The sequence below is a fragment of the Podarcis gaigeae genome, assembly GCF_964106915.1.
Source record: "Podarcis gaigeae genome assembly, chromosome: 9".
Classification (NCBI taxonomy): Eukaryota; Metazoa; Chordata; class Lepidosauria; order Squamata; family Lacertidae; genus Podarcis; species Podarcis gaigeae.
This window is the reverse complement of record NC_139685.1, coordinates 49,150,532-49,214,054: the sequence shown is the minus strand read 5'-3', so window position 1 is coordinate 49,214,054 and position 63,523 is coordinate 49,150,532. Positions and strand designations below refer to the sequence as shown.

At 40.6% G+C, this 63,523-nt stretch overlaps 2 protein-coding genes and 1 long non-coding RNA gene across 7 annotated transcripts in view; 2 read left to right on the top strand and 1 right to left on the bottom strand.

The window, feature by feature from the left end:
• The first annotated feature begins 4,194 nt into the window (after window positions 1-4,194).
• On the top strand, window positions 4,195-31,297 carry HSPA4L (heat shock protein family A (Hsp70) member 4 like). The gene is made up of 19 exons (XM_083755627.1): window positions 4,195-4,670; window positions 10,284-10,341; window positions 10,462-10,602; window positions 11,355-11,477; window positions 13,646-13,745; window positions 14,666-14,799; window positions 16,490-16,734; window positions 16,822-16,898; window positions 17,613-17,764; window positions 18,181-18,287; window positions 19,277-19,410; window positions 21,563-21,762; window positions 23,601-23,702; window positions 24,485-24,622; window positions 24,919-25,044; window positions 26,873-26,980; window positions 28,487-28,606; window positions 29,241-29,402; window positions 30,228-31,297. Exons 1-19 carry the CDS (start codon window positions 4,564-4,566, stop codon window positions 30,408-30,410), a joined length of 2,517 nt encoding a protein of 838 aa, XP_083611753.1. The 5' UTR covers window positions 4,195-4,563; the 3' UTR covers window positions 30,411-31,297.
• Window positions 31,298-35,184: 3,887 nt separating this feature from the next.
• The window catches only part of LOC310852293 (cilia- and flagella-associated protein 337-like), a 29,317-nt gene continuing 978 nt past the window's right edge, over window positions 35,185-63,523 (bottom strand). Inside the window, exons 1-26 of one of the 5 annotated variants that reach the window (XM_083755612.1) lie at window positions 62,565-62,619; window positions 62,105-62,293; window positions 59,481-59,575; window positions 58,458-58,550; window positions 57,668-57,713; window positions 56,933-56,979; window positions 55,579-55,696; window positions 55,173-55,242; window positions 53,056-53,299; window positions 52,156-52,261; window positions 50,744-50,895; window positions 49,684-49,786; window positions 49,126-49,232; window positions 48,007-48,086; window positions 47,865-47,922; window positions 46,816-46,861; window positions 45,724-45,783; window positions 45,266-45,428; window positions 44,033-44,122; window positions 42,647-42,705; window positions 41,349-41,490; window positions 41,207-41,246; window positions 40,108-40,199; window positions 38,713-38,867; window positions 37,263-37,351; window positions 35,185-36,817 (exon numbers count right to left, since the gene is read on the bottom strand). In XM_083755612.1, coding sequence (XP_083611738.1) covers window positions 36,661-36,817; window positions 37,263-37,351; window positions 38,713-38,867; window positions 40,108-40,199; window positions 41,207-41,246; window positions 41,349-41,490; window positions 42,647-42,705; window positions 44,033-44,122; window positions 45,266-45,428; window positions 45,724-45,783; window positions 46,816-46,861; window positions 47,865-47,922; window positions 48,007-48,086; window positions 49,126-49,232; window positions 49,684-49,786; window positions 50,744-50,895; window positions 52,156-52,261; window positions 53,056-53,299; window positions 55,173-55,242; window positions 55,579-55,696; window positions 56,933-56,979; window positions 57,668-57,713; window positions 58,458-58,550; window positions 59,481-59,575; window positions 62,105-62,269 — 2,577 coding nt within the window. In that variant the 5' untranslated portion in view covers window positions 62,270-62,293; window positions 62,565-62,619 and the 3' untranslated portion in view covers window positions 35,185-36,660. Of the gene's footprint in view, window positions 36,818-37,262; window positions 37,352-38,712; window positions 38,868-40,107; window positions 40,200-41,206; window positions 41,247-41,348; window positions 41,491-42,646; window positions 42,706-44,032; window positions 44,123-45,265; window positions 45,429-45,723; window positions 45,784-46,815; window positions 46,862-47,864; window positions 47,923-48,006; window positions 48,087-49,125; window positions 49,233-49,683; window positions 49,787-50,743; window positions 50,896-52,155; window positions 52,262-53,055; window positions 53,300-55,172; window positions 55,243-55,578; window positions 55,697-56,932; window positions 56,980-57,667; window positions 57,714-58,457; window positions 58,551-59,480; window positions 59,576-62,104; window positions 62,294-62,564; window positions 62,620-63,523 lie in introns of those variants that run through there. The other 4 variants (XM_083755611.1, XM_083755613.1, XM_083755614.1 and 1 more) reach the window with 4 other exon arrangements.
• On the top strand, window positions 40,198-41,526 carry LOC310852592. The gene is made up of 3 exons (XR_014568298.1): window positions 40,198-40,672; window positions 41,006-41,278; window positions 41,402-41,526. It is a non-coding gene; the product is annotated as an uncharacterized lncRNA (long non-coding RNA).

Sequence of the window (63,523 nt, the reverse complement as noted above, 5' to 3'; positions counted from 1 at the left end):
ACGGGCCAGTCTTGACAGACTCTGGGGTTGTGCGCCCATCTCACTCAAGAGGCCAGGGGCCAGCGCTGTCCGGAGACACTTCCGGGTCACGTGGCCAGCGTGACATCGCTGCTCTGGCGAGCCAGAGCCGCACACGGAAACGCCGTTTACCTTCCCGCTGGTAAGCGGTCCCTATTTATCTACTTGCACCCGGAGGTGCTTTCGAACTGCTAGGTTGGCAGGCGCTGGGACCGAGCAGCGGGAGCGCACCCCGCCGCAGGGATTCGAACCGCCAACCTTTCCATCGGCAAGTCCTAGGCGCTGAGGCTTTAACCCACAGCACCACCTGCGTCCCAGACAGATTGCCCAATAGTCTGACTCAATAGAATGCAGCTTCATTACATTTACATATTGTAATTGTCAGCACTGTGTGAAGGGCCTGGTGAAGGGCAGGTGATTTTTTTTTTAATAAAGTAAATTAAATACATAGTCCATCAGTTACAAATGGGAATAGGGTGTGTGCATAGAGCAATTGTGTGTGCATAGAGCAATTACAGAAACATACTTTTTTGTGATTCTGGCCTGAATAGCTGTAAAAGGGGCAAGAACTTGTCTGGTCCTGCTGTCAGGAAGAGACCATGCTGTGATTAATCAGGGCATGTGAGGGGAACCTTTGGCCCTCCAGATGGTGTTGAACTACAACCCCCATATGTCCCCAATGGCCAGGGATGATGGAAGTTGTGGTTCAGTAACATCTGGAGGGCCAAAGGTTCCGCATACCTGAATTAGGGAAACCATAATAAGCAAATACTTCTGCTGCTATGACAGCAGTGAACCTTGAACATTCCTTATTCTGCATTCCTTTGGCCGCTTACCTAACAGTGTGGAAGATTCTAAAGGGTGTGGAATCAATAGAACAAAACTGCCCTCAACCTCTAAGTGATGTGGGATTCAGGTCTCCTTGATCAGAAGAGTGCTATGCAAAGTCCTGAAGTAATAACATATAGACAAGGAAGGTGATGAATGAAATAAAACTACAGCTGAAATGCCTTTCTGGTTTGCGCACTGTAAAGGTTATTTCCCCCCACCTGCAAAGGGAGTCTAGTTCATGAGGCAATGATATACTGTGTGTGTCAGAATGTTACCATGTTTCATGTCACAATGGTATGACATCTTCCCCAAAACACATCACAGAAGTTTTTGATAAGATCTATAAGATTTCTGTGCAATCTTTGCTGCTCATGTATTGAGGATGGGGGTTGAGTGTGAACAATCAAGACATGAATTAATTTTTATTATCAGCCAGGTGTCTTTTTATAACAAAAAACATTTGTATAGCTTCTTATCATTGGAATTTAGTTTTCATTAATATCTAGCAGTGCTGGTGTGTGTAGTGAGTTCAGGTTACATGTATAAATTAACTCATCACTGAGAATCAGGGCAATGTGCTTTTTCTGTAGTGCAAAGATGTTCGTTTTTATACCGTTCTTAAAATACATTGTTGGCCCTTTTTTAAAAAAGTGATTTTATTGTAAATATGCAGCAAAAGACATAATAAAAAGCAGTAATAAAAATGTATTTCCCCTTCCCCCTTTCTTGATTTAGCATGATTTACTGTGGCTCCAGTGCACTCCCAACACCGGATTTATAAACCGGGTTCACAAGATGTTCTGTATCCTGTAGCTTCTGGAGAAATGCTCCTATTCCATACGCATTTTCCTCAAACGAGCTTCAGCATGATTTGAAAATGGAAGCCACAATTGGTGTGAACAGTTCAGGATACATGCACACAAATAATGGCACATGCACAAACGAAAGCTTCACTGACGGGTGTTCAGAGCAGGAAAAGCAATAATTAGGTGAAGACACACCCAGCCGGCTGTGGTGTGAACAGAAGAAGAAGGAAGTAATTTGGAAACGCAGCAGCGGGAAATAACCTCATACTGTTTCAATCAGAACTGCATATAAAAAAGAAGTCCAGGAAGCTGGACTGAATATAAGGGCAATGGTGGAGCAGCATCCCACCCAACCTGACAAACCAACCTCCACTGTCCTCCCCTGACAAGGGAGAGCAAGGGGGACCAGCTGCCCCCCATCCACAAAAAATATTGAAAAGAATTGAAAGTATTCAATTACCGTATTTTTTGCTCTATAAGACTCACTTTTTCCCTCCTAAAAAGTAAGGGGAAATGTGTGTGCGTCTTATGGAGCGAATTCAGGCTGCGCAGCTATCCCAGAAGCCAGAACAGCAAGAGGGATTGCTGCTTTCACTGCACAGCGATCCCTCTTGGTATTCTGGCTTCTGAGATTCAGAATATTTTTTTTCTTGTTTTCCTCCTCCAAAAACTAGGTGCATCTTTTGGTCTGGTGCGTCTTATAGAGCGAAAAATACAGTAACTGAGGTTCTACCCCCCCAACCAAAGCATGCACCCCCATAATGTCCTATTTTGGGGGTATATTTACCCATGATTTCTCAAAAAAAGCTCAACAACCTTAGAATCCTAGCTATGCCCATGTTCCCTGAAGTGAACTGTTTTCACTAGATACAGTGGTGCCTCGCAAGACGAAATTAATTCGTTCCGCAAGTCTTTTCGTCTTGCCAGTTTTTCGTCTTGCGAAGCACGGTTTCCCATAGGAATGCATTGAAAATCAATCAATGCGTTCCTATGGAAACCGCCTTCAGACCAGGTTTGGGGACAGTCTGTCCCCCGACCTCTTCTGAAGGCCGACGGGGGGGGCGAAAGTCTTTGCTTCCCCCCCCTTCCCGGGACAGCGGAGACTTCTCCGCTGTCCTGGGGCGATTTTAAAATGCTGGCGGGCGGCAGCGAAGCCTTCGCTGCCGCCCGCCAGCATTTTAAAAACCCCGGGACAGCGGAGGACTTCTCCGCTGTCCGGGGCGATCTTAAAATGCTGGCGGGCGGCAGCGCTGCCGCCCGCCAGCATTTTAAAATCCCCCGGGAAGGCAGGCAGGGGGGACAAAGACTTTTGCCCCCCACCCGCCTTCAGAAGAGGTCCAGAGGGCTCTCCAAGCTGCGGATAGCAGCCTGCTGCCCCGCGCGAGGGGCAGACATTCGCAGCTTGGGGAGCCCTGCAGGACTTCCCCGCAGGGCTCTCCAAGCTGCGGATAGCAGCCTGCTGCCCCGCGCGATGGGCGCTCTTAAGCAGAGCGCCCCTCGCGCGGCGCAGACATTCGCAGCTTGGGGAACCCTGCAGGACTTCCCCGCAGGGCTCTCCAAGCGGCGAATGTCGGCCCCGCGCGAGGGGCACTCTGCTTAAGAGCGCCCCTCGCGCGGGGCAGCAGGCTGCTATCCGCAGCTTGGAGAGCGGGGCAGCAGGCTGCGCACCTTCCCCTCTGTTCCTGGACCAGTCCTGAAGGCTTGCGGTGGGAGGAGGGCTTTCCTCCCCACCGCCAACATTCAGAATGCTGTTCTGAATGTTGGCGGTGGGGAGGAAAAACCCTCCTCCCACCGCAAGCCCCGGGAACAGAGGAGAAGCCCTTCGCGCCTTCCCCTCTGTTCCCGGACCTCCCACCGCAAGCCTTAGGACAGGTCCGGGAACAGAGGAGAAGGCGCGCTGCGCTTCCCCACTGTCCCCGGAGATTTCCCTATGGGCTTTCGTCTTGCGAAGCAAGCCCATAGGGAAATTCGTATTGCGAAGCCGCTAAAAAATCGGAAAACCCTTTCGTCTTGCGGGTTTTTCGTTTAGCGAGGCATTCGTCTTGCGGGGCACCACTGTACCTTATCCGTGCCACTCCATAAATGTTTCTGGTCAGAGTAAATTGTAGGCCTAATGTATACTTTGCATAGCAACTGCCACCTCCACCCCGTCACCTGACTAACAACCATGTTTTCCCAAGATGCAAAACTTAATTATTACTATTGTGTAAGTAATATATATTTTGGACAACAGGAACACTTAACATCTGTTTGCTTATGCAATACGATTGAGTTGTAGTGTTTCTTTTTAATTTTTTCCCTTTTACTATTATTTGCTCATCAGGCGCCTGGGAGCCCCATTTAATAATTAACCAATCTCTCTCTGTGGATTTTCAATTCGTTGCTTAATTTATTTCTGCATAACAATATCTAGGGCTGCTGCGCCGGCCTCTGTCATGTTAGGCCACGCCCAGAAATACTTTTTCCAAAGTCACATGTTCCTGCCGCGCGACCAAACCACCTTAGCAGCAGCAGCAGTACTGACATCTGGCCGCAAGATGGCGACCCAGGCCACCGCCCCCCCCCTCCCCGCGCGCGCTCTGCCTCCGCTGCTCACCTTGCCCCCTTTCCAGATCTTTCTCGAACTCGGGAAGGCTTTGCCGGAGAGGCTGTGCGGAAAGAGCCGAATGCCGCAGCCGGAGTTTCGCGGCGTCCCCGCTTGGCGGCCTCTGGCGCGCGTGGGCGCGCGTGCGCAGAGGCGAGGAAGTGCCGGTTGGTGGCTGTTGCTCCGCAGTGAGTGAGCGAGCGAGCGAGGAACCGCGTCGCAGCAACAGCCGCAGCCGACAGCAGCGCCCGCCCGACGAGGCACCGCCGCCACAGCAGCGGGCAAGCGGGGGGAGGAAGAAAGGGGACCACACCCGGCGCAGCCATGTCTGTGGTGGGCATCGACCTGGGCTTCCAGAACTGCTACATCGCGGTGGCGAGGAGCGGCGGCATCGAGACCATCGCCAACGAATACAGCGACCGCTGCACCCCGTGAGTAACCGGCCTTCTCGCCGCCGCCGCCGGCCTCCCAACCATCATTTGGTCTTAGGCCCCGAGAAGGAAAGCGGCCCCCCTCCAACTACCGCTCCCAGCACGCTCTCCCCCCCCCCCCCGCCCCAAATAACTACCGGCTTCCTCACCTTACGCAGCAACTACCGGCCGTCTCCACACCGCATAATGAGCTTCGAATGAGAAACGGCCGGGCGCCGGTGTCTCGTCTCGCCTCTCCTTCAGCCGCTGCCCGCGACGGCCGGGCGCCTCCATTTTCATCCATGTACCCCTTGTTCTCTTCGCCGCACCCCCGTCCTTTTAATTTTCCGCCTCGCAAGGATTGATTGCATTCATCTCGCTTAAATTCGTGACGCTCCGCACCCCCGATTCTCCGCAAGAGAACGGTCTGGGGGTTGTTGTTTTTTTAACCTCCCTCGGAAATTAGTCACTATGATGACAGGTCTGGATCTCCTTCAGCCTTTAAGGGCTTGGAACCCACTTTTAGCCTCAACCTATAATGGGGGCTGTGGACCCTCTTCCTACTTACTGTTTTAAAAACCGTGCTTATATCTTTACTTGGGGGGGTCTTTTGCCATCTCATCGTCCTTCTGAATTTTACTTCTCTTTGAAAATAATCCCCCTCTCCATTTTTTTAAAAATGGTAGAAGTATTGGTGTGCAACTCGAGTCTTAGATCACAACCCCATGGTTGAAACCCTGTGTCCTGCAGGTTACAGCATCAAATAATCCCGAGGGAATTATTTTGTGCATTACTCAGTGTTCTGTTCTTTTCGTGAGCTCTTCACTATACGACTTAATTAAGTTTGGACAGGGGGGAAAGAATAAAGCATTTTCCTACTTGGTAAATAACCCCAGATGGTTGGATAGTGTTCTCGAAGCTACCAACACGAGTTTGACCAAACTCCGGGAGGCAGTGGAAGACAGGAGTGTCTGGCATGCTTTGGTCCATGGGGTCACAAAGAGTCGGACACGACTAAACGACAACAAAAATAACCCCAAGGTTTCAATGTTGGCACAATCTTTCCAGAAGCTTGAAATGTGGCTATAATACTTTACATGAACAAAATAAAATACTCAGTTTAGGGGTAATTCTGATTGCATCAATGTGCAACATTTCCAGTCCACCCTCTGAATTCACCATATTGGAGTTGTGTGGATAAAAAGGAAAGGCAGGATAGAAAGGATAAAAGTTGACGCAGCTCTTCTTCTCTTTTTAAACCCCACACCCTTCTGTCTGACCTGTTACTACTTGTTCAGTTGCCTCACCTGGATGTAGGGCATGGAAGGTGATGTCAGTGAATAGTTGGTGTGCTGTACGTATAATAACAGAGTACGCAAGAGTAGGTGGAGATTCCTCATTCTCCCTTGTTTCCATGGGTTACAGCGAGAAATGGTAAATGAGCAGTATCTCTGTGTAGTTATTCTAGCACAAACTAGGGGTTCACATAACAAAAAGCAGGGGATCTGTAATTGCTGGCTTTCTGTCTCTTTGAAAGGCAAGCTTATTGCTAGGAAAGCTTATAACTATTCATTAATCACTTAAATATAGCATAAATGTAGTGAGGATGTGAAAACATGATTATAGGAAAGGTTAGAATGTTCATGCAAGAACTTTTTTGTTGGATCAGACCAAAAGTTCAGTATTTGAACGCTTACAGCCAGGTCACAAAGATATTTCTTTTCAGCATTTTGCTTCTTTGAGATACTGCCTCTGAAACAGATGGAATGGGATTGGAATAATGGGAAAGCAAAAGCAATAAGGGATGGACATGAGTAAAAGCAGTTATATTAGGGTCCTGTTTGCAAACAGTGCTAAATTATAGTTTAGCAGTTACTGGGGAGAATCTTGGCTTGCAAGCGCTGGGTTTATGCACTCCAAACCCTTCTCTTTCCTCCTTCACAGCTGTTGTTGAAGCATACTAGGACCATAAAGCATTGTTTGCTCCTGAATTGTTTAAAAAATCTAAAATTTAAATGAATCCGTTTGTTTTAAAATGCCCGTCAATTCCAGTCTCTTGGTGGTTGGTGTCTGTTCTGGAGAAGTAGGGAGCATGTGAGCCCAACGTTTGCTCATCCTTGTTTTCATAGTGCTAAACTATGGCTTAGCATTACATCTATACCTAGACTTCATTGCTGTTGAGGATAAAAGCTAAAGGTTAAGGAATAGCTTTACTTTTAATAAGTGTATTACATGGCTACTAGAAAGGTTTCACAGAAAATTTACCATAAATTTTTAATGACAATTACAAGAAATAATGTATGGGGACAAATGCTGAAGAGTCCCTCTCTTCTCTCCCTCTCCCCATCGAATACTTTTCTGTGAACCGCCCTGAGACCTCTGGGTATAGGGCGGTATATTAATTCAATAAATAATAATAATACTGAGGTAGCTTAGTTATCAGATGAAAAACATAAGAACCTGCTGGATCAGGCCTGTGGCAAGTCTAGTCCAGCATCCCATTCTTGTAGTGATTCCCAGCAACTGGTATTCAGAGGTATACTGCTTCTGGCAGTGAAAGTAGAACAGCCATCATGGCTAGCAGCCATCGATAGCCATATCTTCCATGAATTTGTCTGATTTTCTTTTAAAGTGATCCAACTTGGTGGTCATCACTACTTCTTGGAGGAGCATATTCCATACTTTAGTTATGAGTTCTGTGAATAATTTATTCTTTCCTTAGTCTGTCTTAAATCTGTCAACATTCACCTTCATTGGATTACCCATCGCTTCTGATGTTAATGAAAGAGGGAGAAAAACCTTTCTTTCTCCACTTCCTCCACAACATGCATAATTTTATAAACTTCTATCATGTCTCCTCTTAGCTTTTCTCTAAACTTGTTGTTTAGTCGTGTCCGACTCTTCGTGACTCCGTGGACCTGAGCACGCCAGGCACTCCTGTCTTCCACTGCCTCCCGCAGTTTGGTTCTCTAACCTAAAAAGCCCCAAATATTGTAATATTTCCTCACTGGAAAGTTGCTAAATTCCCTTGATCAATTTGGTTGCCCTTTTCTGACCCTTTTCTATTTCCACAGTAGCTTTGGTAGCTATCCTACCACCCTAAGGGTCAGTTGCTGCCAGTTCAGACTCCATGAATGCAAATGTGAAATTCTTTTATTTTTGCCCCATTGTGCATCACTTTACAATTGCGTACATTGACCTGCATTTGCTGTTTTACTGTCCATTAATTCAGTTTGGAGAGATCCTTTTGGAGCTCTTCTCAGTCATTTTTTGTTTTAATCTCCCTGAACAATTTAGCCAGCAAACCTGACTACCACACTACTCAATCTCTAAATAATTCATGAACAAGTTAAAAAACACAGGTCTCAATACAGATTCCTGGGGAATACTTTCTACATTCCTTCATTGAGAGAGCTGTCCATTTATTCCCATTCTTTGCTTCCTGTTTCTTAACCAATACCCACTCTTCAAACTTTTGTATGTAAAGGACTCGCTAGATGCAGCTATTCAAGGCTGTTGGAATTCTAGCCAAGGAGAGCACCAAAATAAGTTTTACTGTTGGAACCAATAAAGGAACAGATCTCTCATGCTATGAAGTTTCCAAGCTCTCTTAAATAGCTCTTGTAAAATCATAATTTAAACTTAACAGTGTAAGGACCATGGTGGGAAGCTCATGATCTGGGTTGCCCTAGTAGAATGGGAGAACCCAGCTCCTGGAGATAAAATTTAGCCAATCTCTGCTTATATCCTAAGAATCCTAGTCCACTAAATTGGTAATACAAAATGAGCTTCCATAATCTTGGGAAACATGCCTGATCAAAAGATAATTGAAGTGGGGTATTCCTAAGCTAACTCAAAATGCCATGTTTTCTATTTCGAGCCTTATGCAGTTCATTGAGGTCAGAGAAGCCCAAAATTTTCTGATTTGTATTAGACCTGATGATGTAGTCTAGCTCCTGGAGAACATACAGTTATCAGTATGCCGCATCTGGACCTTAGGTTTCCTAAAATTTAGCACTTTGGCCTTTTCATAGTTATACAAACATTCAAGGAGCTACTCTAAAGAAGAAAGTCCTAAATGATGTATCAGATCTTTTTAGTATAAGGCTGGTTTTGGATGGTTAGGTTTTATGGCTTCGTTCTTGTTGTGACACTTGGAATTACAGAAGTAAGATACTGTTTGCAATTGCTGTTTTGAAGCTGCTTTGGAAGGCTTGGTAGTGCTGAAAACTGGGAATGCTCTTCACAAGGAAGTAACCCTGTAAAAATCTGCTCCTAAAACTCCCTGTCATTTGAGGATTTGAAAATTGTGAAGGAGGATGATTACCTGCACAAATAATCAGTGCATGTAAAATGAAGTTGCTGTTGATTGATCCCATGGTGCAGTACATCCAGTGAACCAAAAAACTGTAATAAACAAGGTAGTTGTAATTTCCCAGTCATTTGAATGCTTTGGGAGGAAGGGTGGGATAGAAATATAATAAATGAAAATAATAAACAATTATTTCAGGACCTCACGTGCACCAACTTTAAAGTGCTCAAGAGTTTTAAAAACCCTTATTATAAATCTTACAATGATCATACATGTAGGATAAGAATAATGACTTCTGCTCTTTAGGCTGATAAGGAGCTGTAAATTAACTAGGCATGGATTGATTAGGAAGTACTTAAAAGGCAGTATTGGGGCATATATATATCTAAGACTATAATTATTCTTAGTAATGGGCAGCAAGAAAACAATAACTGAAAAATAATATGTACAAGGTTTTTTTTGTTTGTTTTTTTAATGTAAATCATGCCATGCAATATGCAAGCAAAATGTACTGTGGGCAAAGACTGTCTCTTATTTCCTATCCCACATTGCTGAAAAATTACTGTCTGCAATTAAAACAAGAATTAGCTTTGGGTCGCACACCAGGGGGTATCCATGTTCTTGGCTATGAAGTGCAACTGTGCCTCTTTGAAAAAATGGAGGGTGGTGCATCACTCCATGTGGAAAAAATGAAAAAAGGCTAAGGCTGGCATTAGTCAGTCTTGGGCATATACTTACTTTTCTGGCTGAAGAAAGTCAATATGTACAACAGAACTGAGGCAGTCGTTAACAAACATTATACTATCAGGCAAATGTGTACTTTAAACTAACAGTATTACCCAGTTCTTTTGTTTGTGACATCTCCAAAGGAGCTGTGTTTTTGTTAGAAAAAGATGTAAATTTGACAATCTTACTAGAATGCATTACATAGAATTCTCCATATGTTAGCTCACCAATTTCTGAGATAGATTCTTGAGATTAAGACCATCTGTCCTTTTAAGGATGGATGAATAAAGCAAGTTGGCTGAATTTGAATACATGTGGAGAGTGTCAAGATGATAGTTCAAGTTTCTGCTTTGCAAATTATGCTAATGGATGAGTTTTTGAGATGCAGGTGTGAGTTCAGTCTGTTTGTGTGATTGCTATTTGTTCTAGTACCACAGTGGTTTACTTGCATGGTTTTGCTACTAAGATAACTAATGACACAACTTTAATCGTGTGTGTTGGAAAGAAAATCTGCTTGTTTCAGAAATAAGTCTCCCCAACTGCCTGTTTATTCTTTTCTGGACTCATTTGAAAATTGAATATCTTTGATATTTCAGAGCTTGTATATCACTAGGAGCTAAAGCCCGGACTATTGGAAATGCAGCAAAGAGCCAGGTAAACATTAAACTATGAGTACTTTGGTGAAAGCTGTTGTCATTCCAAGCAGCAGTTCTTGATTCTCATGAGAATTTATAACCATTGGAAATTAGTAATGGCAATTTTATACTTCAACAGATTATCACAAATATTAAGAATACATTGCATGGGTTCAAAAAACTGCACGGGAGAGCATTTGATGATCCATTTATAAAAGCTGAAAGAGCCAAACTGCCCTATGAGCTTCAGAAGTTGCCTAATGGGAGTGTTGGAGTAAAGGTGAGTGTTCCAGCCCGTCTTGCAATATCTACATTTAAACTGTTAATATTTATGGTGCTTTGTGCATCCTATCAAATGATCCCTTCAGTTTGATTTGCCAGATTGTTCAATGCCAAAACAGGGCAGTGTTGATGATTTGATGAGATAGATCTGAACATTTGCACAAGGTGTAACGGAGATACTGAATCTGCTCACATAAACCTGTCTGTGCATCTTTGGAGGCACTTCTCAAATGGGAGATGAGGCAGATAGCAACTGGAAGAGGGCCTTTCTGATGGTTGTGTGGCAGCAAAGAAAGACAATTTTTTTGCCCTTTTCCCTTTTCCATATCATTATTCTAAAGTAATCTTATCTGTAGTTTTTGTTCTTTTGTTTTATTTATTTAAAGTGTTCTCTCTGTGTGTGAACACTGTAAGTGTATATATATGTAACACTGTAAGTCAGAATTCCCATATTGGGATTGGTTGTAGATTCCTGTTCAGTGTACATTTAGTCTCATCTGCCTAATGAATGTACTTTCACGACATGTTAGTCGCATGCATGATTTACCTTTAGGTATGCATACAAAATATCTTGAGTGGATATCTGACACGTCCATGGGGCATTTTATATTGTAGGTCAGAGGGCTATTAAATGTTGTGGCAATATTTTGGAAGATTGCATTAAACATTTATTGGAAACACATTATGATAAAATGTAACACTTCTGGGGCACTGTGTGCTTTAATGGATACTGTTTTCCTTTTGTTGCAGGTACGATACTTGGATGAGGAGAGACCCTTTGCAATTGAACAGGTTACAGGCATGCTCTTGGTTAAGCTTAAAGATACGTCAGAAAGTGCACTTAAGAAACCTGTAGCAGATTGTGTAATTTCAGTAAGTTGGCGTTTTATGGCTTTAATATGCTTAACATCAATTGTGTGGTATTCTATTGGGGAATATCAAAATGTTGCTTAAAAGGAAACATAAATATGCTAAGATGGTTATGCTTTGCAGAATATTTACCATAATTTCTCTTGAGTTTTTACAGCTGGTAACACTTATAGAAATGTGAGCAACAGAAGTCCTTTCATTTACTGTTGTACTCAGTGCTGTAAAATCTTTTCAAAGACAGGCTTCAGGTAAAGTTGAAGGTTGACCTACTTAGTTTTACTGTGTTCTCTATGAATAAGGATGCAAGAGGGAGAGACTAGCTCGGTGGTAAGTCACATGTTGCAATCTTAGAAACCTTGGGCAGCCTGAGTAGCTAATACTTAGCTTGGTAGACAGACAGGTTCACACAAAATGATAAGCCATGGTTTGGTTAACCAGTGTGATTTGTTTGAATATGTGAGCCCAGCCCAGCAGACTAACTATGGTTTCTTTTCTGTCAACAAACCATACTGTGAAGCCATTGGGTTTTTTTCTCTTGGTTTTAGAACCATGGCTTGTTTTAACAATGATGGACCCAGCAGCCTCGCTTAAACTTTGGGTTTTTTTAACCATTCCACTCCAGATGTTCTCTGATAAAAGGGCTCAAGGCAAGAACAGCTAGAAAACAAGTCAAGCTTTGGAGAAACAAGCTGTTGCTTGTTTGCTCATCTGCAAGATGATTCCTGAGTTGTTGAATAAATTGTGGCTTAGCATTAAGTGTAAATGAAGCCAATATCTGACATGGTGCAAGGCTGCATCCTCTTTTCAATGGGAAAGGAGTCCAGATTCAGGGAGTCAAGTTAGCCAGTCTTTGATATAGAAGAAGCATCAAAATGCATGGACAGGAAGTAGTTTTAGTGTGACAGATTGATAGAAGCTGTACTTTTTTGTTTAGTAAATTGGTACCCACTAGAATCAAGTATTTCATGCAGCTTTGGATAAAAAGTAAGAAATCCGAATTCAACCCAGGAACCAAGCTTTTAGAATCTGACTGGAAGCATGCATTTTGGTATGTGTACATGATATTACCTTCCATAATATAGCACTTCTGCAAATATCACTATTAGATTACAACACTCTTGTCACTTTGTGTTATATTTGACTAGAAAGAATGTAAAGGAATGTATAGGCTAACATTAAAGGCTTGATTTTTTGTTGTTGTCAAATGAGCCTCACCAACTGAGAAAACGACCAACAACACTCCTGTAGATGTTCTCAGTGATCAAGCTGGGATGTAAGGGCCCAGGCAGTCCCTGAGCTACTCTGGACCTAATTTGTAAATTAATAAAATAACCTTGAACTTGGCTTGGTAGTAATTTTTATTTTGAATCTAGATTCAGTTTGAACAGAAATATTAAACAAACTTGATCCCTTTAATAAATTTCCATGCATAGTCATAACATAACACCAGCATGAGCACCATCAAAAAGACTTCTATCCAGCACTTTGCTGCCATTATTCTCTTCTCTTGTCACTCCTTCTGTGGCTCTCTTTCTTAAGTCCTTACTTTTTCTGCCCATTCCATGTCCCTTCTATCAAAGCCCTTCACATCCTTGTTCGTCCCTCTATATTTCTCCATTTTAATATCCTGATGCACCTCTGACTGTTTTCTTTACTCTTTAAGCTCCATCGCCCTCTGTGGTCCAAAGGACTCTTCCTTCCTCAGCTCTTTATACCTTGAACTGCTTCCCAAACACCTCAGTTAAGCTACCTTGAAATTCAAAGCCCATATTTCATTAGGCTTTTGGCACACACCAAATGTCCCTATACCCTAAGCCTGAGTATATGCAACTGAAATACCAGTAAATGGATATTATTTCCCTATTTACACTTATTGTCTTGTCCTTCTTTGGTCTCCCTTGTGCTGGACTATGGATAAGTTTTTCAGGATAAGGATCAGTCTTCCTGTACTTACTAATGCTGAAAACCTAAAAACTGCAGTGATTTCAGCATGCCTACTTAACTGAAATGTGAATTGAACTATTTAAGTACTATGCATTAATAGACTTATATCTGCTTAAATGGAGTATTTTTGAGTTTTACAGTGCAATAAGATGTTTGGAATATGCCTTGTGTGAAATTCATTCGCAAAAAAGGAATGCAGTGAAGCTAATAAAACATTTTTTCAACAGATCCCAAGTTTCTTTACTGATGCTGAAAGAAGGTCAGTAATGGCTGCTGCGCAAGTAGCAGGTTTAAACTGCCTGAGGTTAATGAATGAAACTACAGCAGGTAAACTTGTGGCTTTGATTATTACTATATAGCATACAGCTTAGTTTAGAATCAAATTTACATTGAGTGTCAAGATGTAAACCAGAGCAATTGCTGAAATGATGCACTATATCATGACCCCCTAGGGGAGCCTGTTTACAGGTAAACTACTCTATAGTAGAGGTGGGAGATTAAGGCAATGTATATGCAAATCCATCATAGTTTTTAATCTTACTCTGAGATGTCTCATTTATCTCCTTACACGTTTTTAATCAAAACATTTTGAAGATGAGTGTTTAAAATGTCACTTCTTCATGATGGCTTTTAAGTTTAACAACTTTCCAAGTTGTTACAGTTACCATCATAAAGCTATTGATGACACATTCAATCTGTTTTAATAATAATAGCTAGACAAAATTGCTGATCATGTGTGGATTCTGGCTTCATTGGTTACCTAGCCTTTTGATTCCAGCAGGACATTGGAATATAGGAGCATACACTGAATCGTTTGCTCTTTCTGTCTTTCCATGTTTTAAATCAAGTGCAAAACACCATAATTGGATAATTCAGACACTGATTGTATTTAGATATAAAATGTTTTGGATCTTGTCCATTGCTGTTGTTCTGCTAGCACAACAGATACCTGCTCGCACAATGAAGCTTTCCCCTCCTCTGTCCAAAGGTTTGGCGGACCCTCCAGATAAGGTTTTGAGGGTATGCTGGGAGCAGGAAACAGAACTCCACACAAATAACACTGAATACAGTCCCTTTTTCTGTTAGAGAAGATAATAGATTATTCTAATGCAAGTAAAGCAGAATTCTTGGAAGAGCCTGAAGATATATAATGCCTTTTTAGTTTATTCATGATTCTATAATGTATTTCATAATAGTATTCTAATGCTACTTAAATTTCACAAAATTTATTCTTTACTATCTTGCAGTTGCACTGGCCTATGGAATTTATAAACAGGATCTACCAACCCCAGAGGAGAGACCAAGGAATGTGGTTTTTGTTGATATGGGACACTCTGCATACCAAATTTCTGTTTGTGCTTTTAACAAAGGAAAATTAAAGGTAACATATTGAATTGACATGTGATTCAGAAAAGTAAAGAAGCATAGGAAATTATCACAGTTACCAGTAATTCATATGCTATAATGGGCTGCTGCAAATCAGTGTCTGGTACTGTGACCATTCCTTTAGATCAGGCAATCCTTTCTGAAATGCTTATAAAGAAATATGATTTGCCTACTACTTCATCCTAACCTAGTTTTTTTGTTATTGTGGCTTGACAATAACAAAAACTTCTTTTCTGAAGGAGGCTGTATAACATTTTTTCCAAAATCCTGTCCTTAGTACCACTGCATCAAGATATAAACCATCTACTCATCCTCGTATTACTTTGTGGCAGTCAAAACATGTCCATCCCCCTCTTATTCAGGTGCAAATGCTGGTTTTGAATCCTATCATACCACATTGGCAGGGGCAGGGAGGGAAAGCTATCCATGTCATAAACTTTGCCAACACTTGCTCAGACTCCAAACACTGCTGACATGTGACTCCCAACAGATTACCCACATAGGAATGCAGCCCTAGATTAAAATACTTTTTAATACTTTTACCACCCTGCTTTCTCCAGAGCGATCTCGGCCCTGAATGGGAAGCCTGGACTTTGAAAGTCATCTAATCTTCCTTGCTGTATTATACTGTATTGTTTTAATTAGTGTTTTTATAGTTGTTTTGATTTTGTGTGGAGTGCCCTACCTGGGTGGATGGAGCAGCCAAGTAATTTCGTTGTCCCCGAGAAGGGGCAATGACAATAAAGATGATATTATTTATTTATTTATTTATTTATTTATTTATTTATTTATTTATTTAGAGGGTTGGTATCTAACTTGAATGCATTTCACTCTTTATGTAGCTGAATAAGTTGTCCCTAGCTTACAAATAGTTAAGTATATTAGTAAACATTTTAGACATTAAAATGCTTGTATTTCCCATTAGAGTAACAAGCATCTTCAAAACTTCCTAGAAAATAAGTGAGCCAAAAGCAGTTTGACATGTCAATATATTGGGCAAAATCCAGCATAATGCAAGTCAACTTTCACTTATGCACAGGACTTCTCTCCTGTTCCCTCACACCCTCCTTAAATTTTAGGAATGCACAGGAGGCTACAGGGACAGGGAAAAGATGAAGTCCCATTGCATAAACCATAAGTCCATTCCATAACCACACAGAGACACAATTTCTCTCTTATTACTGCAGCTTTTTGGCAGAGGATGGTGAAGACTAAATCCTAAAGCCACAAAGAGATTCATACATGTTTGATCCAACTTTCACGAAGGCAGCAGAAGCTAAAATATCACTTATCTGTTTATTTATCCATAGATACCAACTGTTTGGTTTAAGAGGTTTAGAAGTAAATCATAGCTTTAATCTCTGCCATCTTTGCAAAACAGTTAACATTTTTTGGACTGCTACTAAAAGATGTTTATAGTAAGCATTGCATTAAACTTACTGCACGATACTAACTTCCTGAGAGGCCTAAAATTAACATGTTTGGCACCTCCTGAGATATTTATTCAACTGGGTCTTTGCTGGTCATTGAACCCAAGCCTTTGAGAATTGTCTGGCTACTGTGGTTCTTGCTGTTTTTACTGTATGCATTAGATTTTAATGGACTGTTGTTATTGTATTGGTATTTACGGACTGTAAATAACTTCCTTTCCTTACCACTACCATGCTGCATCTTTAACTTCACAGGTACTGGCTGCTACATTTGACCCATTTTTGGGTGGTAGAAACTTTGATGAGGCTTTGGTAGATTACTTCTGCGAAGAGTTCAGATCAAAGTATAAACTAAACGTGAAGGACAATCCTCGAGCACTGTTGCGTCTGTATCAGGAATGTGAAAAACTGAAGAAGCTTATGAGTGCCAATGCCTCTGATCTTCCCATGAACATAGAATGCTTCATGAATGACATTGATGTCTCTAGTAAGATGAACAGGTATTGTGTTCAGTTTTGTTTAAGGCTTAAATAAAAAAGTAGTCATTTCTGTCCATAATACTTAATGGATTCCTCCCTTTTAAACAGGGCTCAGTTTGAACAGTTGTGTGCATCGCTTCTGGCCAGAGTAGAACCTCCTCTGAGAGCAGTGATGGAACAAGCAAGTAAGTGAAAATTGCTTCAGCTTATTATGAATACCTGTCTTCTGCTTGTCTTCAATCTAAAGTTCTTGTTTGCCATCTGACCAGTATTTATTAATACATTATTTATTTTTAAAAATTATATACCACTAGAGTTTTCCTGGCATTAGGCAATCAGGACAGATTAGGGATTCTGCTGGATTACTGCCCACCTCGCTGCCCAACAGTCTCCCTGCCTGAGCTGACAGCTGGTTTCGGAGGTGATGTTGAAGATGCCCAGATTTCTGGTTTTGGGGGACTTCAACATCCATGCCAAGCTGGCTGACTGGGGTGGCTCAGGACTTCATGGCTGCCATGATGACAATGGGGCTGTCCCAACATGTCACTGGCCCAACACATGTGAGGTGATGGGAGAGTTAGGGGCAAACTTTGTGGGACAAGGTTTGTCAAAGGGATGGTAGGTTGAAGGGGTTTGGATTAGATGTAAAGGGAGTGGATGGCAGTGTGGGGTAGGTAGGCTGGGTTGGCAAGCAATGTGAGCAGCAGTGGCAGTCCCTAATAAAGAAATATTTGCCACAGTCATGTATACAGTCATGGCGTGGAGTCCCAGTTTCAACAGCAAAAGGGACATATCGTTCCTCTCCCTAAGTACTTTTCCCCAGGCACAGAGTTCCAGTATAAAAACTGCAGTATCTTCTCTAACTATGGAAGCAAATTGTCTGCTTATGTGTCTACTAGAACTGCAGCGTGAAGATATTTACAGCATAGAAATAGTAGGTGGAGCAACTCGAATTCCAGCAGTGAAGGAGCAGATTAGCAAATTTTTCTGCAAGGAGATAAGTACCACACTTAATGCTGATGAAGCTGTTGCAAGAGGCTGTGCGTTGCAGGTATGTTTACTTAACAATATTTCATTAGTCAGCAATATTACTTAATATTTCTGGGAATGGTAATTTGACCTCAATGAGACATGCTATAATTATAGTGGGATTTGGACCAGGCCATCATAGTGAAAATTGCAAGGCACTGGTATAATGCCATATTTTAATTGTTCACAGTATTTTTTTGTAGTAATTTCTATTTTGAGTTCTTTTTGAAAGCTATATACTTTTTATTGAGGAAGAGAGTTGCCATTCTTTCTCTTCTTATTCCTTGCATATCCTTTTTGTGCTGGTGGCTAGTGTAACAGGTCTTCATGAAAATCATTACTTTGTGAAATTAAATGTATGTGGCTGGTCATAAAACCAGACACAAAGCAAATATGTAATAATCACAAGACTTAGTGATATTTTATCTTTTTTCCTAGTGTGCAATTCTTTCTCCAGCATTTAAAGTCCGTGAGTTTTCCATCACAGATGTTGTTCCATACTCAATTACTCTGAGGTGGCAGTCATCTTATGAGGAGGGGACAGGGTAAGAATTTGAGCAACGTTCCAAATAGATAGTGTGTCAAAGGGTCAGTAAATAGATGAGTTAGATTTGCTATTTGTAATACAGTAAAATTTCTAAAAATGTGCATTGGATGTAAGCAAAGCAGAGATACACAATCACTTTGACATAGACATTCCTATGAAGAGCTTTTCTTTCTTCCTGTTTTGCTTGATAACATGGTCTTGTGTCAATTCATAGTAAGCTAGATAGTTAACACATGCTGGAAAACATTTGTGTGACCCATGCTATACAGATAACTAGGGATCTTTTTAACCTCCAGCTTTCTAGGGAAGGAAACTAGGACAGGAGCACATCATGCAGATTCGTTTGCCATGTTCACCTTGGCAAGCATTCCTCTCTCTTGTAGTGTGAGCACCTCTGAAACTCATGATGACATAAAGAGCCATCCCCTGCCTTTATTCTTATGAGATGTACTCATAGTGGGGAAGAGGAGCGCAGGGAAATACAGCCATGCTGGGCATCAGAGGTACTTGGAGCACCCCTGAAGCTTAGCATCACTGGGAAGAGAGCACCCAAGCTATTTTCTTCTTGGTTTCAAACTCAGGAGGAGAATTGGGACTTGTCCTTAACCTTGTGCTGACTTTGGAGATGTACCACAAGCATCTTCAAATCTCAGTATGATACCTGAGATGAGATCCTGCACCTCCTAGGTAAAGTTAGTATTGACAACAAATTTTGGGCAGCTACCAAGGATTTTCTTATAACATCTCCTCTTTCTTTCCACAAACTCTCTTAATATTACAGGAGAACTGGGAAAAGGATATAGTTGAATTATATATTCTTTTAAGTTTGAGTCAACACATGCAAATAAAAGTGCCTGCAAATAAAAATACCTGCACCTCTGAAACTCATGAATGAAACTCTGAAATGCCTGATGTTTTATTGTTGTTGTAACTTGTATGGTGTACAAACTTTCGTATGGTGTATAAAGATTATTTTATTTTTTGTAGTGAATGTGAAGTATTCTGCAAAAACCATGCTGCTCCATTCTCAAAAGTTATTACTTTCCACAAGAAGGAGCCTTTTGAGCTGGAAGCATTTTACACCCATCCACATGACATTCCTTATCCTGATACAAGAATAGGTAACATGTTTCTTTACTTCTTGAGCTTGGCATTACAGTATGTTCTAACTTTGAGAAGGAACCATTGTTTCAAAAACTCAAATACTAGTATAACAAAATTAAGAAATGGTTAGTCTCAGAACCAGTCTTTGAATCCGCTCATGTACAGTGCTTTCATTTACACTTTGTCCTTGAATATATTTAATGTTTACCTTTTCTGCTTCATTTACTTAAGGCTGTATCTCTCTCCCTTTGAATCCAGACCTCTGTATTTAAAGAACTACGTAACAATCCTCATTCCCAGGGGAGCTTTGGATTTCAGTTTTTTGAACAGTGTCTTGCCAGGCTTGCATTGCAAATCTGTTGGAGAAATTTTCAAAATCAGTTTGATACGGCAAGAAGTACCTGCCATTTAAAAGTTAAAAGTAAAAGATTCTATGGGTTGGCTCTGAGTGAACCCAAAGTTGCTCTTTGGATTCCAAGCTCAGTAGTGTTTCAACAGATAATTTAAACAACTTGTACTGCAAAATTCTAGCAATACTTAGCTGAGGAATGATAGCTGTGAGTTTACAGTGGGCAGAGGGAAATAACATGAATATAGTAGTTGTCAAAAGGGACGCGGGTGGCGCTGTGCTCTAAACCACTGAGCCTCTTGGGCTTGCTGATGAGAAGGTTGGCGGTTCGAATCCCCGTGATGGGGTAAGCTCCCGTTGCTCAGTCCCAGCTCCTGCCAACCTAGCAGTTCAAAAGCACACCAAAAAGTACAAGTAGATAAATAGGTACCACTCTGGCGGGAAGGTAAATGGCGTTTCTGTGCGCTGCTCTGGTTTTGGTGTTCTGTTGCACCAGAAGTGGCTTAGTCATGCTGGCCACATGACCCGGAAAACTGTCTGCAGACAAACACTGGCTCTCTTGGCTTGTAAAGCGAGATGAGCGCCGCAACCCCAAGGTCGTCTGCGACTGGACTTAACTGTCAGGGGCCCTTTACCTTTTTTTAGTAGTTGTCAAAGCAGAGGCACAACACTGTCATTTGCAAGGCGTAAGCCACTTAAAATGCAATTTGGGCTCCACTAACTGCTTCCATTCAGTATTAATATGTTCTGGCTTGGCTGTGTAAGGCAGTGAAGTGGCACATCCTTAAGGCCATCATGCCATGCAGCTGTTTCCCTCCTTTCTCTTAATTTTGCTGGTAGAGGTTCTAATTTGCTTTTGGGCTATTTTGACTTCTCCCTGTATCTGTAAGTGTTCTGCTTCTCTGGCATATCTTCCTTGCTGTATTTCCTTTTTCCTAGCAACCGTTGGGTATTCCAGTCTGGGATGAAGCTACAATTGGGAGCTGAAACAGCTTTTCTTACCTACATGGGCTCATTGCTTTTAGATTAAACAATCATAGTGGTACCTTGATATTATTTTAAATTAAAGCTTTTCTTTTCTACAATGTAGTTGCATAAGTTCAGAAGGTCAGTCCTGTCAGGAGTATGTGATGACTGACTCATCTGTCTCAGGGCACAGTAACAGACAGTACTTCGTGGTCTTTTTGTGTGCCTAGGCAGATCAACATTTGAGCTCTTAGGAGCTTACCAGGAAGGCAGGGACTTATGCACCTCTGTGCATGTGCCCTGAAGGCTAGGACAGGCATCTGCATAGCTCAGGAAGTTTCCAACTGTTGATCTGTGCAGAAACAGAACCAGTACATACAGAGCCAGAACCCATTTCAAGAGCAAAAGTCCTTTAGCTTGAGTCAGATGTCACTCATTGTGTTTATAATCCCACAGTAATTTAATTAAATAGTGAGCACAGGCATAGATCTTCTGGTTCGAGTTTGTAGAATATTGAAATGTTAAATAGCGTACATCACATTACAATGCACATTGCTGGTGAGTCCACTCTGTCTACAGTGCCATTTTCTTTTCAGCTGTAGATTTGTTTCAAAAGTTTATCTTGTCCTTGTTGGGGACAGAAGCAATATAGGTGCCTCTGATCAGAGGCAGCCTTCATAAAACATCTTTATGAACAAGTTGTAATCTAGGAGTTGCTAGTTGCTAACATTTACTTTTTTAAAATGTGTAAATAAATGTAAGTAATCATGAGGTAACTAAATGAATTTGGGCTTAGCACAAAAAAAAAAACAAGTCTACAAGCCAATGTCCAATGTCTGCTTTGTATTGTTCAGGTCATTTTGTTATTCAGAACGTTGGACCCCAACATGATGGTGACAATTCAAAAGTGAAAGTGAAAGTTCGAGTTAATGTCCATGGAATCTTCAGTGTGGCTAATGCATCTGTGATAGAGAAGCAACATGCAGATGGTGATCCAAGCGATATTGCTATGGATACAGAATTGCCTTGCAAGAATCCAAGCAAAGAGGAGCTGGTATGTTAAACTATGAAATCCTCTCACAACCACAAGTAGAACATAATTTTTACTAAAATTTTATTTTTTAATGATCTACTGAGAAATCTACTTGCTTAAGTATCCCCTTATTCTGGAAGTTTTTAAACATTTTACTAAAACAAATTCTTACTGAAGGTGAGCAGTTGATGCTTGTGTTTGTCTGTCTTTGAGGCATACAAGTAACCTGAATATCTGCTAAACCTGGTTTTTAAAATTTAAAATGTCCTGAGTACTAAGTAGAAAAATGCTTTTCTCAATAAAAAGTAACCATTTTTAATGTCTAAGTCTTGATTTCTGTGGTGTACCAACTAATTATCTTCTGTTTCTACTATGATGCATATCAGCAATTAGCTTTCATAATTGAGGATGACTTCCTTGACTCTGAGGATGAGGTTTGTTTATATATGTAGCATTCAGTTTGCTTTAAGATAGCAAAGATATTTTTCCCTCAGTTTGTTCCTTTTCTGAGAAAAGTGGGACATAAATGAAAGAAATCTTTTCAGAAAAGGAAGTCCTTAAGTACTTGGCAATAGCTATGCATTTCGGAATTAAAATACTACCAGTCTTGGTTTTAATATTGTGATATTTACATCTTAATATTCTATAAGATAATTCAATGTCTTTAGCAAAAAATACTTCTCATCTAGTGGTTGGTTAACTGCTTCAAAACTAATTATTAAATGAAGCATGCTATTGATGCCAGTGTAGACACTCAAAACTAGTAAACGGTATAAAAATACTTGTCTAAATTTTTTATTTACTGAAATCTCATATACAGGATGAATGCTCGGCTATCCCTGAGTTCTTATGCTTCTGTATCCCTCTGTGACTCCTTGTTGTATTAGTTTGCTAGGTTTGGGGCCTATACTGTAGGTTCTTTCCACCATCTGTTTCTTGCTGTACTCCTGCTTACCACTATAGCTGAGTTTAAATCTTCCCATTTTTCTACTCAGCTTTTTATTTTTGTAAGTTAGAGGAAGTCCCTAGTTGCAATGCTGTTTTTTTCTATATTATATTTTTGGGCTTCTTTGATATATTGTGACAGTGTATGTCAAAAAAATCAGATTACTTCTAAACTGTCACTAATGTTGTATTTATAAGATAGATAGGCATTTGGCAGAGCAGTTTAAACCTCTTTACACTGGCCTTGGAGAGGAGAAAGAGGTTGGATTGGGTGAAGGTGCCAAATAGCCAGGCAGAAACCAGCAGAAAGCCCTGAAATGGGAGGGGACTGAGTTGGCCTGAGATTCATTGGTTTCCAGGCTGGTTCCACTCCTGTCATGTGGCTGCATCAGGCTCAATCCAGACCAGCTTGCCTCATCATCTCAAGATTTATACAGAGATCCACCTGTCCCCTTCTTCTGTCACATGCAGCAATGCGGATGCAGTGGTGGCCCTGCTAGTTTAGTGTGTTAAACCCCACTGAGCAGCGACCAGAATCTAATAGAATATGAAAGGATTCAGGACCCATAGTTCTGAAAAGTTTTGACTTCATTTGGGGTTAATCAACTCCATCCTCTTGTCGTCTTTCATTTGTTTTCCAGTATTGTGGGAGTAATCTAATTGCCACCATTTAGAATTTCATGATCAGAATATGTTTTCCTTGCCTTTATCATGTTGAAACAAACAAGGCTTGAGAAGCCTTAAACATTATGCTAAGAGTAACAGTTACGTGCTTCAAGTAAACAAGCACTAGTTAAGTAAAGTGCTTTTTTTACTAATACATCTTGTCTGATTGCACAAAGCTGCTATGTAGATGAATAGAGTACACCTTCCTGTAAAGTTTAGTATGGAGGTAAAACTTTTCTTTTTTATAGGCTAAAATGCAGGTTGATCAAGATGATGGCAATCACAAGAACCAACATGAGCAGCATAATCAAGGCGATGAGGAAGTTGATCATATAAGCTGTGAAGGAAAGGTCAGTATGAAATAGCAAAGATAAGTTTGAGGACCTCAAATCTTAGAATAGGAATGGCTCTTGTCCGAAACTGCTAAGAAGTTGATGGGGAAATCCCCTTGTACTATTGTTTGATCAGTCTGCAGTAACTTACTTAAATATAGCCAGGAGTTTTGCTATCTAGGCATTAAACACTCATTCAAGTGCTAATGGGCTTCAAGTGCATCCTGTGACACAGAGAATTAAGATAGCCTTAGGTAAAGGTAAAGGTACCCCTGCCCGTACGGGCCAGTCTTGCCAGACTCGGGGGTTGTGCGCCCATCTCACTTAAGAGGCCAGGGGCCAGCGCTGTCCGGAGACACTTCCGGGTCACGTGGCCAGCGTGACATCGCTGCTCTGGGGAGCCAGAGCCGCACACGGAAACGCCGTTTACCTTCCCGCTGGTAAGCGGTCCCTATTTATCTACTTGCACCCGGGGGTGCTTTCGAACTGCTAGGTTGGCAGGCAAGATAGCCTTACACACCCTCAATAGAAACTGATGCACTAGCTCTTCTTTGGTTGTTAATCTAAAGCGCTTCTAAGAGGATTTTCTATTTAAGCATTACTTGAATTAGCTTCCTTGCTTGACTTAAGTGTCATCCAAAAAATCCTGCAGCATCTGCAGATGCTAAACAGTAATATTATCCTTCTGTGGATCTTTCATCTTAAAATGGTATTGCGTCAAATCTTTATATGACACGCTTTTGTACACTGGGTTCAAATATTCTGAATGTTGACATATATTTCAATGTGTAATTCTTCAGACTGCTTCAGGAGACAAGATTGACACAGCTCAGTCTGGCAAAACTAAAGCAAAGATCAAGAGTATTGATCTCCCTATCCAGGTTAACCTATACAGACAGGTGGGACAGGACGTTATTAACTGCTACATTGAAAATGAGGTAAGGATACAGAGTTATTCCATGTCTGTAAAGCAGATGTCTCAATTCTAGATTAAATAAAAGAATTAGAAGAAACTGAGTTATAATAGTAAATCTATTACAGTTAAGTGATGGAATATTGTATTTTTTAATTCATAAGTTTACCAAGTTTAGAGTACATGACAGTGTGGTTGGTTCAGTTCAACAGATTCCAGAGTCTGCAGAGGTTTGTTGTGGAAGATTCCCAAAATCATATTTGAAAAAAATAACATCTCTGTACTTGGCAAGATTTAAAATGACTTAAAATTTTCTTACAGGGGAAGATGGTAATGCAAGACAAGCTGGAGAAGGAGAAAAATGATGCCAAAAATGCTGTTGAAGAGTATGTGTATGATCTAAGAGACAAGCTCTGTGGTGTCTATGAAAAATTCATCACTGAAGATGTAAGAATCGTCATGTATTTATAACATGAGGAATCTGTTTAATTGGCAAATCATACTGAAAGAAAAGGAGGGTGGCTGGTGCCGGAAAAGTGCAGTGTGCCTTAAATTGCAGCTGCACTATAGCATTGAATTCACCCTACTGTATTTTCATTAAACAGCACAGATAACAAAGTGAAAAGTTTTTGAAGGCATAAGTCATTGTCACATTGGAGAGTTCTGGCAATTAGTCTGGAATAGGTCTTGCAGAGCTCTTGAAGATCTTTGCCTTCACCTCTTTAAATCAGCATTTTACTTGTATTTTTGAAGTTCTAATACAGGATTGTAATGTTTAAACTGGTCCCATAAGTTAATTCTTAAAATTGATTTTGGAGTTATATTAGAAAATTAAAAATTTCCACTATTACAAGACTTTATGTTTTGAAAAATCCATTTTGCATAAAAGTAGTAACATAATGAATGTACACAATGCTAATCAAACAGGGCAACTTGAATGAATAAAACAGGCAAATGAAATTTGTAATTTTAACAGGAACTGTACCAAGATTCCTATGCATGCTGAAGCATGTATGTTTATTGTTTTCACTGCTTTCAGTTTTTTCTTATATTCTAAGTAATGTAAGGGAAGTTCCTATTATCACATCATGTCATAAAATATATACAAATATTACTATATACAAATATTCTAATAATCATTTCCAGGTAAAACATTGAATTTGAATATAACATTTAAGTCATACGAAGTATGCTTTAGGAAGAAAGGTCAATCAAATATTTCAGATCAAGTACTTTGTGGACTATTGGAGAAAAACTTTCAATATTTGTACAGCATATTCTAAATTAACATGGCATACTTTAGGGTAGCAGAAACTGATTTTTAGTTGACTACAGTAATTAGTTAAAAGAAAGATAATTTGATGTATTGATTCAGTGTAAATACATTTGCATATTACCTAAAACATAAATGTTCCTTCTTGAAATATGAGGGAAAGCGTGAAGTAATAAAGAATCAATAAACGTATCTTTCATTTTTAGAGAAAAGCCACATGTCATTTTCGCTTCCAGTTCTTTTATAATAACATACTGAAGCCAAAACAAGCTCAAAATATATGGGTGTGCTTTTAACTTTCAATCCTATCAATTTATTTTTTTTCTGACCTATATGCATTTCAGCTACAGCTTCAGAATTTCATCCCCCCCCCCCCCCATTTTGTTGACTTTCCTGCATTTCCTATTGCTACATTTGTCACAAATCACTTGATGAATATATATTGGAATGGGAAAAAATAAATTAGTGTGGCTTTCTGCATGACTATAGATTTAAGTGTACTACATTTTAACTACAGCAACACTAAAATAAATGAGCAGGATATTTCAGAGAGAAGCTTAAATGGAATTATAGCCTTCATACATTGCTTGACTAATTAACCATTAGATTTAATTTACTTAGCTTTACCTTGTCCTGTCATTCAGGCTGTGGCTGAGTCACACAGATTGTTAATGTTTATGCAGAAATTATGAGGGGTAAAGCAAGGACACGATACCCTTGGAATAATTGTAGCAAAACTCAATTTCTGCTAGCTGTTTCTATACCTTAGCATAATACATGGGACCCAGTTAGCATTCCAGTTTAGTTTTTAGTACCATTATAGCTGAAGCGCTGAAACTATGTCCCCCTTTTCTGTAAAATTCTGTAAAACTCAATTTCCTATAAAACATTATTTTTACAGTGTCAGTATTGGATATCAGTGTTTGTAGCTGAATGCATTCTTACACAGCTTTTGTTTTCACACATTCAAAATGACAAGGCTTTTTGTACTGCTTTTTCTAGGATTCAAGAAAGATAACTTTAATGTTGGAGGACACAGAAAACTGGCTTTATGAAGATGGAGAAGACCAACCAAAACATGTATATGTGGAAAAACTTCAGGAAATGAAAGTAAGACCTGTATTTTAAGAAGTGTAATAATTGAATGTCGTAGATATGTGGACTAGTAGCTGTGCTGTCTTAAGGCCACTGAAATTTGACCAGAGACAGCAAGAGATTCAAGATGTCACAAGAGCATTAATTAAAGTTGATTAAGTGGAGTAGTTGAAAGTACTATAGCTTTAGACTGACTTTGTGTACTGATATCAGCATTTTCTTTAGTATACCTCCCAGTAAAAAAACAAACCTTCAACCTGTACACTTGTAGAAACATATATTATACCTTCCTGCCAACCCAAGTACCTTATAGTGACTGACTATAAAATTAAAATTAATAAAAAAACAATCAGGTAGTTAGTCCTTCATGGGTTGAGGCTTACACCCAGCCTGTTGTTTGTTGTGACTCCTGGTAGAAGATGCAAGAAGAACCAGGGGACCAGAGGCACAAAGTTATTTGCAAGTCTCCCTACCAGCCCCCCAAAAACCTTGGCTAGAGATCATGATTTGCTTGGATTGAAACAAACCTTGATTCCCAGTGTGGACATAATGCTAAACCAGTAGTTGTTTCTCCTGCACCAGGACAGGAGCAGAGTGGCTCTGATAAGGTGGCTTATGGTTTACTATGACATTGAAACTGAGTTTGCATTTGCCTCCTAAAACAATAGCCTTCCAAAATAAAATTATCTTCAAGGACCAGTGAAAAACATTGAGAGAGGGGACCAGCTGCACTTTACAATGCAAGATGTTCCATAATCTCAGTGCAGCAATAGAAAACGCCCCCTTTCAGGTTCTGTCCAGCTATGCCTTCACCTAGGCAGGACTTGTATTACTCCCTCACTGAGCAAGACTTTCCCATCTGTGGTGCTGATAATGTGTGTCACAGCTACTTGTTGATGATTAATTTCATTTTCCTGGCATTTGTCTCCTACACTTCCAAACCAAGGTTGGTAAGAGGAAATTATAGTTGGGGATGTACTAGCTCTGGATTTCTTGTACCAAGTGTTAGTTGGAATTTGATGGTCTCCAACTTCATGAATTGGTTCCAGACCTGCTGTTCTAGGAACAGAAAGCCGCCTCCTATTCACAGAAGTGTCTGATCCAGCAGAGGCTCCCACTCTACTAGGCACTCCTGCAAGCAGTAGGGAGGGGTTTGCTCCTCCTGTGCTGTTTGAGAGGGCCTTGAACTCTGGAGCGGATTGTGGAGGGAAATAGCATATCCCCTTCCACCCACAAGAGCAGTCAGGTTGTAGAGCTTGGATCTACGACTCTGGATTCAACCCTTTGATTCTAAATACAGTAGAGAAGAGAGGCTTACTAATGCTGGTATGTGAGCCACTTTTCTGTTTCCCCAGCAAAGTAACTAGTTCATTTGCTTCCCCAGATTGCCATTCTTTTTTCCTGTAGGTTTACAAGGAATTCTGCTTAATAGTTCCAAAAATATGCTACCTTTATTCATGCTTTCTCCAGTTTTTAGGGAATACTTTTTAAATACCTCAACTTCTGCTTCTTCTGTTGTAGAAATTTGGCGGTCCTATTCATGATAGATACATGGAACATGAAGAGAGGCCTAAAGCATTAAATGATTTGGGAAAGAAACTCCAGCTGCTTATGAAAGCTGTAGAAGGATACAAAAATAAGGTAGGTCCATAAGATTTACAGGATAGTTCTAATAGTACTGTATTGAACTCCTGTATAACTTACTTAATCTACAAATTATTTGTCAACAAAATATTTTGAAAGAGGGTAAAATGTGTCTCCTTTAAACAGAAACAAATATGTCTTCTTTTTCATCTTGTAGTGTCCTGTTTTTTTTCTTTAATATCCTTAACATACTATATTCGCAATTAAACATTTCTTCTGTGGTATGTAACAATTGATAATATATTTTATGTCTAAGCTTTGTTTGTCCATCAGTAAATAAGATGGAGTGACTTTTCACAAATTGTATTTCCAAACCTAGAGTTCCTTTTAATATATAATTACTCAAGTTTGCAAAATTGTGCTGTTTGGAAAAGACCGTAGCATAGAGAAGAGATGCAGAACTCCTGGCTCATAGATTGGATGTGGCCCATGAATATGGTATTCTGATTTTTCTGATTTGCTTGCTGATAGCAAATCATGATTTATCAGTTCACACATCATATGTAACCATAGTTATGCTTCCTTAATAATAGTCTGGAATGACTTCAAAAATGAGCGTATGTATTCATTACCTTTCTGAATTCTGAATTTAAATAACTTATCAATAGTTACAAAATTTTTCCTCCTCTAGGATGAAAAATATGATCACATTGATCCTGTTGATATGGAAAAAGTTGAAAAGTATACCGGTGAAGCAATGAATTGGTTGAACTCAAAAATGAATGCACAGAACAGGCTGAGTCTCACCCAGGACCCTGTTGTGAAAGTGGCAGAAATAACAGCGAAATCTAAGGTAAATGTGAAATTTCTGTGAATGAAATGGGATTAATATAAATATGGATAGACCAAGAAATAAATGAATATTCCAAATAATAGAAGGGGATAACAAACATTTCTGTTAAAGTTAATAAAAAGGATATCAGTAGTACAGTTACTCTTTAGCATCTATACATAGGGAGTTCCATCTACCATAACTGTTAATGTGACCCATCTGTAGACACAGGGCTTTGAATCACAGTGTCTCAGTATGGTGACACCAAAAATCAGCTAAAGCTTTGATTGATGCAGAAGAATTCGGCTTGGATCTTAAAGTTTCACTCCATCAATGGAAGGAGCATCTGTGGTTTTTCTTACACTAAATGTGCATAAAGGATATATAGGTGTTTTTGTGTATGTCTGTGTGCATGCCTGCATATATTGCAGGTAAAACCATATATCTGTTTTGAAAACCCTGTGTTCTGATATTTGGCAACAATTTAGATTGATTGAAAATGTGCAAAGCAGTAAACAGATTCTGCCTAGCAATGGATAATTTCTGTCTCTGGATAAGCAAGAAGCAATTTCCTATGTGTGCCATTTAGCATACTTCACAGAAAGCTTGATGATTCAACAATTGGAGCAGATAATAATTTAGCTAACAAGATTTGTAGCAGTTTCCAATATCTGAAGGCTCTTCAAGCTGATTTGTAAACAGTTGCTTAATACCAGAATCTTTCAGTTATGGGCAGATCTTTAGTGAAATAATTACCCCCAGGTATACCTCCCAAATACCACATCATAATCCATTACGTTTGTATTTTTTGCCAACTTATTTTTCCTCTCTTCATCTTAATAACAGGAACTGGACAGTTTATGTAACCCTATTATTTACAAGCCTAAGCCCAAGGCAGAGCCACTGTCTGAAGATCAGTCAAAATCTAGTGAACACAATGGACCAATGAATGGACAGAGTGGTGCTGACACAAAATCAGAGGACAGTTGCCAGCAGCCTAAATCATCTGAAGAAATGGATGTGGACTAAGTTTTGCATTTCTTTCAGTCCATTAAAAGCAGTGCAAGTAATCAGAGGGTCCATCTTTCTTTTATGTCTGATTCACACTACAGATGTTCAGTTAGTCAACTTTCTGTCCTTTGTTCTTTGCAGTAGGTTTGAAAGTGTTTTTCTATTTGAGTGCATTCCCATTGTTCATTCCATGATACCGCTTATGTGGAGCGTTAGTTGAATGTAGATTGTAAAAGTCAGTTTAAGCTTTCCCGATATATTTTATATCAAATAGGCAGAATTGCTATATAAATGACAACAATCTACCTTATTTAAAGCTTTTATTGTGGGTAAGCCTCTGCTCCTTTATTCAGGAAAGGCCACTGTATTGCACTACTGATGCTGAAATCTAGATCTCTGCATCTTTATTTTGGAAGATATTGGATTTGATGTGGCTTAAATATTGCCACTTGAAGCACTGACCTTTTTCTAGTTGTTGTACTGTTCTAATTTAAATATTAAAATAGAGGTTAGCTGGCAAATTAGTTAATCTTGTTGATGTACCATGAAAACTGTAAGAACCTTGTAGACAAAACATCCAAGGCTTGAAAGGAGCTCATACCAGCAGCATTCTTTGTCATAAGCCTTAGCAACATGACTCAAAATAAAGCTCATGGTCTCCGTGTACACACAGTCCTATATATCATATTCTGTGTTGATGCTGAGGACACTGTTTAAAGTTGTAATAGTATGAAACGTTAGTGAAAGTTTGAAGGCCATAACTGGGGACTCACTCATGTTTTCATTTCTCTTAATTACCTCCAGACTTGCTAATTTAGCTTAATTTTGAATGCTGCCTATGCATGTTCTTTAAATATGTCCTCCTCAGAATTAAAAGTGGAAAATACACACACATTAACTGGTAATTGATCTCTGTCAGTGTTCCTTACTGAAATACTTCTACCATTTCTCTTGGCCAAATTATCTTCTATTTTTGTTTCTGTGTTTAGAAAAGGAACACAACAAAAGTCACAAAATCTGTCAGCAATGGTCCCAAGCATCCTTTGGCATCCATAAAAAACTCAGCCCAAAGATACATTCATGCAACTAATGTTCCAAATTTGCATTGCTTTAAACTTGATTCTACTATTACAGTTTTAAGCCTAAAAATTAATCAAAGGAGATAATAAATCAACTACCTTGAAATATGAGCAAATTGGGGTCAAAAGAACTCGTAATGAACAGACATCCTTCATGAGTAGCCCAGTTTTTGGCTTAAATGTTGCCTTTGTCACATTAGCAGAGTTTTGCTTCTCTTTTTCCACAACTACTATGCAAGTTCTATTACAGTATTTTTCAAGTTATTCAGTCATTTCTTACAGTTTTTTGTGCACCAGGTTCCATGCACGAAGGTTCTCCACTCTGTTTTGTATTTTTCTCCGCATCTCAGATTTTAACAGATTAGTGAATATTGTAGGCAGAATTTCTTTTAGTTGTGCAATGTACAATATCTCCATAATGTTACTAAATGTTTTAGCATTCTCTAGGGTTTCTGTGGTACTAATCCAAAGTGATTGCAGGGTGATAGGCAGACTTCACAAAAAAGAGGCCCTTTTGGAATGCTATCAAAATTCTCTGTCCAGGATTTGACAGGTTTTTTCTGAGGCTTTGACTTCGGTTGACTTTACCAGACATTCCTGTACTGGACTTCATTTTTCAGGCTTTTAACCATCTTTGTTCAGGGTAGAAAGAAGGCTATGTTGCTGCTTAAGCCATTTTCTGATCTTCCCTTAGGACCATGACGTTGGACATGTGGAATCCAAGCTTTCTTGTACACTCCTTTCTGCAACTTTCACACCAATAGGTTGATTTTAGGATGGCTGTGAAACAGGATGGTGAATAACAGAGATCTTCATCTGGTCTGTTTAGAAGTACCAGAACAATGCAAGGAAAGGGGGTTTTGTTTGCTTGTTTTAAACACTCTTAAGATTTACTGAGTACAGTGAGGAGGCTTTAGCACCCAAGTGTACCACACCCCTTTCACATGCCTCAACAAACTAATTCATCTCCTGCCATCTTAATAATGAGTGGTGCAGATGTTTTCTCTTTGTCCCCAATAGCAAGAGCTCATGCAAGTGGAATTCCTTGTCAACTGGAAGAAGCCAGTTGAAATTACTCAACATTTAGGGGCAATTGTGGATTCTATCTTTCAAGACATTGTTATTGAATAATAAACGGGATTGGGTGGGAGAAGAAGACGGGGGTCATTCAGTATTCAGTCTTCCATGGATCAGGATCCTTTCTTGAGCTTGGGTAGTGGATTTCCTACCTCCTTGCCAAGAGATGCTTGCAGAAAACTTAGTGCTTACCCCGTTTTATGCCAATCTGCCAGCTAGATAAAATGCTTGTTTTTTTAAAAAAATGTGAAGGGAAGAATTAAACTTATTATTGTGTTAGGCATTGTACACTGGTAGGTACTTGGAAGCCTGCTTTATTGGGAGGGATTAGGAGTCACTTTCTCCTATTTGCCCCTTCCATAAGTCTGTCTTATGATACCAGTGGAGCATAACCCAATTTTACAGTGTTTGATAGATAACCCAAAGGAAGTCAAATCACAGATAAGCAGCCAATTACTGTTTTTATGACCAATACCTAGGATAATGGATTATGCAATTTTGCTACATTCTTTTGACCTGTATTTTTCTCTTATATGTGGAACTAGTGATGTTCTTGCAGTCAATTTAGCACAGGCATTCATGGGATGAGACCATTCCTTTGACTTCCAGCAGCTTCAGTGTGAGGTAAACTTTTCATGTGCATATTCAAGCATATTCTGAATTCAGCTTCTGGTACGTCACGCTGACTTCGTAATGACTTACTCTAAACAAATGAATTCTGGATACTAAAGTGATTATTGGTTACAGAGAGCTGTGTATAAAATGTCCAAGCTGGAATATTGATGTGGAAAGGTATGGCAGAAAAGAAAGGTCTGTTACAGCATTAGAAGCCCCCTGCTCATATCTTCAGGGATGAAGCATGGTTCCCACCAAATTATTTAAGGAAATGTTGCTCAGATGAGAAAGGAGGTTGTACACTTTTGCAATTGTTCTTTATCCCTTGATTTGTTGCAGAAAAATATTCCCTTAATGAAATGGTACAAAGATGGAACCTTGTTTGTATTAATAGTAATCTAGCAGTGTAGGCATATGGAGTTTGCCCAGAATTCATTCAAAAAGTTTCTAAGCTGGCCTCCCAGGGGTTTTCCATACTTTTCCACACTTTATCTTCAAAGTAGCTTGATTGCTTTGCAGGGGAAGCTGCTAAATCAAAATCAGCCTATTAAAGTGTGATATATATGTAAAGCCTCTTTGTGAACGTGGACTCTTTCTTTTTGGGATAGAAATGCTAGATTTTTCAATGCATCTGTTTACATTTTACAGCATGGGTTTAGCTTTATACACCTTTCTGTTTCTGAGTGAACATTATTTCTTAGTTGCAGACTATATGTAACGAAAGCACTGTTCATACTTTTGGCTTACGTTTAGCATTTTGAGTAATTTTAAAGTACATTTTACGAGTTAATATACTAGACCATGGACTGATTGATACAGTATGTACCCTAAGTCACAATGGTATGTCAACTGGTGCTAGAACTCATGAGGCACAGTATCACATGACCAGTAGAGCTAAGTATCTTCTTAAAACATTATTTAAGAATGGATTTGGCCTCTCCAGTTTAGGCTTAATAGAGGATAGTGCCTTGTGTCTGAGATGAATTTCTTCCCCATCATGTTCCTGTGGTTCATTGTGACTCCAGTAGATTTATCAGTATGTTAGTGTAGTTAAATGTGTCTGGGATGGGGTATTTGCATGCATGAAAAACACATGAGCAAAGTGCTTAGTGAATATCAGGAAGGCAGACTGAGCAGTTTTGCATAGTCTGCTTTTTTCCCTCCTGTCTACTTTCTGCCCACTTCTGGTTGTGGATGATATTGAACATGAGTGATGGGGAAAAAATTAATTAGCAACTTTGTTTTACTCCCTCAGTTGTTTATATGCATGAGTTATCTCTTATCTCACAACAGCAAATTAGTGGTACTGCCTGCTTTTGTTCAGCTCCTACTTTCATCTCCACCTAGCACCAGTAATTATAGTTTTATAGATTCATTATTCATAGTCATGCCACCCACCCACACTTGTCTATAAAACAGTAGCCCATAAGTCTTGGCCAGTTTTACTGGAATGCATCAGATTATTTTCTTGAACCTGTTTAGAATCATCAGGAATTATAATTTCACTCCATATGTCATGTCCTTCTGCATTGATGCCTGCTCATGTTAACTGGTTATTCCTTCATCTTCCATGGCCCTTACCTAAAAAAAATGGAACCCACCATTTAAATCAAGGATGATGGGCGTTGTAGTCCCAAGCATCTGGAGGGCCGGAGTTTGCCTATGCCTGATTTAAGCAGCTAGTTTCTCACTTAAATTTGGTGTAATTTTAAATTGGCTACAATTTAATTATAGGTATTTATTTAACTGAGTTGGAATGCAGGCCTTGATACTAATTGGGGGGGGTATGAATCCTTGGGGGGCTATGAATAAAAGAATCGGCTGGGTGCCTGGATTCAAAATGCAGGGCTGAATGAACTCTCCAGCAGGAGAGAGCCCCCAGTAGCAGAGTTTAAACTCACAAAAGCCAAGCAGCACTATAGCATGGGAATATAGGCTATTAAACCCTTTTCATAACCCATGTAGTTGCCTACATCACTCCTTTCTTTTTACCCCTCTGGCAATGAACAAACCACACACTGTTAGTTTAAAAAGCTTTACTTACAAAAAAGTCAGATTCATGCATTTATCCAAGCAGCAGCAAGGAGAAGACAGAATGTACAGAATGAAAACTTCAAACGCGTGCTCTAAGCTTGCTCCTTGATCAGAGAGAGAACAGGAAGAGAAGGCTTCGCTTCCTAGCACATCAGAGAAGAGGGTGTGTGACATAGCCAAGTCTGGGAATACAGCTCTGTTTTCTTAACCCGTTCATGCAGTAACTAGCAATCATGCATATTATGTTTGACTGCAATTTCCCACAATTTTTTCATCTAAACCCCCGCTCCATTTTAATTCCTAATTGCTACTTAATTTAAGTAGGTATCTTACAAAAATCAGCAGATTAATAGGCCATAATTCGCAGTACAAGCTTCTCTACAGAGCTGTTATCTTACAGACAAATGTTGTCGTTTTTTGAGTTACCTTTCTGTATAAGTGGAAACTTTCCTGCTATCTTCCTTTCTTGCACACAGACACAATACACACACAGAAATACCTAAGGTTCCAAAACAAGACTTTTATTTCCAGCCTTGCTTCAGAAGAGCTACTTTAAACAGCAGTTAGAATACCCAAGGCTGCCAGCTAGCAAGTTCAAGTCAGAAATGTAAAATCATATTATGAAGAATGATCTTTGCAATTTCAAATTCATTTCCATAGTTTGGAATTTGGAATGGGTTCCTGTGAATATATTAAATTAGTATGTATGAGGAGGACAGAAGCTTGCTAAATTGCATTGTCCAATTAAAAAAACCACCATTTGCTATTTTGTTAGGATAAACTTGTGAACAGCAAAATGGTACAATTCTTGTAAGCTGCAAAGTGACTCCATTTAGTTTTCTCATAAACGTACCTCAAGATACAGAAAAATGAAGGTGTGAATTGGGGAAATCAGTTCACCATAACAAGCTGAAGCTAAAGTCAATCAGCTGCCATGGCCAGGGTTCTACAGACATTTTATATTTAGCGTGTGTTTTCTTATGTAAATGTGTCTCCATGGGACAGGAGTGTGTTCAGCTTGAATAACCTTATAGCAGTGTTTAAGTATGCAAAGTGTTTATATGTAAAGGGATGGAATCCTTCATAGTGACATCATGCACAAATGGATGAATATGTCAGTTGATTTCCAAGTGGCAACACTAATTTACCAGAGATTGTGTGTAAAAATTTATAATAAATATTTAAATCTACTTCTTGAACCAGAAGTGATGTTCCCCTGAGACTTTTTTATTGTCACTAGTTTCAGCTTAATCTGCTACTGTAATACAATGATTGTCCTAACCAATGGGATTAATGTCCACGAAGAGGACTGATCTCTTAACAGCCATCAAAGTTCTTTGGTCAGAAAAAAACACATCAGCACACTTTATAAATTCTGCTTGCTTTTTACACATCATACATTTGAGAAAAGTTGCTTGGTTGCTTAAAGGCTGCCTCTGCCCTGCAGCCTGTCCAAGAAGCTGTTAAATTTCCAACTGAAATGGGTCATCAAGTTCTGCTGCTAGATTTGGTTTGTGGAAGGCAAGCTGTGTGTCAGCTAACTCACACAGTGGAAGAGAGCGATAAGAATTCATTCGGTTTGCATCATGTTGAATAGGTTTCCACTGGAACTGCTTTGATCTGAAAGATAAATGGTGTGCTGGTTTCTTTCTGGCTAGTAGTTGTAAGAAGGATACTTTTCCAAATGATACAAAATTAAGACTTCTTCCTTAAATTTGGGAAATTAGGTGAGGGAATGGGGAGAGAATAGATTATATGGATAGCTAGGAGTCTGCAGATCACTTCCAATAATTTCTGGGAAACTACTAACAAGGCACACAAAGGGAATGGTAGATGCAAAAAGCAGTTTTTTGAAATACATGTTGCTACGGTATCAAACACACAGACTGCGCACTTGAGTATGAACTCATCTGTCAACAAAATTTAATTTTCAGTTGTCCTGTGTCTTTTATAAAGTGCAGCATTCTATTACGCCATGCAAGACTCGCATATCTGTTAAATTAACCTAGTATGGGCCAGTATGTTGTCGGTGAATAAAGAGGATTTAAATCCAAGTTGTACACACCTGTGTAGTCTGTCTATCTGCCTTTGCTTCAATTCTTCAGCAAGTTCATCATCTGTTACCATCTTTGAAGTGCAAGTGTCCCAAATCATCTATGGGATAACATACCACTCATTTACGCTGGGCAGAGAAGTGCCCTCAAAGTACACAGGGGGCAATGATTTCCCAGAAAATAAAGGTTTTTGGTGAAACAGCAACTATAATTACAAGGCTTTCCCAGAAGGAAGAAAGAACCTGTGGGGTGAGTTGGTGACACAATTGTGCAGTATAATTTTAGCTTCGAAGCAAAGGGTGATAGTAGCAGTAGGACTGAGAAAGGGTAATAAAATGGTTGCAAGGTAGTAAATTACTTTCTATAAAACATATATTACAGATCAAAAAAAATTTTTTTGTTCCGAAAGTAACAAAGTATTGTGTAAACAAAAAAAAAATTCCTTACAGTAGCACCTTAAAGACCAACTAAGTTAGTTCTTGGTATGAGCTTTCGTGTGCATACACACTGCTTCAGATACACTGAAACAGAAGTTTCCAGACCCTTCTATATAGTGAGAAGGTGGGGAGGGGTATTACTCAGAAGGGTGGTGGGAATGGGTGATTGGCAGATAGCTGTGATGAGCCTGTTGACGACTAACTTAGTTGGTCTTTAAGGTGCTACTGTAAGGATTTTTTTTTTGTTTTGACTATGGCAGACCACGGCTACCTATCTGTAACTGAAAGTATTGTGTATAATGTGTTTAGCCATTATGTTTGGTATATTAAAAGAACAGGGTTTTTTAGACAATTTCAAATCAATTTTACTTTTTATTTTTATTTTGTTACAATAATTTTATTTTGTTAGAAGCTGCTGGAGCAGGCAAAAAAAGTAGCAAAACCAGGATAAGCCAACATAATAGTTTTAAAAAATATATATATATTCTGAAAATCATGCTGTTTTCCAGTCCCTCCACGTGTCAAGCAGGCATAAAGCATTCATTTCCATAAAAAGAGCTGAGAAGAAGGCAGAGGACCAATACAGTACTCAGTGAACACTACATTAAATTTTATCCCATTTTCTGATTCTTCATATTTTTCATTATACTTATCAGAGACTTACAAAAATCGCAGATCTGCCCAGATATAAAAAGCTATGTAGTTTCACATCTCAAGAAATATTGAGCTTGGGGATGGGGAGTATACTGCTGAGTATTTCATTGGCTGCAGGCCACTTCATCAGATACATGAAATGTTATCCTTATCAGGAATATAGTATACCTGGCTTGGGGACAGGAGCTAGATGGTAATGAAGCCAAATGCTTATGTAAAGACAAGACAAGGGGATATACTCAGCTACCATAACTTTTAATCATAGTGGACCTTTTGAAATTAATGGACCTAACTTAGTCATGTTCATTAATTTCAATGTGTCTGCTCTAAATAAAACTCAAATACTGCCCAGTGATGATAATATTCCTACCTCAGCATCCATCTTGGATTTCTTCTGTGTGTCAAAGGTTCTTGTAGATTCCTGTCCAAAAGAGTCAGAGGTAGTTTCTGAACTTGGGTTGGATTCTGATAGTCCCCAAGATGACTTCTTTTTTATGTTCCATGGTTCTCTTTGACCAAATGTACCTTTTTTTAAAAAAAAAGTAAAGTTACTTTAAAATGCTATACTTGACAACCTCAGAATCTTCTCTGTTATGCATATCTTCAGTTTTTACTTGCATGTAGACAAAGGACTATATCCAACCAAGTTGTCCTGTTAGATAAAAACATCTGCCTGAGCAATGAAATTTCTGCTCCCTGCCTCCCCCAACCAATCTGCTCCAAAGGGTTGGAGAAAACCACAGGACAGATTTGGGAGGACAACAGGAGTGTAAAGGAAGAGGAAATCCCATTGTGCAGGTGGAAGACCTGCTAACTGAGTAACTTGATTGGATACAACCCAAAATAAAGCTTTCAAAAAACCAAAACCACTGTTACAGTACTAGGGAATGAACAACCACATAAGAACATAACGAGAGCTTGCAGGATCAGGCCAATGGCCCACCTAGACCAGCATCCTGCTCTCACAGTGGACACCTATGAGCATGCTTGTAGGAGACCAGCAAGCCGGACCCGAGCACAAGAGCAATCTCCAGCCCTATGCCTTCCAGAGACGTGTGCAAAAGCATTACTGCCTCAACTGTGGAGGACAAGCAGTAGCCATCATGGTTAGTAGCAATTGATAGACTTCTGCTCTTTGACAATGCATTGGTGATGGTTCCATTCCAGATGCAATCAGAGAAAGTTTGATGTGGCAAAAACAGGATCAGGGTATGTGGGTTGCAGACAGATCATGCAGTGTGTATAGTTATCAGTTTGTGTGTGCAACACCTTATTCCTGGGTCCAACAGGTGTCAAAATGTAAGCCAGGCTAGCTTCGTGATGAGATAATTGCCTGGGTGATGGGCCATTAAGAGAACATAGGATTAAGGGGGCTCTGTGCAATACAGCAAATAGGTAGGGCCCCTCAACTCACAGATAGTGAGAACGCCAAAAGCCAGAGTTTAGAGTTGAGTTTGGTAATGTTGTGATCTAGAAGGAAAGCCAGAAAGGCACAGCACGATGTTTGGTTTCTGTTTGAATTAAAGGCTGCTGCTATGAAGGAAACAATACTCTTGGGTTGTTGATGCTGTGAACCCCTCCACTGTAGGCTTAAGTTGTATATATGTGTAAATAAACCATATATCAAAGAGACCACAGCTTCCACTGTACCTCATTACCAAAAGGAAACATGAACCCTGGGTAAGCACTTGGAATCTCACACTGCTGGGAGATTGGAGTAGTGTGTAATAATGTATATGTATTACCATCTAAAATTAAATCTTACCTATATATTCCCCTTTTAGGCTCCACAACTTTGCATTATAGTCTAAAGAAGTAGTGAGGAGAAGCTGGTGCTCATTCATAAGGCTGATGCTACTCCATTGGAAAAAGAAAATGGGTTTAGTTTGTTATATTGACAACTGCTCTGAAAATAGGCACTGCTGTGGAATTTCCTTACTCTCTTAAACATCTTGTTTCTCAAGTTCTTTCCACAACTAGAATGGCAACACTCATAGAACTCCTCGATGCCAAGCCATACCCACATGCCCAACTTCCGACATCATATATGATGTCACGTGTGGGGCAAATAAAGACGCAGTTGAGCCAAAAGGGGGTTTGTACAAAGCCCTGCCATACACAGTACTTTGCCAGCGTAGACAACCGGCTGATGCTCAGGACTTGCAAAGCACAGTGCTGATAGTTGTGGCTTGCAAGGCACCTTGCATGGTGATAGGGAAAAACAGTCACCTAATGACATTGTGGTGTCATGTGCCTTTCAAATGTCATTGTGATGTCGTGTGCCTTTCAAAGTTGGCCCATTGGGATGGGGGGAGGGAGATAAGCACCCAGTGCATGTTGGTTTCTGCTTCCTTCACTGAGCAGCGAAGTGCTTGTCACAAGACAATGTTTACATTCCGCAGTCAAGTGCTGTTGGGTTTTCTCACGGGAAAGGAGACTGGATGTGACGTACACTGGTTTCCTGTTTTTCACTGTTCTTTGCAGTTCAGTGTGATTTCTCTCCGTGCTTTAGAGGAGAGAGGATGCCTTTCTCTGCTCCGGCAGAGGGAAGATGTTTTTTCTGTAAACTACCAGCTTTGAAGTGTAAATAAAGTAATATAGAGCATGTTGGCACGTACTTTTCATCATTCCGCTGTGCACTGGACACTGCTTATCTCCAACAGTGCACTGTCTGAATCCAGCTCCCCATTGCTCTTCTACAGGATCTGTGCTTTCCTACCCAAACAGGCAGTGCAGGCAAAAGTGCTACACTGCCACCACCAGTGCACCATGAGAAGGGGGCCTAAGATGTAAGTAAAGGGAGCTTGTCCCCATTGGATTCGCCAGCTTTCCTCATGGGCCTTGTGTTCCTCAGCGTATCTTACCTGGTTATGCTGCAGTTGTGAGTGTTCCAGCTGTGAAGTACTATTTGAAAAAAAGAAGGAGGGGAGACTAAGGTAAGGACATACTGTACACTCGGGAGCAAATATGAAACATTTGGGTTTTGAATAAAAATGTTTCTCTCACAAACTGGTGGCTTGGCTTCTGGGCCATTAATGGCATATTCTGCAATGTTCCAGATATAGAGAAAGCCCAGTTGGTCTCCTGCACACAAGAGGAAGTCCTTGTCATCAACTGCCACGTCACTGACTGTGGATCTCTCTCTTGACTGCAAGCAAGGAAAAATAAATAAAATAAATAACAATCGTGTATGCTGGATTGCAGAAGCTTCAATACTAAAGTTGTGGCGGAAATGCATTATTTTATTTTTACTCTCAAGAGGGAGGACTAACAGCATAATTCTGTGATGATGTTCTCAGAAATAAATTCAGCCGAGTTCAATGGAACTCACTCCCTGCCCTGCCTAGAAGGGTGCGTTGGATTGAAGCTTCTTTGCACTCTAAGGAGCACTTCGTTACTTGTGTCACTTTTGGTGAATGATTAGTTTTGCATTTCAGTTGGTGCATGTGGTGAGATTTTAAGTGCAATTTCGGCACACACAGGCAAGAAGTGCCTACATTTTAAGGTTGCCCTTAAGTCAAGCAAACATGTGAAATGCATGGATCCAGCCCAACTATCAATAGGCTTTTGTTAACTCTTTATTTTGATTGCACATTATGTTACCTATTGGGTTGCTTCTAATGTAATACCAACCCATGGTTTTGCGCTATGCAAACAGGGTTGTTCGAGGGGATAGGGTTGTGCATGCCCCATACTCTGTATCCCCTAAAGTAACCTGTTGCCCTCAGGGAGGGATACCACTGAGAGTCAGCTCTCAGTCTATCTAGCTTCTGTATGTGGAAGCAGCAGGGTGGCATCTTGTCCTTTGTCTCTGATCGCAAAATGCCCTGGGCTAGCACTGTCTCTGGGTTCACCTTGATGCTTAGACTACCATCCTATGAAAAGTCAGAAGAGGATACAGGCAAAGCCCTAATGCACAGAGCAATCCTATGCATATTTACACAGAAGTTGACCCTACTGCATGCAATGGGGCTTACTCCCCCAGTAAGTGTAGCTAGCAGGGGAAGGGAACCTATGACATTCCAGATGTTGCTGGACTCCAGCATGGACAGTGGTCTGCAAAGATACGAGTTGTGATCTAGCAACATCTGGAGGACCACTACCTACCTAGCCTTGCTGTTTAGGATTGCAACCTAAATGAATGTGTGCCACTTCCAGTTATGACTTATTTAAAGATCTAGTTCTTATTTTGTTTGTTTCCAAACTGTTAGGAATCTCACAGCACTAATAAAAACATACAGAGGCCTTACAAATGGAAATTAGCAACATATAAAACATTTTTCCAGAAAATGAGCAGCACTTACACTAGAGAAATAAGCAAAAAGTCTCCCACGGCCATATATATTCCAGAATGCAATATAACCTGGGAAATAACAGCAATCACGGTATCAATAACAGTATCACAAAGATGAAAATGAGATTTTCTGCATTCCCCCCTTAAAGTAGAAGTCTGCCCTGTGGTTGGGGGTGGGGTGGGGAGTGTTGGTTTTCTGCTAGAAACTCTGAAACCTGAATTTTTTCTCTGTACTGATATGTTCATTCTCACCCTACAATGGTCACACAATAGGCTCTATACAGACTCTTTCAGAAAGCTTCTACAGAGTAACATCCTCCCACAAATCTAGGTACTGACGCAAGGCCTAAAGCCTCTTCCCAATATGCAGTTGGCACAAGGAAGAAATTTTGAGTTGCCTTTCTTAAGAAAGGATCTCCCTTGCTAAAATGCCTGTTTGATCTGAGTGCTTCTTTCAACAGCACTAATCTTAAGAGGCATTGCCTCTTAAGTGTCAATGGTTGAACAACATCCTCTTAATAATATTTTGTATTTGGGTATCACTCTCAGGTGCTTCGAAGTGCTTCCTGTGCATTAGATAACTGTCATCCTTACAGTAACCATGTAAATCAGGATTATTCTCTCCCATATTGCAAATGGGGGGACTAAAGGAGAGAGGGAGAGGGAAAGACTCTTACCTAAAGCCATTGAGTTAATGGCGGAGGTGAGCTTTGGACTGGGGGCTCCACCTGATTGGCCACAGTGCTACACCATCAAAGTCACAAGTGCTGCAACTTACGACAGCCTCAGGTGCCATCGGGGTGTTTCCCCCCACCTCCCTGCCATGCTTGCCTGATATATGGATTGGGAGGAAAGCTCTAATGGCTGCAATGGGAGTTTTTTTCTCCCAATAACAATAGTTGGATGACATCCACACCAACATTTAAAACGCTTTGTTTCTCCTAAAGAATCCCAGGAACTGTAGTTTGTTATGGGTGCTAGGAATTATAGCTCTGTGAGGAGTAAACTGCAGTTCCCAGATTTCAGGGGGTGGGGAAGCAATGTTCTTTAAATGTATGGTGTGAGGAATGCAGCAAGGCTGAAGTCCCCAGCCTCCCAAATCACCTTTCACACAATTGATAGTTGTATGAATGGTGTCCTGCCTAGCCTGGCCCTGAAACACCCTTTGGACTGCAGCCCCTTGCACTGCATTGGCAGCCATTTTGAAGGGTTCCCCAATCACTGAGCAGGTTTTTGGTGAGCACCTGGAGCCGTGAGAAGAATATGGGATCTAAGCATATGTAGGCCTCTGAACCCCAGCCCCACTCTATCATCTATATCTATCTATCTATCTATCTATCTATCTATCTATCTATCTATCTATCTATCTATCTATCTATCTTACTTTTGTCTTTACCTCTAGGTCCACTAGCCACTAACATTGCAGCTGTTTTCTTCTTTTCCAGCCTTGATAAGAGGAAAATGATTTTATTGATGGTTAAATCCTCTGGGAGGGGACAAAAAGAACCATTAAAGCATTTCCAGCAAAATTTCCACAATCTCACACCAGCACAGGATATTTGTCAGCAATGCATTTCACTGTTGTAATCTGTAAAGCCAAGCCCAGCTCGCCCAGGTACAGTGGGAGACTCCACAAGACACTTCCTCTCACACACAGGTTTGTGGCACCATCAAAACTAGCAAATTTATTACTGAATAAGTTCTTGTGGGCAACAGGTGTTATCCGCAATTGATGGCACAGGTACATATACCTGCAGGTACACAGAGGCTGGCAATTGGGTGACATTTCCATTGTGTGGACTCTGCGCTCCTACAATAAACTCTCACAGGAAGCACCCTCAGTCCAGGCTTGAGATGGTGCACATCTAACATTTACCAACTATGCGAGCAGGCAGGGAGACTGGTGTCAGTAGTGGAGGCAGATGGAGGCCACCTGTGCATATGATTACCACTCCTTGGAGAGCGGCTTTAATTGTTCTGTGTGGGAGGATGTTGCCGTATGTCAGGTAAAGGTGTAGCACCTTGTCACATAGTAAAATTTGCTCACAGCTTCCTCAATCTGCTTGATTCGTATTGTAATTTGAAAACACACCAAATGACTTGGGAGTCTAATTTCAGGGCGGCTTTTAACTCAACATTTTGTACTTGGAAATGGAGACCCAGATTAAAAAAAACTTGGTTCATCTTGTGATTTGAAAACACACCAAATGACTTGGGAGTCTAATTTCAGGGCGGCTTTTAACTCAACATTTTGTACTTGGAAATGGAGACCCAGATAAAAACAACCCTGTGTGTATCAACATAGCCACTTTCCCCTTTAAAATATGTAGCAACAACAATGGGGGCTGGAATTTGCACATACTGTGGCTGTCACACAGAATAATATTTAAATGGCTTCAAGTAGTTATTGCCTGGTCAGCTAGGTTTGTGCAGTGGTTGTAGCTCACTGTGCAATTTACTCCAACTACCAGAGATTTTTTTTTACCATTTATGGTGGCGCAGACAAGAAATCCATTTTAAAAACATTTTCATTACTGACACTGTACATACTTTGCTTTTCACTTCTCTCACCACACCTTGTGAGTTCAAGCTTTTATTTTAGCACAGCAAAAGGTCTAATCCTACTCACCTGTTTCTCCTTCCCTTGCTGCTCTGTCTACAGCATGAAGACGGCTGCAGAGATGTCCCGATAGCAGATTCCATATGAGAACTTCACCATCAAAACTAGAAGTGGCCAAGAAATGTGGAGGACACGAAGCTAAACATAAAATATCGTCCTTGTGGCCCTGTTCCTGCATGGTGCAATGGCAAAGTGGTCATTCTCATGCCGTCATTGCCCTATCAAGCACACATGGGATGTATCTTATGCTCTAAACTAAGAGTAAAGAATCTCTGGCTCTCCACATGTTATTGGTCTCCCAAGTCTCATCAGTCCCATCCAGCATGGCTATTTGGCAGGGATAACAGATGTTGTAGTTCAGCAACATTTTTGTGGCCCTGCCCCTGCTCTAAGCAAATTCATATAGAAATCTTTTCAACTTTTATTCATGTTTAACTACCATTTCTCACTGCAAGTTAATGTCCTACCATACTTCTAATCCAGTCCAGTTGTGGGTATGATCCTTCAACGACTTCATCATCAATATCCTGAAATTAAAAACTTTTCAGTTCCATCTTTAGTTCCAGAGATTCATAATTCTTTTATGGATAAACAAAAAAAAATTGTTTTACTTAAACATAGGTTAATAATGTATGTTGAAGCAGTGCTACTGGTGCTACTCATATTTCTAGAAAAAGGCAATGCTGAAGCTATAGATGAAAAATATTGTCAGACAACTTTGCCTTTCATTTACATCCATGGGGTAGGCAGGATCAGCTGTAGACTCAAGGCTATTCTGATTGGGGGGGGGGGACCATATAATAGAGATTAGAAACATAATAACAGCCAACTGGGTTAGACCAAAGGTCCATATAATTTGGCATCATACTTAGAAATGAGCATAGGAAACTGTTTTATACCAAGCCACACCATCAATCCAACCAGATGTGTATTGTGGCATTAGCTCACTTTGGTTTCAGACAGAGGTGTTTCCCAACCCTACTTGGTGACTGAACCTAGGACCTTCTGCACATAAAGACTGTGCCCTGTCCCTGAGCTACAGTCATTCCCCAAAACTTCCTCCAGTGACCCATCAGATGCCTCGAGGAAGCCTACATGGGATATCTTGAAGGAAACACCCCACTCCCAGTTGTGCTCCCTGGCATGTGTTAGAAGCATTCTGCCTTTGAACATGTAGTTGACATTACTAATAGCCTCCAATAAACCAATCATACTTATGCACATATAGACATCACACTTTCTGTTCATGTCTGTAGTGTTAAGAGGGAATGGGAACTGTTCATACTACTCAAAGAAGTCATTGGCTGTAAGGAAAAGCTCCTTGAACTGATCAGACAAAAAACATTCGAAAAACCTGCCCAGACAGGTGTCCATTATCCTGAACAAGTCATTTTCCATATTAGATGCCTGTCCATCTTTCGGGTGCACAATGCTGGTATAGTTATTCTGGGCTTCCAATTTCTTACTGAGTTCATTGTGGAACACCTAAAATTTCCCATTTTTGGCCTCCCCAACATCTTATAGTGGAGCAGCTAGACTTAACATTTATTTATACTTACTGGGAAAATACTGATCTTCTGTCCCAATCCAACAGAGATGATGTATCTTTTAAAAAATTGAAATGTGTTATTTCAAGAGGAAAGCCAATTCTAATATAACCCCTTTTGTGTTGGATTCCAAAAGGAAACAACTACATAAGCAGTGTGGCATCACTGATTTTCATATGTATACAAAAATCCAGAAGCTTAACAAACAATGACTTATTTCGCGCTGACTGGCATGATTTATCATCCTTAATCTACCTGTACCCACCATCACAAGTGTTACATGTATTCTCAGCAAGTGTAAGGGCTATAAATACACCACAGTGGTACCTTGGTTCTTGAACTTAATCCATTCCGGGAGTCGTTTGACTCCCGAAACCGTTTGAAAACCAATTGGCACAGCTTCCAATTGGCTGCAGGAGCTTCCTGCACTCAAGCGGAAGCCATGTTGGACATTCAGCTTCTAAAAAACATTTGAAAACTGGAACACTTACTTCCAGGTTTGCAGCGTTCAGGAGCCAATTTATTTGACAACTAAGCCATTCAAGTACCAAGGTACCACTGTAAGTTTAAAACACTAATGTTGGAAACCCAAACACTCAGCTGCAAGTATGTCTCATAAAATTCTTACTCCGAGGTAAAACTCTCTATTTTTTATTTGCGTTACTGCCAAGTAAGTGTGCAAAAGGAGGGAGGAGAAAGCTGTATCTTCCCAGATGTTGTTGGACTTGAAGTCTAGCCCCAGGAAGTATAGCCTATGGTCAGAAATTATGGTAACTGGAGTCTAGCAACATCTGCGGGGCCACAGGTTCCCCACCCATGCAAATTGCATACAAAATATGCACAGCCTTTCCTGAAGACTTATTGGGTAACTTCAATACTTTTCTATGCTGCCAGAGTTTATGTGTGTTTCAACTGGCTGACTTGTCTGAAACGTCCATCTTGCAGGTGTCCAAATTATTCTTATAAGATCATTCGGTACAGACCTCTTCCCAGCTTACTTGTATTTTCTTAGCCATTTATACTTTTCATTTTTAAAATTGAAACAACAACATCCTTTGTACCTGTTGTCGTAAAGATCAGCATAGGTGCAAGCAGTGACTTCATCAGCCGAACTGATAGCTGAAAGAGAGAGCAAATGATGATCATGTTGCAGTTGCTGGCAAAATATCAGAGAAACTAAGAGGCTGGCCATTAGCTCTCTACCTTGCTTAATGGTATGCATGTATCCAAGGGTGCTGCTATCCCATTTCTTCAGACTGCCATCTGCGCCACCAGTGATCAACCTAGACAGCAGGGGGAAACTGTTCGTTGTAATGGAATTGCAAACTGGCAATTGAATTAATGACAACTGACAGTATAGAAAATTGTTGGTAAAACTGTTGTCTATTCAGCTTACTGGCTTTGTACCTCCTGCTGATCATGCTGTGCACACTGCATCGTTGATGCTTCCCACCCACACATATCTACATCAATCTTCTGATGCTCAGGATCAAGTATTGGCATGGCTGGGCATCTGTTGATGACTCACCGTCCCAACAGGGGACCTGCTGACAAGAACTCCCTAGACCTGCTAATAGTGAGAAAGTAGGCTTGGGGGCGGGGAGTGGGGGCGGGGTGTCCATAGATAACAGAACAGACACTGATAAACTTAACATCTGCTCATTCCATGAATGCATCAGAAGCGTTTTCCTACCTGGATATTATTACCCACCCGCCCTTCAAAATAACTAACTCTGAAAGAGCTCTAAGTTTGACAGCTGGAGAATATCATAATAAGGAGCAAGGAGAACACAACTCAACTCTACCTGTATCTATAGGTGTGGCTGGTGGTACCTACCTGCCAGAAGCATCTCCGCAGCTTTCCAGGAGGCAATGGGACAAGGTGTGGGGAGATTGATGCAGTACCAGTGAATTCAACCTCCTTGCACCCTTATTCTTCACCTCCTGGGAAGCTGAATCAACACACATCCTGGGAGGTCAGGTAAGCACTGCTGCCCTTCCCTGCTGGCTGCTCTTGTAGATCTATCTCTGTGAGTGTGCATGGATGCAAGTGCGTGTGCATATATATTTCTAGACTGCCCTACACAATACAGTTTTAATGCAAAGCATTAAAACACACCAATACCTATTTCTACAATCAATTAGGACATCGGTACAAACACAGCATAAATTAAAACAACAGAAAATAGAAACAAATGAGACACAAGCCAGCCTCAACAAATTATACCTCCTTGCCTCCAAAACCCTGGTGGTGGAGGTGTGACCTTTGGAGGTGAGAAGGTGTAATTGTGATAATCTGATGATAACTAGATATTTGAATACCTCTTTCCAATGGCATCTAAGGCCATGCAAGTTATAGCAGCTCCTCCATGAGCTTCATGTACTTTAACAATCAGCTGTCCAGTTTTAAGATCCCACACTTTTATAACCTATTAGAAGAAATAAAAGGGATAGGAATGGGGAACTGAGGACTGATCTCTCTTCTCTTGTGCTGAATAAATAAATAAATAAACAAACATAAAGAGAGGAGAGGAGGAAGCTTAAAGGTCACAAGAAAAGATGCCTAGAAACTATTTCTAAAATTCAGAATAAAATTAGCATTAACTGTTGAAGATGCAAAAGTTTCACCTGAACTGGGACAGCAGGGAGTAAAGGCATCAGAATCCACCTCTTTGTCCTAAAGCTGGCTTTTCAAGCCCTGCTTGCTACCACTTGGGTATGGCAAGAATTCCGAAACCAGCACAAAGGGGAAAGGCAAGGCAAAATAAAGGGCAAAGAGGGACTGTGTGTACCTGATACTAATTCTATGGCTAATAAATGATGGTTTGTAAGGCCAGGAATGTTGCACACAAACTGGGTCACAGTCTCAGGGTTACTTACGGAGTCTTCTGAGCAACTAATCACATGCTGCAGTTGCTGGTTATACTGGCAGCAAAAGATAGGCTTGTTATGGGATGTGCCTGATTCTTGGTTCTGATTCTCCCTGAAAAAGATAACACAAGATGACGAAGAGGAGAAGTACACCGGGACGGCGTTCAGATGATTATCCCAGGGTTCATAAACCATGATTTATGAAGCTGTGCATGAGTGCCATGGATAGGTGACCCAGTTTTAGTGTGAAGCTCCTGATGTGCATTAAACCAGAGTCTCCTGCTACATCCAAACTGGGGACACTCTGCCTTAATGACAGTTAACAATTCACTTTCCTGGTTTGTATACTAACACTCACCCAGAGCTCCCTGGTTCAGATGCAACAGAAAACTCTGATTTCATGCAAACAAGGATTTGCAGCAGGAGGAGAGAAGGGGCAAAGGAGAGCACTGTTTCATGGCTTCACAAACCAGTCATCTGAAAATGGCCTGAATATGGGCATGTTTTAATCTCAATATATTTTCCAGGGCAGACACTTACAGTTCTTTTAATGCCATGAATTGGAGAACTGCGTGACTAGGAAAATATCTGACTCTGGTTTTATCTAAATCCAAAAGAGATACACGTGGGGCTATAATCAGGACTTCTTATTTGTTTGTGCTGTTTTGACCACTTTGAGTGTCAAAGCAAGAATCACAGGCAGTGGCGGTGGGGGGCCTTGCTCTAGAGCAGGGTTTTCCAAACTTGGGTATCCAGCTGTTTTTGGACTACAACCTCCATCATCCCTAGCTAGCAGGACAGGGGTGATGGGAATTGTAGTTCAGAAACAGATGGAGACCCAAGTTTAGGAAACCCCGCTCTATAGTAAATTTTGATTTAAATAATGCTGTTCAAGTTAGTGCTTGCATAACGTATGTGTTTTTGATGTCTCTTCTACATGGAGCAATGTATTGGTCACCACCCATTTGATTTTATGTAGTAATATTCAAACACACTGCCCATAGAAGAAACTATGTATAGATTGTGCTTGCCTCAATGTCTACAGCAGATTGGTATATTGTTTGCCTACTTATATTGGAATTGTAGGAGCCCAAAAGTTTCAGCTGCAACATAAAGGGCTTGCAAGTCAGGTGAAAAGTAGCAGGCTTCCATCTCCCCTCTGATTTGGCTGGCTTTGGGCATGACTGTGAGGAGGCAGGAATGGTCTTCAATATCCCAAACCTTTGAGAAGAAATATACGAGTTCAGAAAAGCTGTCACCCATATCACAAATCTATTGCCCTGATAGTACAAAAACTGTCCCATGGTAAATGATTGAAAAAATAAATTGATCAGCCCAGTTATCTCCTGAGATTGTCACAATATATAAATATATCTCCCCCAATTCTTTCCCAGGTATTAAGACATTAAGATTTTGAGTTCCATGAGGCAGAACTTTCAGAAAAGTGAAATCTTACAAGTGAAAACAGTGATTTGCCATTCTTCGTGACTGATAAGACCTATTAGCACTTAGTGGTTGTTCAATAACACATGCGGATAAAATTGTGTGAGAGAAAAATGGATTCACCGAACACCTAAGGAAGCCTCCAGCTGTTACTTCCTTTCTAGCAAATTGAGAAGCAATCATATTGCAACACTGGAAGTGCGAACTGTACCTCTAGGAAGAGGTAGCTACTTGTGCAGAGGTTTAGTTCTATGGCTACCATTATCTCCATCCACCCTTCCTTCTACTTTTTAGCACTGATCACTGACTCTGACACTACTAAACATTCCATGCCGGTTTCAGGTGTTAGGTAGACCATATGTTGCAAAATCCTGTATCTGGGAATCTAAACCACACACAGAGAGAAAAGCCCAAACCAGCATTTCAGTGTGTGTCTGATTGCCCGAGTTGTGACATCTCCGCCCCCACCCCCGGACATTATAGTGACTCCTTGCTTGGGATGAATAGGCCATCTGGCATATGAGACAAGCATGACTGGCAAGTTCATATGACACCATGGCAATTGCATATGATACCACACTGAAGAAACCTTTGCAGGGATCTGCAGGTTTTGTTCTGTGTTTGATGCAAGCGGAGGAGGCACGATAGTTCAGTGGCAGAGCACACAGAGATCTGTACTTAGACACACTTATTATAGACAATCCACAGAATCCAGGCTATGTGGTCATAGCCTGTCCCATTTGTGGAATGCTCTCCCTAGGAAGGCTCGCCTGGTGCCATCATTACATATCTTCAGGTGCCAAGCAAAAATGTTTCTCTTCAAGCAGGCATTTGACTGATGAACATTCTATGGGTTTTTTATGTGTTTGTGGGCTGGGGTTATTGGTTTGTTTTTGTTTTATTATGTATTTTGTATTCTCATTTTGCATCTTTCTGTTGTGAACTGCCCTGGGGTCTTTGGATGAAGGGTGGTATACAAGCTGTACTAGTAGTAGTAGTAAAAAAACCAAGTAGTTCATTGCCGATCAAAACCCTTACCTTGATGGTGCTGTCCAGAGAAACTGATAAAATATTTGTACTGCCATGAGCAATGCATAGGAAACCAACTGGGGAAGTATGTCCTCGCAGTATTGCAATCGGCCACCTAGTGTAGTGGCAAACATATTTTTGGTTAACTTAGGAGTAATTTGCTCAGCAATCAAGCATCAGAGAGCCTATAGATTTCTGTAAAATTAATAAGATAAAGCACTTCCCACAGCTGTCAACTTTCCCCTTTTCTTGTGAGGAATCCTATTCGGAATAAGGGAATTTCCCTTAAAAAAAGGGGAAAGTTGACAGCTATGAGCACTTCCATTCACAGTAAGGTTGAAATGCAATTGTGAATACACCTCCTGCACAGCCACCAATCCATTTAAAAGTGCATTGAAAACTGCATTTCTGTCCGCCACGTATGCTCATGAATAGCATGAGAGAGCCTCAGACGTGCTTTTGGGTGGCATGTGTGAAATCCATCTAATAACACTTTGTCACGGGGAAGGTTAATTGTCATTGAGTCAACCACCTGCTGCTTCTCTACCTCCACTTTATATTCTTTTTATTTAAATTGTAAGCTCCTCAGGGCAGGGCCCTGTTCTGATGCACTCTGTGTAGAAGCAATATGCACATTCTATAGACAACAGAATTATCCAAAAGACTTACCAAGAAAGTACCGGTATTTTCACTTTTACATATGTTTAGGGCTGAAACATAAGAGCTTGCAGTTGCAAACACATGCACATATACACATTACGGTTTGGAACTATTCTTTAAAGGTTTGCTCTTCTGTGAAGAACGTTTGCATTGGAACAACATAATGATAGCTTTAAAAAAATACCTCAAAGCCATCAGCTAGCAAAAGGATAGAAATAGGCAAGTTTTAACCCATTTAGCTTTATTTACCCAGGGACATAAGGGTTCCATAGACGGATATTCCGGTCCAAACCACCAGTCACAAGAATATTGCTTTCTCTGCAGAAGTCAAAGGTCTTGACTCCTTTGTGCACCTTAAAAACAGATTCATCACACTGAAAGCGCCTTGCTGGAGAAGAAGTAGCTTGTGGGGCGAATTTGTTATGGCTGACAGTGCTAGAACCCATCAGAATTTTCAAGCGATGCTTCACATTTTTGGTTCTGCTAACATAACCTGTGACAAGAAAATAGAAGAATTGCATGGGAAGGGAAGGAAGACAAACTGAAAGCCCTCGAGGTAGAGAGAGAATTGATTCCATTCCTAGGAAAGGGCTGTAAGCTCAGGTGGTAGAGCATACGCTTTCCATGCAAAGTTCCAGGTCGCCAGGGAGGAGAAATTTGATTCAGTGTGCATTTAAAGCCAAATCTATCAAATTCACACTTTCCAAAATAATATGCAAGCTGAAACACAGCTATCCTTCAAAATTCACATTGATCCAATGCAGTTCTGCAACTAATGTTTACAAAAATGCATATATTAGGGAACTTGCTTGCAAAAATGTGCACATGAGTCAAAACTTCATGTGCAAATGTGCTTATTAGGAGAAATTCATACTAAAATGCTGATGAATTTTCATGAAAAACAATTAAGAAGGAAAACTGCAAATTGCTGCAAAATGTCGACAACTGAATTTAAGATTGGGAGACATACGATACGATACGATAATCTTTATTGCCATTGTCCCATACAGAACAACGAAACTGAAAAAATCTACATCAGACATTCAAAAACCAACAAGCCTGCTATCCCAGCCTGGTCAACCCCCTAAAAACTCTGATACCCCATAATTAAATACAAGATACTCCCATAGAGACTACCTTACACTGCGTTTAAAACCAAAATTGCATTTGGATAGAAACTGTTTCTCAGACGGCTAGTCCTAGTCTTTATAACCCTGTACCTTCTTCCAGAAGGCAGAAGCTGAAAGACATCATTTCCGGGGTGCGCAACTGAGAAACAGAGAGAAACGAAACTGACTGATCCTCTACTCCCAGGTTCACTGCTTGGTGCTTCCACGTAGGGCTGGGAAACACTCTTGACTTGAAACCATAGAGATCCTCTGCCAATTACTGTTGACAATACTGAGCTAGATGGACCAGGTGTCTGATTTGGTATAAGGCGTCTCTTTGTTTCAGGTCAAGAGTAAATAAAATTATTATTATTATTATTATTATTATTATTATTATGCTCCTATGAACAAATTTTCTGCACATTTGTTGGGGGAGGAATAACATAGTGGAATGCGGACTACAACCAAGAGTACCTGGGTTCAAAACATTGTTCAACCATTTGAGTCACGTGACTCTGGTTGAGTCCTTAGGTCGTGTTATGTACTGAAGTTCTCACCCTGGGCCAGCAGGGGGATACTGTAGATAGTTTTCACTCAGGTCCACGTCAGTTATTTTAGGCGGGAAACCCTGGGTTGTTGTTGCTACAATGTTGATAGCTGGCTGCCTATAAAAGCAGGCCGGCTGAGCTGTTTGCTGTTCAGTTTTCTGTTCCAGCTTACAAAATAAAGAGCTCCAGTTACAGATAGGTAGCCGTGTTGGTCTGCCATAGTCAAAACAAAATTTTTTTCCTTCCAGTAGCACCTTAAAGACCAACTAAGTTAGTTCTTGGTATGAGCTTTTCGTGTGCGTATCTGAAGAAGTGTGCATGCACACGAAAGCTCATACCAAGAACTAACTTAGTTGGTCTTTAAGGTGCTACTGGAAGGAAAAAAAATTTGTTTTGAAAATAAAGAGCTGCTTTGGAGAAATCGCTGTGTCGTCTGCCATGTCTACCCACTATTTAACAGGTCGGTCCCTATCTTTCTTGCTACTCTACGCAGAAAGTGCTTTTGAAAAGACAAAGTAGAGAGTGAGCAGAAGAAAGCACATCTGTTGCCCTGACCTCCTTGGAAGATAGGCTGGATAACAATGAGATCAACTAAAATAAACTATCCTCTTTCAAAAACGTGAAGGAGAAATGACTGCTATCTTTTATTAAATCTTACTTCAACTTCAAATTCTGACATGTTTATTCCGCTAGAGAACGCCCAACTTACCTATAACCAGTGCAGTGCAATCATCATTTGAACTAGAGATGATGGATTCCATAGAAGGGATATATTGAATCTGCAATAGCAAATGTGCAAAGGAAAATCCTATGAAATTCAGAGTGTCCCAAGGATATCCCAGGCAAATACCATGGAGCAACAAAGGCAAATCTGGTGAACGCAAGGAGAAGCACAACCTTCCCAAAAGCAGGTGAGGTAAGATGTGCTGTGCAGAAATGATCTTACAAATAATATCATGAAATAAGAATACTCCTCAAAAACCTCTTCAAAGCAGATGCAAACAACTGCACCCACCTGCTCATGGGAAATAATTATCTGAATCCTTCACAGTTAACAGAAAGAAGATAGTAGTTGAACATGTAGAAGACAGCACAAATGTCTGAAGTTCTCTTACCTTTGTCACCCAGTCATTATGAACCTTCCAGCGAATGAAGGTGATATTTTCTTGCTCATAAATAGCATTGGCAGAAATTGTTGGGATTCCTTCCACGGGTGGATATTTTGTCCAATTCCTATCAGAACACGAACACACACACACACATTCTTAGGATGGAAGAATGAAACCCAGACAATATTGGATTCACCACCAAACATATTATTCTGAATTAGCAATCTAGGAAATTATTCTCGCAAAGTTTGTCTTGATGCAATGACGCCCCAATAGATTTTGTTTTGTTGTGTTTTGTTTTAAAGGAGCTTTAAGAAAGTGTGTCAACAAACGTGCAAATAACTGTCACTCTCCCTACCTGCAGAATGGGCTACCGCTGGTGGGAATTCTGCCCACAATTTTGGTGGGCAGAATTGGGAGCTCCACACGAGCAGTGGCGGAGCTTCATTTTTCGGCACTGGGGAGGGCAGAGAGCAGGCGGGGGCAGAGTGCACTACCTGTGGGGGCGGGGAACCCAGCACAGGCAGGGGGCAGCCATGATAGTACTCTCCTGGGATCATGCTGCCGGGAGTGATACATTCCCCCCGCACTCCTCTTCCTCCGCCAGTGCACATGAGAGGAGTGAACTTGACATCATTCTGTGGGTGATGCTTTTTTGAGGACTCCACATCATCCAAACCCATCCAGTGTGGATTGCAGCCATGTTAGTGGAAGGTCACATCCACACCATATATTGAAAACACAAATACAGTGGTACCTCTGGTTAAGTACCGGTACTTACCGTAATTTATTCCGGAGGTCTGTTCTTAACCTGAAACTGTTCTTAACCTGAAGTACCACTTTAGCTAATGGGGCCTCCTGCTGCTGCCATGCCGCCGGAGCACGATTTCTGTTCTCATCCTGAAGCAAAGTTCTTAACCCGAGGTGCTATTTCTGGGTTAGCGGAGTCTGTAACCTGAAGCGTATGTAACCTGAGGTACCATGTAATGGGCATTTAAAGCACATGGATCCCCTCCTCCAAATAATCCTGGAAAGTATAGTTCCTGAAGCTACAATTCCTAAACCCTTAAGAAACTACAGCTCCCATGGTTCTTTAGGTTAAGTCATTTGCTTTAAATGTATGGTGTGGATATGACCATTATATATATATATATTTAAAGGACTACAGAGAAGCCATTTATGAAGCAAGGCATGGTGCATCTACCTCAATATTGTCCACACAGACTGGTAGAGGCTCTCCAGCATTTTAGACTACAGTTTTTCTCATCTCTGGAGATGCCAGAGATGATGAAAGATTGCCTGGGAATACGGTAACACTTTGTGTTAAAATCCACATAGGCCTGGTCAAACTGTCACGTACCTCAGTGTTTCTGCCACAGAACTGATCAACAGGATATTAACACAGCCCTGTATTGAACAGAATGCCACCATATCAGTACCCAGATTTATAATCAGCATTATTACCATTACAACATACGCCTAAGGTCATTTTTAACTATTGGTCAAAAGAACAGAGGGTGGCACTGTGGTCTAAACTACTGAGCCTAGGGCTTGCCGATCAGAAGGTCAGCGGTTCGAATCCTCACGACGGGGTGAGCTCCCGTTGTTTGGTTCCAGCTCCTGCTCACCTAGCAGTTCGAAAGCACACCAAAAAGTGCAAGTAGATAAATAAGTACTGGTTCGGAGGGAAGGTAAACGGCATTTCCGTGCGCTGCTCTGGTTTCACCAGAAGCAGCTTAGTCATGCTAGACACATGATCCGGAAGCAGTCTGCGAACAAACACCGGCTCCCTTGGCCAATAAAGCGAGATGAGTGCCGCAACCCCAGAGTTGTCCACGACTGGACCTAACGGTCAGGGGTACCTTTACCTTTACCTTTTAAAAGAACAGGAGGAGGAGGGTAGTCTATATCCTGCAGCAAATGCCTAACAGCAAAAAATATCTCTGATTATATTTAAACTGATATTCTGTGTGTTTTACTTTTACAAGTTGTGGATACCTTTCTTAGAAACAAACTGCAGAACTCAGTAAGTTCTAGCTGTGCCATTTTCTCAATTTATATCTGAATTAAAACATACCAGACCTTATCAACATACCTGTTCGTCACCATATGATATCACACATTCACCTTCTCCCCGAACACTTTAAACAGGAAGGAAAAAGCATTATACAGTCTGTTTGTAATTTGTTCAAATAAAGCTTCTACCCTGATCATAACTAATACATAGCTCCTTGGAGAAAAGGAAGAATACAAATGCAATGAATAAATACATGTGTACAAAAGCCAAGATGGGTCTATTCCCCCGCTCTGAGGTCTAACTTCTAGAAATGCTGGCGGGGCAGAGCTGGACCCTGAAGATCTTCCATGAATGAAATTTTAAACAAGGCATCTCCATGGGGGAATCCACACACGTATTTAAAAAACGCTGTGAAAATGCTTTTTTTAAAAAAAGTTTTGAAAAATATATTGAATTTGCCATACCTCACCATCGTCAACTAGTCGCACATTTGTATATTGCATTTTGCAACACACTTAAAACATTTTATTTGCAGCTGTACAGCAGAGTCCCCAGAAGCATAAAAAAGGAGAAAAACTGGGACAGGCATAAGAAAGGACAGGCTGTCCCTGGTAAACAGAGGTAGTTAGATTGTATGTTTTTCCATTGCTATTAGAACAGAGTAAGAACTGCAGTTAATCAGATGGTGTTAATTCTGTATTTCTGCTCCTAAATAGGTTTTAGTCTCATCTGAGCTCAATATAATATAGGAAATGTTAGAAATAAAAAATAACTATATGTCTTCTTTCTTCTATATTCACGGGAAAGGTATATAAACTGGGGTGTGTGTGGATGTAATTTGGTTAAGACAGTTGAGTCCAAACTATACCTGTAATCCAAACACAGAGGCATTGTTTCAAGGGCCACAATTTGGCAATACGGTTCCAAGTTGGAGAGCTCATAGAGTCGTATCTCTCTGTTACTGTAAAACACAATGTTAATTAAACACTTTTAAAGCCCAGTAAATGTTGCTTTTTAACACCAGTTGATGTTAATAAACTACAATTTTAACTCCACCTTTGATTTAAAAACAGCTTGTTTTAGTTCTTGCATTAGACAAAACTCAACAGATTCATTTTGCATTTTATGGTGGATTCAGATTAAGCATTGATTAAAGAGCAATAATTTGTTTTCTTTACTTGACATCAGCTGAATTATAATAGATGTCTAAAGGGCAAGGAGTGTGGATGAGAAAATATTCCTGGTTTGCCACAGAACTCCAAGAGACTCCAACACCATTTCGCTCCTGAATCTCCATGTTTCTGAAATGGGTGCTGCCATATTGAAATCAACCATGTAAGTAGAAAAATCCAAAATGTCAGCAGTAACACCACAGGTGTGCTCCTGCAGTGAATTAAGACTGAAATACCTACAGGCCACTTATTCTGAAGCAGACTCACAGAGGCTCGGGTGGAATCTACACACATGTTTACAACACTGTGAAAATCTTTTTTTTTAATCGTTTTGAAAAATGCATTGAATTTGCTATAGCTCGCCATCTCCATCTAATATCACAATTGTATATTGCACTTTACAGCACATTCAAAACGTTTTTTTCGCAGCTGTATAGCTGAGTCCTGTGGTTTTACCTGGAACAGCACCTTATAGTTTACTGCCTATTTACTCCAAGCAAACTATAAATACTTTGCATTAACCATAATGAAACAAGAAAACATCAACACAAACAAGGTGTGTTGCCTACCATTTTCTCTTCCTTGTTTGCTGTTCACATTTTATATAAATATGTTCGTATTTTATATAAATATGAACAAATTTGTGAAATTTCTGTGACACTTTTCAAATGGTAGTAGCATATCCATCATACTTAGAAACCCATAAATTTACTACATACCAGGTTCCAATAATTAGCTTGTTGTAATGGGCCATTAAAATAGAGTCGGAAACCCACTTTAGTCTCCTGTTTTGTAGTTTGTTTTCATTTTCATCCTAGACTCCAAAAGAGAACATGGTCAAAAGTCTGATCTGAACTGAAACATATCAACTGTAGTTAAGGCGCTGGGCTAGGTTTGTATAGAACACAAAGTCATGGTTTAATGAATAATACAGTGGTACCTCGGGTTACATACGTTTCAGGTTACATACGCTTCAGGTTACAGACTCTGCTAACCCAGAAATAGTACCTCGGGATAAGAACTTTGCTTGAGGATGAGAACAGAAATTGCATCACGACGGTGCGGCGGCAGCAGGAGGCCCCATTAGCTAAAGTGGTGTTTCAGGTTAAGAACAGTTTCAGGTTAAGAACGGACCTCCAGAACGCATTAAGTACGTAACCAGAGGTACCACTGTAGTTTACTAAAACCATGTGTCAGCCACTGGAGCCTGGGGATGTGCCACTACCTTCTCATTTAGCAGCAGATGTGCATCATTCAGCTGCCGAGTCTAAGAAGTTGTGGGGCAGAATCCAGCAGAAAAAATGGCCTGGCACTGCCCAAAATACAGCCAAATTAACAGACTACAGTGCTTTAACATGCCCCCTGATTCAAACACACCATGGTTTAGCATTATATTTGAACCAGGCCAGAGGCTAATGGAAGCAGCAGCAATAAGAAAGCCCTGCATGTAACAACCTATGAAAAAACTTGGTTGGTGGTTACAAGTTAAAAGCAGTTGCAGCTTACAATGAGCACATAAAAATGTTAATCGAACACAGAACTCTCAAACTATGGCACAGGAAATCTCCAAATAAAGAAGAAAATAGTTCAAAGTCTTACTGGGAGTAATTGCTACTTTTAACAGAGTAAAATATCCTGGGAGTTTGGCTGGGTGGCCATTCCCACATGGCGCAGCAGTAGTGGGTTCAGAGAGGCTGCCATCTTCCAGGTGTGGGGACGGGATTGCTGACACTGCCCACCTCCAGCTGCATTGGACCCTCGGGTAAGGGCAGGCAGTAGCCGGTCACACAATCACAGGCTGGGGCTTAGAGCTGCGAGCAGCCCACCCCCAGCCTACTTAAGGGGGCAGCCAGGTGTCGGCTGCCCTCTTGGCCAACTGAATTTTAAAATGCATTGATTTATTTAGCTAAACAGAGATTGCCCATTCATTCCATATGTTCATAATCTATTCACTTATGGAAATACACACAAAATGTTTCACACTGTGGAGTTCCTCATTAATGTCCCTGGGATTTTAAAAAATTGCTTTCTGACTTGCTTGATAATTTATCGTTCTGTTTCCTGTTTTACATGCACCCCCCCCCCCCCGTTTCCTCACTTTTCCCTCTTTTCTGCCTTTTATTAATCCTTCTGAAACAAATGCCCATTGTCCTTTTTTGCGCTGTGGAAAAAATAAATACATAAAGGAGAATTCCTTGGATGCCAGGGTCCAGGTTTGGGGCAAGTATTATTTGGTGACAGAACCTCAGCTGAAGTTTAAAATCACAAAACATGCAGCAAAGTAAAGTGTTAAAATATAGGCTGTTATTCTTTTGTGAGTTTCAAAACTTCCCCTAGTATAGAAAAAGACCACATGTTTGGTGAATTATAAATGGTTTACTTACAAACTCTCCAAAGGTCAGATTTGTGTACTTTTCTATACAGCATTCAGAAAAAGTTGCACAGGCAGTAAAACCTGGCTTGGTTACAGTAGTGAAAGTTCCTAAATTGTTGGTATAGGAACTTGAGTGGCTTGTTAGAGCCATGATTGCTCCAGCTTAGCCCCTTCACACGCTGTGCTTCTCAGGTAGAGTGAGGGGGAACAAAGGCTTGATTACCTAGTCCCTCCCAAGGTGAGCTAAGTCTGGCAGAACGACTTAGTCAATGGCCTTAACCCCTTGATGCATTAATTACATTTAAGCATGGTGGTTATATGAGGCTGGTTATCCCACAATTTTCAGAATGAAGGCAGCAACTTTTGTTAGCAACAGGCATATGAACCCTTCTGCACGTCAGCCTCTGTGCATGCATGTGTTTGACTCGATCCTTTGGCAGAACGTTAAGAACATAAGTGGTATGCTCCCAAACCTTTGTGGATTTACCAGTTCAGGGGCTGCGAAAATACTTCTCTTATTTCATAGAGCTCAACCTTTTGGCTCCTTAAACCAGACTTTTTCAACCCAGGTGTTGTTGTACTACAATTCCCATCATCCCAAGCTAGCATGACCAGTGCTCAGGGATGATGGGAGCTGTAGTCCAACAACATCTGAGGACCGAAGGTTGAGAAAGGCTGCCTTAGACGATACCATAGACCCACATAACTCAGATCATCCTTTAATCTGTCTGGTTCGGTGTATAGACAAGCATATATACATTTGACAGAGTTAATTTCATCACAGTTATACTTGGCTGACATCATTTTGAGAAATACAGTCATGAGTGAATGTGTTGGGAGAGAATGATAATGATTGTTAGGACAGCAGAAAAGCAATCTCCTTTTCATTTTAGCCTCAGTAGGAAGATCTTACACCTATTATCAATAAATATCACAGTCTTTAAATAATACCTCACTTCTTAAACTCACAAGAATCAGAGAGGTTTTCTTCAGTTTTAAGTTTGCACTCCAAATGGAAACCAATCCATCTTGGCCAACACATAAGATGTGACCATCCACTGTTGAGGAGATGTAAAGGAGTGGCTCTCTGTGACGTGTTTCTGTCACTCTGGATGGATGGAGAAGTGATGACATTTGCCTTAGGTGGTGCTCTTCCAGCTAAACAAAGCAGAATTCAAGTTTGGGTTAAGGCCACACACACAAACTGAGGCAAAGGAACATGTATGGCTTGTGAGCTACTTTCCTTAGTATGCTCATTGTACAATATACAATATATTTTGTTCTGTGGTGCTGGTAAGTCTTAATACACTCGTTTCTTTTGTACAACATGGGTAGCTGTAAAATATGGATACTGGTCTCCCTGCTCGCACCCTGGTTAAATACAGGACAATTTAAAGTGGACAAACAGTGCAAAGAGATGCGTAAATACCTCGCTCCGTCATGCTACAGCTCAAATCTGAGTTCTGTTGCTCTCACACAGCTGCTCTTAAGCAACAAAGAAAGACATCAGGAGATCTGATTATACACCTCCTGTGTTGCATCTAGTTTGGCTCTTACTGACATTAATTAATGCTGTTCTCTCACATGGAGACTTGCTTTAATCTAGCAATAAAAGCTCTTGCAAAGTATATTTTGTTGATCAGAATCATTGATAACATTGCTTAAGAAACTTCAGTGAGGCAATAAGAGATTGTAGCGCATTAAATGATGAAATAGATCAGAGGAAAAGATAGAAATGGGAAAATGTGTATCCATTCGTGTCAGTGGAAGCTTGGCCACTGATTTCTATGGGACGTGCATTGCACTCCCAGATTGGTAGGGACTTAATAGATGTTCTGAATAAACAAGGCATTCTGGATAACACTCCCCCTGAAAACTAGTTTGCCCACAAGAGCTACAGTGGCCAGTGGCCAGGGCAAACTACAGTTCCCAAGATTCTTTGGGGAAAGGTTTTTATTGTATGGTGTTGTGGGTGTGAGTATGGGTTTTATAGGGCAAAGCTAGCACTTTGAATTGTGCTTGGAAACAAATAGGCAGCCAATGTAGTATTGTCACAGGTCATAATAAGCATGTTTACTCAGAAGAAAATGTCCTGGTTTTCAATACAACTTTCATTTTCAGATACCCGTTAGTAGCCTTAGAGCAAGGCATTTTAACTTGCTGCCTACCTAGCCACATTAGGTAAAGGTAAAGGGACCCCTGACCATTAGGTCCAATCGTGACTGACTCTGGGGTTGTGGCGCTCATCTCGCTTTATTGGCTGAGGGAGCTGGCGTACAGCTTCCAGGTCATGTGGCCAGCACGACTAGGCCGCTTCTGGTGAACCAGCGCAGCGCACGGAAATGCCGTTTACCTTCCCGCCAGAGCGGTACCTATTTATCTACTTGC

Bases quoted from the DNA above. Each gene is read 5' to 3' on its own strand.
- HSPA4L (XM_083755627.1), top strand. From the start codon at position 4,564: ATGTCTGTGGTGGGCATCGACCTGGGCTTCCAGAACTGCTACATCGCG. The intron at 28,607-29,240 runs GTAGGTCCATAA...TTCCTCCTCTAG, and splicing joins TAGAAGGATACAAAAATAAG to GATGAAAAATATGATCACAT. The intron at 29,403-30,227 runs GTAAATGTGAAA...TCTTAATAACAG, and splicing joins AAATAACAGCGAAATCTAAG to GAACTGGACAGTTTATGTAA.